Genomic DNA, 72,089 nt, shown 5'->3' on the forward strand with positions numbered 1-72,089 from the left:
TGGACATCTATCAATCTCTTTTGGTTCCTCCTGATCTGTTGAGAATCTGGACTCCTTTACCGCTCTGCCACAGTCGTCAGCTGGGAGCCTGACAGCCAGTATCGAGCCAATTTGACTCCCAACACCAAGTTTATCCGTCATAACTCTGCTGCTCTTCAGCCATCTTCAATGCAACGCATGGTGGGAGCTTTCGTTTGCTGCCAAGGACAGAGAGGCTTTGACAGGCTGTTTGAATTTTCACCAAAAAAAAAAAAAAAAGAGTGCTCCTGTCCTGCAATCTTCTCAAATTGTTTTCTTTTGCCTCGGGCCATGAATTTTCTTTCCCCTTCCTCATTTGCTTCAGCAACCCAACAGAGAAAGCACAAAATATTTTTGACCCCTCCGGTGATTCTACTCCATCCTGAGCCTGTGTTCTCACTTAACTGGCCTAACAACATTCTACCTCCTAATACTCATCTGTTTTCTCTTGCAGAACTGTCTAACAAACCTTTCCTCTGTTCTCCTGCTCTTAATCTGTTAGCCACTATATTTCTCTTATAAGTTAGCAGCCTGGCTAATTAGAATTTTATATCAATTAGCTGTGACCAATCATTTATTTTGGGCAAAATGGAAATCGTTGCATGCTTTTAAAGCCAGGCTGATATTTGTATTACTTAATGGCAGTTTTATGACATGAAATTCCAGCCAGAGGAGAAGGAATATAAAACATTGATATTAAAACAGATGTGTCAGTAGGAATGCTAATCAATTAATCATAGTAACAGCTTGTGGTTAGGCAGCATCACATGACATTTACCCCACAAGGCTATAGATGCAACTAGGTTAAGATGAATGTTGTTGCTGCTCAGGCAGTTTTTCTTAACGGGTAGAAAAATGAAGAAGGCAGTAAACTTTGACCTGATTTAGGTAAAAACAATCATCTGACATAGACACATTTTGAGGGTGTTAAATTAGCCTTCCAGTCGCACATACAGTCACTTTTAAAATATGAGTGCCTGATGATCTTTTAGTCAAACCAGAGTGTCATTCAACATCACTTATTTCTGCTTTTAAGGCAAGTCCATTATCCTTAAAAACCGTTCTTGCCATTTACTTTTCTTGCTAGTTTTCAAATGTGCAACCCAGTCACCAGTCTTAAAACTAAACCAGTGTTATAGCTCTGTGATACCTTTGTTGCTTGGATGTGATCCAGAATGATTTAGTTCTATTTGCCTTAATTATCATTGCCTCCTCTGTTTTTTCATTTACATGCACATCAACATTGAATGCTAATGTTGTTGTTTAGAAAAAAAATCCTGCCGTTGTTTGAAGTGACTAGTTAATTTTTCTTAAAACTAAAAAAGGAAAACCTTGTGTCTGTACCATATAGCTGCATGGACACATCTTCAAAGTCGTGGCTGCCGCATCAGTCTCAGTTTGGGTTGGTTGGTCAAGCGGAGGTTTGCTGTGGCGGACCTGGAGTGTTAACCCCAAGTGAGTCAGTTTGGCCCCACACTGGTGGAAGTCTCCTTTTTTACTCCTGTCATCTAACTTCCCTGCAGCCTTTTTCTCCAGTCTGTCTCGCTCTACATGATCTTTCTCTGTTATATCTATGTTTTTATATGTTCCCCACACCAGCACCGCTGTAGTCAATGGTAAACGGACAGTTTAACATACACTCCAGCCTCAGCTGTGACATCCTGCTCTTCTTCCCCCTGCCATGCCTTTCCACTCCTTTTCACCACTATGAAATCTTTACACAAGTGCCTCCATATTGAAGATATTTCACTGCTCAGTCCTCCAGCGGAGCATTCCTAACCTCCTGAGCCCTGCTTTGTCACACTCCCAGAGTTCTATTTTGACATCCTCCAGGTTTGATAGCGCCATTTGCCTTTTACACTAGCTTTGATACACTCTGAGTCTTCCTCCTCAATATGCTCTCTTTACTTCCCCAGATGAAAGCAGCCATTTCTGCTCCCTCCAGGGACAGGGAGAGAAATAATTTGCTGCGAGTTAGCACAGCTTGTAAATCTGTTGTTGCATTTAAAACATTAAGACTTACACAGCTTTGGAAAAACAAACACAGGGTGGTATATTGAAATCACATGACTTCAGATGCTTTTATTGCAGTGAGATAACACAGAAGTATTTCTATTTCTCTCTTTTTAAGATTATAAAATGACTGCCTGCTCTTTATTTCAACAATAGTCAAGTGTTTAATTGTCAGCTCACAGCTCACAATAATGCTTCTGAACACATTAGTAAGAATAAAGGTAGTTAGATGGAGAGCAATGCACAAGCTATGATCATGTTCCTATGGTAACTAGGCCACACTCACACACTCCCCTTGGCTAGCTCACACACACACGCAGGAAGGCAGAAGGACAAGCAGGAGTGCTGGAGAGATTGTTTATTTCTGTCATTTTGTTCATTTAAGTGGTTGTCATATCCATACTTTGTCCACATAATGGTATTTTAGGATTGATAAGTCTTGGTTATACTTTAGTCACTTTCGTTTATGTTCCTCCAAAAATATCTGCCTGAGATCGAGTTCTTTCCCGTGGCTCCCTGGCGCCCACACTGCCCCTGCTTCCTCAACCCCTCCACCCACCTCTGCTTTCAAATCCTGCAGCTCTGCCTCTTCTGTGCATTTAGTATTTACTTAATTACAGCGCTGCTTCCAAACATTGCACCGTAGTATTTTTTTTTAGCAAAGTCACATGTCCCTCTTTTAGCTCAACCTTAATATAAACTTTTTAGTGCCTTTTTCTTTTTTTGTGTGTTTTTAATCAAGTTTTTCTTTTGGTTAGTTGTAGTGTCCTCACTCAAAAAGGAAGCTCAACTGTATTAAATAATTCACCGTGTTCACAAAGCACTGATTGTCTTGACTGTCATGCTCAGTGTGAAGCTCAAATGCTGTTTTATGATATTCAACTGTATTCCAATTTTAGGTGGTCAAATGTAGGCTACCTGGTAACAGTTGTCATATAATATGCAAAATACATAATTTGCAAATGGGACTTATGTCAAGATAAAACAGCACAGTTGATAGCATATTCACTACTCTTGGCAACAGCTAATGTTAGCATTCAACCATTTCTTAGCTAACATTGAATTAGCCAGAAAGTTAATTCTGAGGTTACATTACTATAAGCCAGGAATTAACCCTTTACTATTTTATACTAGACCCTGACCGATCAATCAGCATATTATTAGCATATCCAGTAACTATCAGTATCGGCTAATTTTATCATAGATATGCGCTGATATTACTAAATTAATTCACCAGCCAAATAGCATTTCACTTGAGTTTCATTGTATTACACTAGCAGTTTTCTTTCACCAGCAGACTGTGGTATATGGACTACAACAAGCATTATCACTCACTTCCAGAAGTGTTTGATAACTGCATCTGAGAGATCAACGCAATAAATCAGTTTACTATGTATATATATATATATATATATATGTATATATTTATATATATACAGATCGAACATAGAGCCAAGAAAGATATTGACCAAAATATCGGTATCAGATTTTTTCCCCCGTATCGGCCCCTAAAAACATATATCAGTCGGGCCTTATTATATACTATTGTATTGTGTTTAAGGTAATGGTCATTTTGGTTATGGTCAGTTTTAATATTAAATATGACCAGATTTCCCTTCCCTTCCTTAGCTAAAGCTATATTAGCACTATGCTAACAATAGCTGTTGTCTGAACGTAGCTACAGTAATGTGTCATCAAATGTGTTGTTTAAACTTCAAACATTGCCAGACTTCACAAACAGTTGTTTGACTTTTAGTATATACTAGCAAACAGTTGTATTAGTACTTAAGTGATTGTTTTGTCTCACTTTAGCTAACAACTCATCCAGTTATTTGTATTGCCTATTGTTTGATATTTTAAATATGGTCTGAGGATCTCTGCCCTAAATTCCCTGTTTGTTGTCTCACAGGCGTTGATAAATGGAGAAGCTGTGAAATGACAACGTTAAATAAGATTGCCTAAATTTCTATGATTCCCGACCTAGAAAAAAGCAGTTAAACATTTTTAACAGTGCTTAGCTTTGGACCCTGAGTATGAGGTTTGAGGAGAATGGCCACTGGGTGAATACGGGTGTTTATTCACTAGCCAGACATTGTCAGACAAGACTTAGTACCACCAAGCAGCTAATGTGTGAATTCTAGCAGTGTGTCTGTGTGTGCTCGGCATCTCCAATCTCATTCTAAGCTTTGTAAACCACTGCTCACACTTTGACCATGTCAAACCTCCTGAGGCGATGCTGCCGGCCTGTCAAGGAGCAGCGAGGCTTTGTTTCTGTCAGCCGCGCTGACTGATTGTTTGGACAGCGTGTAGTTAATGAACAACCTTAAATTTCTGCACACATTTTGGCCTGCCTGTGTTTTTTTTTAACAGCTGTGATGCTGTGATGAATTTAAGATGGCAGTCGAACCATCTTTGACCCAATGTGCTTTGGCAGTTGGCATTTGTTTTCTTTCATGAGCACTTCTGGAGTTAAGTGATGGCTTGAAGAGTCAATTTGCACAAATTAAAAGCAAAACATATTTTCTTGCCTTCCTCTTGTGCCACTTGTCAACTCTTGTGGTCAAGAACGACTTGATACCTGGTTTTAGCCTGAATATAATGCCTTTATGATAAATATGTAAACCAGAATCAAATCAAGGGCACAAGGATCACCGTCTGCATCATCTGCTTTTTATATCATACCTGCATATTATGGTCTAGAGGACAGACTTATACAAGTTTTGAGGCAAACTGCTATTGCAAGAAACTATTTATTGTCTTATAAAATAACTCTGAATGTAAGCAAGTTAATTACAGGTGGAGAGGTAGAAAAAAAGTGTGATGAAATCTCAAAAACAGGACAGAAAATCTTTTCACAATGTGTTAATGTTTGCAGATGAATTAGTGCAAACTGTAGATCAATACATTCCCCAATGTTCGGTAACATTCAATACCATGCAACATGTATGTGTTTGCATTCAAACATTATGAAAAAGATATAACTGATAAGGATATCTGAAGTTGGTGTCTTATAACAGTGTGATGCCATTTTTTTCTGGAGCAAACATTTTAGTTTTAATAATACATTTCTGCCATCTTTTTACCTATCCTTAAACATATCGTTATATCTGTTGTTGATTTAAGATGATCATATAGGTGAATAAAGAAACATCATTTTCCAATGTCAGCCAAAAAATATATTGATCAGGCAGTTAAACTGACTCCTGCTTAAACTGCACATATTTCTCACAGCTATGATCAATCATTACCAAATCCCTGCCACTATTTCCCCCAGATGATCAGCCATGGTTTTTTTTAACGGTCAGTTTTTAAAGTGGGGTCTAAAGTGCACATTCTCACTACAGCATTAAATTGGGCTCTGGCATTAATTAACATTCTGTTGTTGACATGAACAGTATTTACTAGTTGGAATGTGGTAATTACAGAGACTTCCATATGACATGAATGCGACATCTGCCCCAAGCAGGCCTGCCTGTGAGTCACCAGGGCTCCTCGTTGTCAGATGCTATGACCAGATATCCCAAGATGTGTGTGCATGTGTGTGTGTGTGTGTGTGTGTGTGTGTGTGTGTGTGTGTGTGTGTGTGTGTCTAATCTGTTCCTGGAAACCCTGTCACTCCAAGGTGAACTGAAATGCTCCTTCACTGTAAGAACAATCAACATAAAATCAAGGTCACTCAGTTTTTCCATTAGCCTCAGCTTCCACTCAGTGACTTAAGTTACGTACACACACACACACACACACACACACACACACGTGACACAAAACAGCCTGAAAAAGAAGCCTGTCAGAGTAAACAGTCCCATTCAGTTCTATAAAAGATACAGATTGTTATCACGACTGAAAATGCAAATGACGATTAAGTGTGCTTTTATTGCTAATTGTAAATGTAGTAGTTTTCTATGTGATGCAAAGTCGCATCATTAGAAGCATCAATTTGAACTTTGTATTTAAATTCAAATTTGTCTGCAGTTACATTTTCAGAATTGCTTTCTTGACACATTAAATCAATTGTAAGTGTGGAAAGTTGTTCACATTGAATCTTTAGCTATTTCTGTTTGATAGAATGCGTCTTCAAGTGAACAAATAGATTCCTTACCTCGGATACCTGAAGCCATGTGAGTGCTGTCCCAACCATTCAATTGATTGCTTGCCATTGAATATTGTGCAGACAGTTTTTCTAAAGTGATCAATTCCTACTGACTGAAACGTCTATGGGGTTGATTTTCATGATATTTGGAACTGACATTCATTAAACATCAAGTGTATTTACTTTACTTGTAGTAGCACCATCATCAGGCCAAACTTTCTATTCTACCAGTGCTTTTGGTCATAACAGATGTCTGCAGAAGTCATTATACATAACTGTTGGTGACCATGGTAAACACTCATTCATACATTTTATTTTAGGAGAAAAATGACATAAACATCAAATTGACCCTCCAGATTTATACATTTATTCTAAATTTAGTAACTTTTTCTTACCTAATCCATTGTGAATACAGTATACGCTAAAAACCTGCTTAAGTTCTTCGGGTCAAGGAGGACACAGAGGTGTTAGCATTTAGCTTTAAATGACTCTAGTGCCAATGTACAGCCTAGCAGCAGAGCATGGCAAAAGCATGGCTTTTGTCCACGTAAATGAAAACGGAGCAGCCATTCTGGGATCCAGGGATAGTTCTGTTGGTAAATATGAGTTGGCAAATACATTTAAATCATAATGCGACCTGAAATTATAGATTAATACTGATCTAGCATGTTTATGTAATGTGGATTGATTGATTCATGTAATTGTTGTACTTGATACCAAAATGTTCGTTATATTAAATCAGTATTGTTGCTAAGTCAGTCTATTTCTTCCAGTATAGTAAAGCACATCTTTTTTAAAGTTTTCATTGTTATTAAAGAAAAAAAAAACTTCATACTTTGACTTTAGTTGGCCTGCTTTCAATGCAATCTCTTAGTTTGAGGGCTGGCACATTACATCCTTGTACTTCATCAATTTTCTGCCAATAACAAAAAATAATCAATGCCCTGAAAAAGGTTAGGCTCTAATCAATTTATTAAGAAGAAAACAACATTTCCAAATGTGTATTAATAGAGATATATATGCTAAAGGTTGAGTATGTTTCTCCTACTCCCACTCACAGTCTTCCTCTTTCTGTCTTTCTCTCCCTCTGTATCACAGTTAGCTGGAGGCTGTAGCCACCCACACACTCCATCCTGACAGCAATTTACATTTAGAATAGCCAATGTGAACGCATCCATGTGTTCTTTGAATATGTCACGTTTACTTAAAGCACCACATGTAGCAGGTGACTGTTGCAGTGGAGATGATGTGGAAAAAACTGGAAACATGATGCTACATGTTTCTGTGCAGGATCCTTTCGATCGATGTAGCTCTGCCTCTGATGAAACACAAAGAAACTGAAACATTTCCTTCAGTTTGGGAAAGATTCACCTCGTGGGCAGCCGATAGGTCTTCTTATTAGTTAACCTACATTCATGGTACCAGAACCACCGGGTTTGTGCAGAATATTACTTAGTGTTTTTCATCATCTTTATTGTGCTGTTGTGTGCCAATATCTTCTTCAGTTCAAGCAGAAGCCCTTGGAGTTGTTTCCATGGATACCAAACAATTAGCTGGGATTCAGAATAGGACCTGGAGAGTCGCCTATTTACAGGCTTTGGGAGCGAGGAAATCATAGGATGACAGAGTGTCTTGATTCTCTGTTGCAGAGGGATAAAAAGCAGCTCCTCTGGGTAATGGGTAATTTCTGAATAAATAGCTCCAACGGATCAATCGCAGACAAAAATAGAAGAGGAGGATGAATACCAACAAGAGACTACTGTCACGTTTTTGTGTTTAAAGCACCAAATGTGTTAGATTTAGGGGTATCCATGGCAGGAATGAAAAACTATGATATTCTTAAGTCTTTTTTCTTTAGTGTATAAGCACCTGAAAATAGGAATGTACTTTATAAAAGCATGTCCCCCTAATCTACCTCTGATAGGCTTATCCTGGCATTATCTTAACCTCTTCATTTGAAAGACTTTATATGCCTTCACCAATTCAAGATTTATAATTTAGCTGCAGGGGATGGTTGGGTTGAGTGGTTATCAGTTTGGTCCAATCTGGCATCACAAGTATAGATACCACTTAATGCAACACAAGGGTCCTTATAGATAAAACTCTGACATTTATCAATGTATGGAACTGGATTCTGAAGAAAAGAACTAGACTATAAAAGATTAATATAGCAAAAAATTGTCCTTTCGGATCTGACCTTTTATCATGCGTGTTTGCCCTTTTTATTGCTCTCATTACTCCCTCATGGATTGTGTTTAGCTGGAGAGGTATCTTGATAATCACACGAAATAAATGTCATCCTGCCTGACATCTTGTTTGCTATCTGATTTCTAGTAAAGTAGGGTGTTATTTTGTTGGTTTGTCCTAGAAGACAGAGCAGACTTTTTCATCTCAATCAAAGACATTTGTTACATAAGAATTTCTATTTCTTTAACTAGATTTATAGCAACTTATACAGCGTTGTCAACCCCAGTCAGGCATGTAACAATTTTCCTGCCACCATTATTCATGCGTGTAGACAGTGAGTTAGTAAAGAATGTAGGAGAATGTGTTCCCAGGCTTTAGCTGACCCACTAAACTTAGATTTGTCCAATAGTCTTATATAGAAATAGTGAAACAGCAGAGTAAATGCACTCTGTTCAAAATGACTCATACATATGAACATATATATTCCAGGGTCTGCTTTTTAAAAATACTCCTATAGAGGTGAGGCTTTATAAGATATTTGTGGTGGATGTCTCTTAAGGATGCTTTTTCTCGGTGCATTGACGTCATGTTTTCTAGCCAACAAAGAGAAGTGTACATAAAGCTTCAGATAAGTTTCCCCATGGACGCCTGTCTATACTTTTATAAATCCAGCTCCATGTCCAAGAGTTTGCACAAGCCCAAAGTCATACAAGTTCAATATGACTCAGAAGTACTTGTTACTTCTTAAGAATATATGAGTCGAGTACAGATCACATTTCAGGTTTTTTAAATGCATTTCCCTCTGGCCTTGGATATAAAAGTTCTTCCACTTGAGGGCTGATGAATAGTCCCAGTCCAAGTGTCTTTCAGTCTGTCACAATGTTGTTATTTGTGTTTTTTTTCGAGGCTATTGTCTGTTCTTGTTGGTGAGCTTTGCTTCAATTGACTATTCTGCATTGTTGATGTGCTGGAGGCTTGTTTGTGATTATTGTGTGTTGGTAATGTTTTTTCTAATACCATCCCTCTTTCTATTTGTGAATAAGGCAGATGCAAGGTAATGAAAGTTGTAGTTACAAGTCAAAATGTACTTAAGTGGTCATAAAGAGTGCAAAGATTGTAAATTGTATTGAAATTAAAAATGTACAAGATTTAAATAAATATAACTAAAAAGAAAAACGATGCAATAATCATCAATCATGATGTCATGACTATTACAACATCATCTGTTTTTATTCCTTTTGTGACTTCATTCAGAGTTAATTTTCACTCTAACATAAGTGGAAATCTCAAAGATATTTTAATCAATTGTTACCAAGTTTTGTACAAAATAACCTTGTTGTAAAATGAAAAACAGACTCTCTATCTTTTCATGTATGACACATGACCCATGGACATAAAGAGGTCATAATAATTGACATTATTTTGTAAGAACAGTCGTTTTTTAAATCAGCTCAGTCTTTGAAAATCAGATGGAAATGTACTCTGCAACAGCCCAAGATGAATTAACAGCAAGATAAATGTACACACTGCATCTTATTAGTCGGACTCACTGATAGTTTGCACCGTTAAAATCCTAACATTACAGTGTTCTACATGTTTATTGAGGCTACATATGGTATCAAATTCAGGGGGGAAAAACCTAAAAGGGACAAAAAGTTATTATGAAAAATAGAATTGTTTATAAAAGAAATGGAACACCTTGATTTGTTAGCTAGACATAAAGATTTTCTGGAAGTAATGTCCATATTCTTACTTAATGATTTGCTTTTTTTTTTTGCTGCACTTCTGTTCCCTTAGACCAATCTCGCAGGGCAAGTTTTGCCTCTGTAAGGCAGTCAAGCATGGAAACTCCTCCGAATGCCACCCCTCAGCCCTTCAGACAGCCGGTGAGTACAGTGCTGTCTGACACACTCTCCTCATGCAAGTGTATGCAGCTTTTTCTGCCCATGTTACCATCAGTTTGTAAGTACATGATGTATATTCTTCATTGTCTTCATCTTCAGAACTATAGGAGGAGTGTTTTTAATTCTTTATAACTTCATGAATTGTATTTCCTTTTTCTTTTGTGTCCTTGTTGAATCTTCAGAGTTTTCTCAATCGGAGGCTGAAGGGCTCCATCAAGAGGGCCAAAAGTCAGCCCAAACTGGACCGGACCAGCAGCTTCAGACAAATGATTCTGCCCCGGTTTCGTAGTGCCGACCAAGAGAGGTAAGGAACCTTTACCGTAGTAACATTCATTCAGTTTCAAGGCAAAGCTGAGGTAATTCTGATTCGGTGTCACATTGGGGTTGGAACCTGTCCCAGGATTTGTTGGGTAAAAGCCAGGAATCCCTGTGAACAGGTTTCCCAGTTTATCACAGGTCTAACAGATATATGCCTATGTTCAAATTTTACCTCATGTAGTGCCAATTTCCGCAAAAGGTGTTTCAAATGTCAGAGAGTCGGAACCACCATGTTGCTCAATTCTGATGCGTGTCCACAAATAAATCATTACTCCAGGATCTGTTGACTTCATTCTCCGTTTATCTCACTTAAGAGTTTCCATTATTTCTGTGACAACATCCAAACTGAATATCCACAAATCTGAACTATAAACACGATAAAAAAAAAAATATATTTTCCAAAAAAATGTACAAATAAATGAATAAAGTAAGATAATAATCAATAGAAGTTTCTTATTTTATTCATTTAATGAAATGGACCATGATTAGAATATACTGATATACTGTACATGGTATGATAGGTTTGAAAGCCTGTGGTTCCATTTATCCTTTTAAAAATACATTTTAATATTTATTTAGTTTGTTCTTATAATATTAATAATAAAACATGAGTATTTATGATTTGTAAAATTCCCAAATTGTCTGAGAGCATTAGGTTCAAAGGTGTCTGTTATCAGTGGACAGAAAACATGCTGATTGCATGTATGTTACAGTTTGTGCTCATGCATAAGTGATGTGATTAGACAAAACAAAACCTCAAACGTGTTACATCATGGATTCTTTGTTCCTTTGGATAATGATCTTAGACTGTGGGAGGAAGCTGGAGCACCCGGCGGAAACCCACACAATCTCACGGAGAATATTCAAACTCCTCACTGGCAGAATCAGAGAGCAATTACAACTTTGATATTATTATTATTATTATTATTGTTATTTTAACAAAAGTAGAAGAAGAAGAAGATATACTTTAATCCCGAGAGGGGAAATTCAATTTTCCACTTTGTTATTGAACATGCTACACACACAAAGGCTGAAATACATTACAGGGCTCAGGAAGTGAACTAGTGAGCTACTAGTGAACAATCACTTAAGCAATTTTAAGCCTTGGACTCTTTTCAATCTCCAGTAATCAAATCTCGTCTTGTAGAATTGTTGATACCCTGCTTTCAGGTCTGGATGTGGTTTAAGGGTGGTTTCACACTAGGGACCCAGGCCCGGAACCAAGTACGCCTATAAGTCCGGTTCATTTGATTAGTGTAAACACCGACGTACTGTACATGGGTACTGTGCCCGATGTGATGTGAATGCAATTGTGCTCTAACAAGGAAGTGGATCGCTATATGACAGGTTATGACGTCATTCTAAACGGCTCCTATCCACACAGCACAGACTTTATCAATCCTGTGAGCTGCACGGTAGATGTGGAGGTAGGAAGAGGGTCGTTGTTGGCATCTCAGAAATAACAAAAACATCTTCAGCCGGTTGCCATGGTTGCTTCTTCTTCATTCTGCTTTTTTGGCGGATTTTCAAACCAATTATGTGCCTACTATCCCCTGCTGTACTGGACTGTGTACATAAGAAAGTGTACTCGGGCACAGAACGATGTTACTAATGTGAACGCAGACCAGCACACTGTACGACACGCCCTCAGTAGTCTTACCTTCTTAAAAAATCTCTCTTTTGCTGTTGAAAGCTTCCTTTTATAGCCTGAGCCAGAACAGTGCTAACTTCAACACACAGCTTTTAAGGTTGCTTCTTGTTGTGGGACAGGCTCATTGTGTACTGTAATTATAGTGTACAGTGTAATTAAAGGCCTTTGCATTTCAGCAGAATGTTGCAGTTGTTACTGGGAGTGCTTATGCTGTTTGTGACACTTGTTGTGTTCTGTTGATAAGTGTGAAATTTCCCTGTTTTTATGTTTGGTTTAACCTCAGTCCTTTTTTTCCCGTTGCATGTTTGCACACTGACTCCGAAACTTTCGTCCGTCATTATTTTTTCTGGAACAGGTTACATTTTCTGCGTTTTTACGCGTGCCTCCCAATGCTGACACTAACAGCTCTAAAGTGTTCTCATCCCGGCTGTCACAGGTTTTTTTTGGTTCATAAAGCCTGACGTGGTCTTGTTTGACTAGAAGCTCATGTTTGTTAATGTTGGCTTCAAATCTCAGTCAGTAACTTAATTTTCATGTTTCCTGTGAGGTAATGTTGTGATGGTTTCTTTAAAGTTTCAGTAAACAGACAAACTCCATTTGATCTCCAGAGTCCCTCTGCACCTTTAAGAAAAAGCTAAAGACCCAGCTCTTTCATGAATACCTACTAACTTAATGATGATGGTCTTGATATTATTGATGATGATGATGGTAATGACGATGGGTTTTGTTTGATAACGACGACTTATAAGATGGTTTCTATACTGATTAGAGCTCTCAAGAACTGCCCTCAATGTTGTGCTTTGCCTCTGGTCACTTCCTGTCAGCACCTGTGTGTCCAATCAGACTCAAAGCTGATCGTTTGCTCTTACTGACATTGTTCCCTTTTTTCTAGATGCTTGCTTGTGTTGTACTTACTCTCTGATGTATGTGGCTTTGGATAAAAGTGTCTGCTAAGTGAATTGTAGAATTGTAGAAACAGATAACAGAACTGAAGAAGCAAAGTAAAGCAAATACATAGCTGTAGAGAGCTAGAGTAGATAAACAACCCTGATTCCAAATAAGTTGGGGAGCTGTGTAAAATGTAAAAAGAAATAATTGATTCAGTTGATTTACAAAACATCAAAACCCCAGATTTAATTGGAATAGAAAAAACACACAAACATTACTTAATATAGGTGCTTAAATCACTGTATATGATGCACAGAGACTCGCAACAGTATGGCTAGAGTGTTGCAATAGCACGAAGACGTGACACTGAAACTGAGAAATGGGATTGTTTTTGGGACTGTTTAAGTCAATTTAAAATTTGAAGCCAGCAACACGTTTGGAATAAGTTGGGACAGTGATAACATCAAAGAACTAGAAAGGTTGTGAAATGCTTCAGAAACACCTGATGGAACATCTCACAGTTAATAAGGTTAACTGGCAACAGGGTGGTGATATATTTGGAATAAAAAGAACATCCGAGGATGGTTGAGTCATTCTGAAGTAAAGATAGGTGGGGGAGGGGTTAACCACTCTCTGAATGATTATATATTGCAACAATTTGCAACAATTTAAGGATATATATATTATTTTAACATAGAATTTCAAAGAGTCTGGGGATTTCAATGTTTTTGAAAACATCACTATCTGTTTCCGGTTAGCTAGCCAGTCAGCACAATTTACACAATGTTGGATAAGTGTGTGTACTAGTCCCTAAGCTATCAAAGCATTATTTTCTGAAGATTTTATTTTCTCAAAAGAATAGACGGGTTAATAGCAGTTTTTCATATAAATGAAAGTTGTTTAGCAAGTCACAGTTAGCTAGCAAAAGTAATATTCATGTCATTTTGTTTTGAAATGAACTGACTGCTGACAAAATGCTTATACTCTAATATTTGTTATCCTAAGGGACGATGTGTCAAAAGTCTCAAATCTATTCTGCGCCCAAGAGCTAAGTTTTTTTAATGGCTGAAACACAAACAGGATTAATCTAAATCTGGCCTGTACTGTGGCTTCTTATTAACCACTCTGATGAAAGCAAAGCCTCCCAGAATAAAGGACATTGCCCTTATTTAGACATTCAGAGCTTTCAGCCAGTGACTAAACATATTAAGTTTATTGATATTAAAAGCTGCACTGCTCCCATTGAAGCTGTCACACATTACAAGTGAACTTGAAAGGAGAGGCCAAGTGAAGGCTAAAGGTGGAGGCATATTAAACTGTATAATTACATAGCTGAAAGCGGTAGCACCTGTATGCTGACATAAACACGTACAACTATTTGAATAAATAACGCTTTCGTTTTTAATTTAGTTTTCATTTTATTCTACTCGATTTTTTAATTACCTCAGATTTGTAGCACCTTGGGCATGTCGGACAGTCATTACCGCTGTCACCATACAACCCTCAAGCAGACCGCCATCATTTTTATTTTAAATCATTCTGAACTTCATCCTACAAGGCTTAGTACCTTGTCAGTTTAAAAACTGTTGTTTGGAGTCAATGTCATAGTTTAACTTTTCATTAGTTCACAAAGGGAATTATTTTTTTTAAATAGATTTTATTTTGGTAAAATATTTTATTTTCAAAGATCTGTTTAATGTTATAGTAGCTTGAAAGTCTTGAGGCTCTCGTGAGAGTGTTTTCTTGTTTGGTATTCTGACTCGAGGTCACATCCCATAAGATCCCTGCTTGCATTCTGATCAAAATTTTATGCAGTCCTCACATAATCCAGACACGATTCTCCTATGGGAAACGTAAAGAGTGGCAGAAAGTAAAACAGTAATGCTGACGGTACACTTTCCTCTCACCACAGGAGATGCATAATAGACATTTTTAAGCAAGGTGTGGATGTCCGAGACTCAGAGACGAACAATTTAGTACAGCATGTTTAGAATCCTTTGGTCTAAAATGCATGGTGAGCCAAAGCAGAAGCCCAGTTCAAACGTTTAAATGAATTATATATAAACCCAAAGGGGTTCAGTAGAGCCAGCGCTGACGGAGGCAGTGGGGGTAGCGTAATGGTGTCGGGGTTAAAGAGACTTATGCCTCAGTCAGTGTGTTCCCCCCTTACCACATCTCCAGCCCCCACCGCTGCCTCAGACAGCTGCCTTCACAGCCTGCTTTGAGTTCTGCCCACACACGCTTAATTCACTCGGTACTGTTAAGTTGACTTTGCTATAAACCCTCCACGTCCAACCTCACACTCTAGCTTTCCAACGCAGCTGCTCTACCTCTTCTGCCAAGTCGGTGTACCAACGCATTTTCTATGTACTGTTAGCTCCTCAAAGTAGACACGTCTCTGCACCTTTCAACAACATTAAATCTGCCCTTAAATTAGTGCTCCTCATTTGCTGCATAATTATTATCAGGTGTTTTCTTCAAAGCTGCAGCTTTTTCTCTTCTCTTCATTTTCTCTCTTTCCAATGTGCAGCTTGCTAGCTAGCTTTTCAGTGGAGATGACATCCACATTTATAATTACTTCTTCAACAAATCTTAGTTTCAGAAATGTCTAAATGTCTAAATAAACTTTATTTCAATTACACTTGTTCATTTTCTTAAAAGAAGTCAGATAAGAAGAATTATACCACTTTCTAATGTGTCCCTATAGCCAGAGCCAGCAGCTTGCTAGCTAATTCAGCATGAAGGTTGGAAAGGAGCAAAACAGCTAGCTTGATTCTGTACTTGAACAAAGGCAGTATGCCTTCCATGCTTCTACAACTCAACTTTCCTGTATTATTTGCGTCAAGAAAGCTAAATTATAAGCTAAATTTTGGAAAATGTAAAACTATTGCTTTTACCATGATGCATGCTAGCTACAGCTTTCAGTGCAGATAACCTCAACATTTTAAGCTCTTTCTTTTTCAATAACAGTTACAGACTATTGTAAAGAAAACATTCAACTTTCTGGGGAATTATTACAATTCCAGCTCATAAAGTAAAGTAAGAAAATACAAACTTTTTATAAGCTTTAAAGTGTATGCTTGGTCAACATTGGAGAGAGCCTTGCTGACTTGTTCCCCCTTGTTTCAGCTATTTTGCTAAATATCAATTCATTTTGATCTCTTCAATGTTTTAGCAGGAAAGTGTGTTTCAGGTATTTATTTCAAAGATATTTTCATAAATATGAACAGGGAAATTTGACAGAACAAACCTAGCTCTCTCTTTTTACTCTTTTATGTTTAACTAAGCTAAATAACTGCTGGTTATAGCTTTATATTTGGCAGATAAAAATGTGAAATAAAAAACAAAACTGTCTAAGTGTATTTTGAGTGTAAAATAAAAATATGGAAACATAACTAGACATAGCTACCTTTACTCTCAGCCTATGCTAAGCTATCTAATCATCTGCTGTCCAAAGCTTCATACTTTATTCTAGTAAATAAAATGGGAACAATCTTCTCATGTGACTCTGGAAAAAAAAGGGATATCCTGCTGCAATTTTTTTCAATTGGCTACTTTACCGACTGACCGTACTCCATTAAGAGGGATTTCTCTCATATTTTTGCTTCTATTTCCACCACAACCTTTTCTTGACAGAGCAGCCCTCTTCTAAAGATTATAACTGCACAACAGTTTTTATTTATTTTTGGAGACTAGCCTCACTGAACTGCACATCTTGGTTTGTATTTCTCTACTATCACACAGTAGGCATTACTGTAGGCTTTTTCCTACCGTGCAGTGTGATTCACATGTGTCGAGTCAACATACCAAGCTGCAACGCACCAGATCTGAAAATCTGGTAGTCTTATCTTTCACATAAACTCATTATAAAAGGATCAGAGCTTAAAAATCAGCCAAAAATTGCAGCAGTGATGCACAAGGATTACTAAGCTGCAGTGATTCATTTTTTAGTTATATGGAAACCTTTCTTTCTAAAAAAAACAAAAAAACAACAACTAATAAAATAAAAGTCCAATGATTATCTAAAGTTTTTTTCTTCTCCCTCTCTCACCAGGACACGACTGATGCAGAGCTTCAAAGAGTCACACTCCCATGAATCCTTGCTTTCTCCGAGCAGTGCTGCTGAGGCTTTGGACCTAGTTTTGGATGAAGAGGCCATAATCAAGCCTGTCCACTCCAGCATTTTAGGACAAGAGTACTGCTTTGAGGTGCTCTTAGTTGTTTAAAATACTCATTAGTTATTAACCAAATAACCAATATAAATAAGTCTGTTTAAATGTTTAGAGCATTTAAAGACATCAGGTACAACTGCAAAGCCACTTATTACGTCGCTCCAAATATTGACAAATGAAGCCTTTTAGTGTTTGAAGAAATTCAGGCTGAAAGAATTAGCTGAGTGATTTAAAAATCAATAGAGAACAATTTTGATTCACATAATCCTCTTAAGTCTTTAGTCTCATATCAAGCCAATACATTCTCTGATTCCAGCTTACAAATGTGAGAATATGCTGTATTGCCTCTGCCTTACATGACGGTAAATTAAGTTTCTTAATGTAATTGCCAAAAATACCAAATCTTTTGAAATTATTATCTACAGCTTTGGACTAAATAAGGATCAACAGATTTATTTCTAGAGAAGGTCAGCTTTTTTTGCAGCCTTATTAAGGTTATTTCTTTAACTAAGAAACACTCTAACACTTAAGTTTTTCCTCAGGTGACGACTAATTCAGGGACAAAATGTTTTGCCTGCCGCTCGGCTTCAGAGAGAGACAAGTGGATTGAAAATTTGCAACGAGCTATCAAACCTAACAAGGTAGATACTGAGATTTTTTTCACTTTGAAGCACAAAGACACAAATTATCAAACACCCTGTGACCTGCTTTTGTCATCACAAGATCCAGGGTGTAAACATTTGGATCCAACAAGGATAAGGACTGTTATAATGCAGTAATAGGACTCCCCGTTTCGTTTTCAGGATAACAGCAGACGGGTTGACAATGTGCTCAAGTTGTGGATCATTGAAGCTCGAGACCTTCCGGCTAAGAAACGCTACTATTGTGAGCTGTGTCTGGATGACATGCTGTACGCACGCACCACCAGCAAACCCCGCACAGACACCGTCTTCTGGGGCGAGCATTTTGAATTTAACAATTTGCCTACCATCCGTAGCCTTCGTTTGCACCTGTACAAGGAAACTGACAAAAAAAGACGCAAGGTAGCTACTGCATTCTTTATTGATTTAAAAAAAATATGTGATGCTAAAAATGATTAAATGACCTTGTTTTCATGTTGATCTAGGAGAAAAGCACATATCTTGGCCTTGTCAGCATCCCCATCTCGAGCATCACGGGCCGGCAGTTTGTGGAGCAGTGGTACCCTGTGATCCAGTCCAGTGTGTTGGCCAAAAGCGGCGGCGTTGGAAGTGGCAAAGTGATCAACGCCTCTCTGCGCATCAAGTCTCGCTATCAGACAATGAACATCCTCCCGATTGAGCTGTATAAGGAGTTTGCGGAGTACATCACCAACAACTACCGGACATTGTGTGCAGTCCTGGAGCCTCTGCTGAGTGTGAAGAGCAAAGAGGAGGTGGCGTTTGCTCTGGTGCACATCCTGCAGAGCACAGGGAAGACAAAGGTAAACAAAGGGGTCAGATGTTACCCGACTGCGAGCCGTGTTCCAGTAAATCAACCCTGCCTCGGTCTCTCAGCTCTCTGTATGATGAACATGTGTAATCTCTTTTCAGGAATTCCTGTCCGACATGGCGATGTGCGAAGTGGATCGATTCATGGACCGTGAGCACTTGATCTTTCGTGAGAACACGCTGGCCACAAAGGCCGTGGAAGAGTACCTCAAACTGATAGGTCACAGATACCTCAAAGATGCTATAGGTGAGGCATCATTGTTTGTGTGTTATCTCCAGCTGCCTTCAAGGAAAGTGCTACTCAAAGCTCAAAATAAATATGAGTGTTCTAGAGTAGGCTACGTTTCAGTGTTGTTTAATGTTCAAATAGTGTGATCCACGTGCAGGAGAAACACAACTGTATCCTCTAGATCCATATGAACAGCAGAACTGTTTTTGAAAAACATGATGACTGAGTGTGACTTCAAACTGGCAGGCGACTTCGTCCGAGCCTTATATGAGTCTGAGGAAAACTGTGAGGTGGATCCCATGCGAGTCCCGCCTTCAGTCCTCGCCGACCATCAAGCCAACCTGCGCATGTGTTGTGAGCTCTTACTCTGCAAGATAATCAACTCTCTCTGGTCAGTTTTTTACCATCAATACCTCTCAGAGAACTGTATGCATGTGTCTGTTATTCATCTGTTTTGATCAGGACCAATACTTTCTAGTGTTCATTTTTGTCATGAGTGACTTTAATACAGTAGAGCGAAAACTCTGAGACTTTTCTTTTCCTGTTCCCTTGTTTCCTGAAGGTAGAATGAATGAGCAAAGGTTTCAGTGTTAATTAAACAATATTATTGATGATCCTAAGCCCATAGGGTTAAAATATATAACAGAAAAAGAACCAGAGGAACAATAGTCTTTATTCTGAAAAGATATACAGTATGTATCATTTAAAGTAAAAAGGGTTAGAGAAAAAAAACTTGCACTATATTTTGATTTTTTCATACTTAAAGTTCAAGCTTTCAGTTTCAAATTTGAGCTTTAAATAACACTTTTACTTTCCAGTTGACACCCATACCTGACTCCATTATGAACATGATATTTGAAGCTTTCTTTGTGCAAATGATTTAAATAGTCAAATGTATGGATATCATGAAAGATGGTTTAATAACTGGAGTCACAGTCCCAATCCATGCTGAGCAGAGGATAGAGCCTTGAATTCATGACTGGCTTTAGTTAAGCTGCTGTGTTCTTCTCTTGCCGCTGCCCTCCGCAGTGTGTAACACCATCTTTTTGTTTCAGCATATTTCCCCGCGAGCTGAAGGAAGTGTTCGCCTCGTGGAGAGCCAGATGTGCTGAGCGTGGCAGAGAGGATCTGGCAGACAGCCTCATCAGCTCCTCCCTGTTTCTGCGCTTCATGTGCCCGGCCATCATGTCCCCGTCCCTGTTCAACCTGATGCAGGAGTACCCCGCTGAACGCACGTCCCGCACACTCACACTCATCGCCAAGGTGATGCAAAACCTGGCCAGCTTCAGCAAGTGAGTCTCTGCCATAGCATGCTCTTTCACACCAGTGACAAGGTCAAATTAATTTAATAATGAACGGTCATTTTAATTTCAGATTTATGGACACTGATGCTTGTGTTATGTGGGAAAACTATCACAGTAACATCACATATGTATAGGATGTATAAACTGTTACTGACCTACGGTGAGCTCAAGGCTTTCAGCTGTGACACATTTGTTCCTCCACTTTTTTTATGAATATAAAAACGATTTTACCATCTTATCCTAAAACGTTTTTAATCAAGGTTTTCAGAACTGAGCTTGCTTTGTTTTCTAACATCAAATACATAAAACAAGATCAGATCAACAATAACAACATTAACAGGTGTGAAAAGGAAGTTGATGGAAAAGGAGAGAAAAAACTGCCATCAGAAGTCATTTCAAAATCATGATCACAGTTTCCATAAGTGGATTGAAGTTCACATATGGAGTCATTTAAACCAAGACAGAGCAAGGTTGAGGGAGGCCCACAATGAAGGCATGAGAGCCTGACACGGACGGTTGGAAAAACAAGGGAGGTGGACCCAAGTGCAGAAACCAAAAATATTTAATTCAACAAAAAGGCCAAAGGCAACAAAACTTAATTTCAAAAGTTCAACAAAAAACACAGGGATAAAAAACAGGGAGCCACAGAGGAGCACGAGCAAAACTGACATTCAGACAACATACAATAAACTAACACAGAAGGGAAGAAACACAGAGACTAAATAGACACAGGGGTAATCAAACACAGGTGAGACTAATGACACAGGTGAAGACAATCAGGGCAATCACACTGGAGGGAAACACAGAGGAAGGAATGGACACAACACTGAGGACAACTACAAAATAAAATACATGAAACACTGAAGACACACAGAACTCAAGAATGAAACAAAACACACTAGAACATGAAGAAACACTGAAAAACAAAACTAAAAAAGACCAAATCATGACAGAGCCAAGATTTGCATTGGTCAAAACACAGTGCAGCTCAATACAGTGCAATACAAAGCTCCCAGTACAGTAAGTTCCTTTGCATCGCTTTAACCATCAAAGGTCCTTGGATGTTGTAAAACTTGCGGGGCGCCAGATAGCCTAGCGGTTATGTTGTACGCACCATGCACAGAGGTCCTGAGAAGTCCTCATCGCAGAAGCATTAGGTCAAATCTGACCTCGACTCTTTGCTGCATGTCATCCCCCCACTCTCTTCTCCCAACATTTCCCGTTTCTATTCAGCTGTCCTATCAAATAAAGGAAAAAATACCATCAGAAATGTCTTTAAAAAAAACCCCTTCAAGGTACAGGTAGAAAACTGTGTCTTTTAACCATTTGTTTTAAAACAGGGAAAGAAAGCTGTCTTTGATTTGACCCTAACAAGATGTAGATGCTAAATCCAGCAGGTACACTGAACGGGAAACCACATACCAAACAAAGGTTGTAATATTGTGAAAGTAACTCAGACTAGTTTAAGAAGATAAAAATCAACAACACACCTGCACCCACGCAGCTCATGACAAACCTGAACAGTTTAAATAATTTACATGTTCAATCACATGTCTATGTTTTAAAAAATATATGACTCACAATGGGCATTTAATCCTTTCTACAACCAAAATGAATACTTGCAGCGCCTTAAGAGTGGAGGAAACTGTTAATGTGCCTTTTTCATCATGACAATATGAAATTCTTTACCTTTCAGCGTTACCCACTCCCACTCTGCACTCTACAGTACATTTCCATCTTCTTCTCTGCCTTCATGTTCCTGTCATTTCTGCCCTCTGCAGATTTGGACCGAAGGAGGAGTACATGTATTTCATGAATGAGTTCCTGGAGATGGAGTGGGACTCCATGCAGCAGTTTCTCTATGAGATTTCCAACATGGACACCGGAGGAAACGCCGGAGGGTTTGAGGGCTACATCGACCTCGGCCGGGAGCTGTCGATGCTGCACAGCTTACTGTGGGAGGTCATGGGCCAGCTTAGCAAGGTAGGTGGGAAAAAAAAAACACATTAGTAATACAATATGATTCCTCTAAGTTAAGAGTGCAGAGTCGGAGAATGGGAAACTTTTCTATCAGTCAGGCTCAGGATTAATATTATTTGAACTCCATTAAAACTTTGTTGGAATTAATACTTAAATATTGAACTCTAGTGCTTGCACAGTGAATTCATTAGAACTGTGCTGTAGTAGTATTATAATGAAAGTGATACATATTTTATGTTGAGCTAAAAGATGTGTTACACCATGTGCCGTTAAATTGCTAATTTTATTAGAGACCTTTTCTTTGTTGTCTGAATGAATTTGGGAATTATACTGTATAAAGCTTGAGGCTTTCAACGCTTGGGGCTCAGAGTGTTTACTGCTGAACCCTCAGCACTTAACACTGGCATTTAGTGGGGGGGAAGAAATGCACAGCAATGGTTTGTTTGGAGATACTTGTCCAACTTCTCCAAACTAATTCTGTAAGATAAGGTTAAAGATTTTCATTTCATTGAATCAAAATGGTAATCAGAATCGGAAGAGAGAGACAATAGATTATCTGGCAACACTCAGTGCCACCTCTCCCTATCCGCACATGAAATTTAAATTAATAACATGGAGCAAACTTTTTTCCCATGTAACTTTTTTAAACAACCTACTGATAAAAAAGTTCAGAAAATGTTTTGCTCACCACGAATGCTGTGATCAAACCCCCTTTCTTAAAATCCTTGTAAAGCAGTAATGATCAGCTGTACCTTCAATGCTTTGTTCTGCTCAGGACTTAATGAATGAAGCAGAAAGGTGAAACCTATTAGAAAATAATGGGAGGGGGGGAATTGGCGTCATCTGGCAGACATCCAGTCTTCATAATAAGGTCGGCTGTGATACCTATCCATCAGTTTGGATCAGATCATTATTATCATAATAATGATAATATAAGATGACATTTATGATCATAGCCATCACAGGCTATTTGTTCAGTAATTACCTTGAACTTGGCAGAGTCACATTGTCTGTGATTCATCATTCACTACGGCCCCCCCTGTCAAGTCTGGAACAATAGAATAATGACTTTGAACTAAAGTAGGTCATCAGTACAGGAGATGATCACTTTCATCTTTTATTTTACCCTAATTATTTGATTGATGCCGTATCTCAAGTTGTACATGACCTCATTCATCGACATCTTCTTCAGAGTTTTCTTAAATTTGTTCTTAAAAAATAAAACCTACGTCTGATTCATGACGTGTTCTGAAACAGTAGAATTGTTTGCACCTGTGGTCATAAATGCCATGTTCGCCCTAACTAGATGCTGCTCTTGTTTTTCCAAATTAGAATCAGAGAAACACACCTTTATGCCCATGTAAGGGCATGAGACTGCAGGGCACACACCACTCGCACAGAATTTGCACCGGATCGAAGCGAGAAGTAGAGAGACGACGGGAATGCCTGAATTAAAAGATTCAGGTTAAAAATACTGAAGTGGTTTTAAAGTGGATGAAGTGCCACTCCAAACGAAACCCAAACAGGCTGATTAAAGTTCATGATATTTAGTAGCGACAGTAGTGGATACATAATATGCACTTTAAAAAAGATACATCAGATTATATCACTAATTCAGACAGTGCTGTCATCAGAAAACTATGCTCATCACGCTGCCATCATAAAGAATCTTCACCAGTGAAAAAAAAGTTAAAAATAACTGGATACGTAAGAAAGACACTGAAATATCATATTTATCAAAATCAATACGATTTGACAAAAACATTTTAAAAGCTGAAGCTTAGGATGGATCATGTCACAGATGTCTTATTTAAATACCCGTATGTAGGTAAAAGGTTGGTTTTTATTGATGGGAATCACTGTTTTATCAAAACATTCTTACCATCCATCCAACCATCATATCTTACTGATGAAGGGAGAAACGTTACATGTGCTGATAATTCCCATTTAATATTAATTTGAGAAGCTTCTGGTGTGCAGACTTAGTCTTTCTCTGTCTTTGGTTATGTTTTTTGTCCAGCACCCAGGCCAGTACTCAACTTTTTCTGGATGTGTGTGCTGTTTGATATTTTTGTAAGAACATGTAAACTCCACACAGAAAGGCTCGAACCAGGAACCTCCTCACTGAGAGGAAACAGTGCTTACCAATGCACCGCTGTGCAGCTAAAATTCTTACCTATATACTGAATTTCTATTCATAATTAAATATAAAAGTGAACCACGTTTTTAATCATGTAAAAAGACTAGTCTTGCACAATATAAAAGTGCCAAATTTAGAAAAAAACTATAATATATGGTATTCATATCAGCACTCAAATGTGCATAAGAGTGCTCTGGGGTGTTTTTAGATTTTCTTCTTAGCTGAGAACAAATCCCAGATAAGAAAACGTTGGTGAATGTCAGAATCTTCTAATAAAAGTGCGTGAGTGGGTTTTCAGATCAAATTTCTTTTGAATTGTGAATGAGGCCCACTGGTATTAAAATGTCAGCCGGTTCTGAAAAGGTTGGGAAAGGAAGCTTACGATTCCCTTTTATATTGAAACCCTTTCCTCGTTGTAGGATGCTATACTGAAACTTGGACCCCTACCACGGCTGCTGAATGACATCAGCGTCGCCCTGAGGAACCCGCAGCTGCACATGCCTACAAATCACCAGCCGGAGCGACCGAAGGACCGACTCTTCTCACGGCCATCTTTCAATCGTCTCATGTCCTCCGACTTCCAAAGCCTTATGATGCGGGACTTGAACAGGTATAGTCCCAATACTTTTCCTTTGCTTTGTATTTTGTTGTCACTTCTACACTAAGCATTTCAACAACAGCTTCACTTTACTTTTGCGTATACAAAGAGGATTATTTTTGAAGACTTTCACTAAAGGTGTAATCAGTGATGACACATAAAAACATCTTACACTAAGTGAGAATTTGGGGGGTGAAAACAAAGCCCTGGTGTATTTCTAAGAGCCCTTAATGCTAACGCTAATGCACCTCTTCAGGCTTTTTAAGTATTTTATCAATCAGTAATTACTAGCACCATCTGTTCCCAGACTCCCTTACCAAAACCCCTTTGCTCTGTGCTTTAATACATTTCCACTCTCTGCTATTGTCAAGAGACAAGATATGCTCTCATTACAGCCTAATAGTCTGAATAAGAACTCTTTAAGGAAGGCAAAAACAGAGGAGGTATTATCAGAGGACTCTGCTGCTGCTATTTATGTTTCATGCTCGAAGTCCCTCCTACCAAACACCAGCCTGTTTGTTACCAAATCTGCATGAGTAAATGTGTTTATGAAAGACAAAGACTTAAGTGTAAAAAGTGGTAAACATCAAATGTCTGTAAATTCTTATGAGAATGGTCAATGATTCAATCCTTTAACACAGCTGTCTATCCTCATGGCTCAAAGCCCAGAGGTATCAGGCTAAGAGTGACTGACAGGATGGAGACGGGCCCTTCTCTAGCTGGGTTTTTCCTTTTGTTTCATAATGCAACAATTACATAATAAAGCCTTTGTAGTCCTTGGAAATATTCTGAAGACAGGTGGAAAAGGATCAAAAACTCGGTGGATGAGAGTAAAAATGACTGACAGTGTGCAGGATTCTGTGGTATTCTTACGAGCTTCATTATGAAGAGAAAACTGCAAATAGCTAAAATAATGTAGAATCAGTGGTAGGGGTCCTAAAATAATACAAAAAATAGATATAAAAAGAGGTTGTTCTCTAATCTTTGTTGAATTCTGCTCCATCATTTCTGGCCTCTCTTTAAATTCATCTTTTGATTGAACTGCTCTCCACTGGGTGCGTGAATGCAGTTCCACATGATATGTGTTCTGCATGATGCACCTTATCACCCCCACCTACAAAGACATTTTTTTTTTTTTTTTATCAAACCCAGCAGCTCATCAATCATTCAGAATGCAGTCATGGTTTGAAAGACATATCAGTTTTTCCAGACTGCATCGCTGCTCTCTCCCATCAAAAAGAAAAATCTTTCCACTCCCCATCCTTTATTTCATCTCTTATCATTCTGTAAGGTAATGTTGTCAAGAAATGCTGTACTGCCCTTCCAGACTTTTTCATGGACAACACAGTAAACAGTATTCTCTTATTATTGCCATATTCTATAGGTCTACATTACATGCTCAAAGCCAACACATCACCTTTTACTGGTCGCAGCATACTGAGGTGTGCTTAGACTGAAAGCATGGCAAATTTCTCCCATGGCGTCTTTGCATTCATTCTGATATTGCAGTTTAAAGTCCATCCACACTGTACCTGGTGTCGGTTTGGTCAGGGTCCTTAGAAGCATCTTATCTCTTTTTCTCTCCCCTCCTTTTCTGATAAATCTCCACTGTTCACTGTTCTTATAAAGCTATAAAAATACATTTTTGTTACACTCCATATTGCCCATACACATTGTAAAATATAGACAAGTACATTATATCTATGAGACATTGTTTCAAGTTTGTAATGTCTCTTTTCTGTTGTGTATTCTGCAGCTCAATAGACATATCACGCCTGCCATCACCGACCACTGGAGTCTCAGCTGTAGAATCTCTCTCATCCAACCTGAACATGAGGCGTCAAGCGGAACGGGACCTCCGCTCATCGAGGGAAGTGTTCTATGTGACCCGCCCACCGCTGGCTCGATCCAGCCCCGCCTACTGCACGAGCAGCTCCGACATCACTGAGCCTGATCCAAAGGTATTGAAGTAAAGAAGTCATGTAAAACTTTGATTTAATTCTGCTTCTGTTTCCTTGTTTACATCTGGATATAAAAAAAACAATGATTTGAACACTAAACCATGGAAGATAAGCTTAATGGAATAACCTAATTACAAATCCTAAATAAAACACTGGTTTGGAATTACTTTATGAATGCATTTGGCGGCCTTAATCATTTTGATTCCACTTGTAAAAAAGGCACAAAGATTTAGAGAAGAGTCATGTGTATTCTCTTAGTCATGATCAATGTCCTTAATGAAGTAACTTTGTTAATCTTGTGTCTCTCAGGTCCACAGCGTGAATAAAAGTGTGTCCATGATGGACCTTCAGGACTCCCGCATGAACAGCATTTCCAACCTGAACTCTGTGGGAGACATGCTCACTTCCTCTCAGGCTTCCATCGCCGGCCTGGGCCACAGCTTTGGGAACCTCTGTGGCCCTCTGCGTATGGGGGGGCACATGCCAGCGGGCTCGGCTGGCTCCGGCTTGAGGCTGAGCCAGATGGGCCACATAGGGGGTCCCACAGAATCCATCTCCCAACAGCAGCAGCAGGCGGCAGCGGCCATGAACTTCCCGCTGTCTTTCCAAAACCCGCTGTTCCATCTGGCCGCCCAGAACTCCCCGGCTCAGTCTCAGCCTCACCCTCCTCCTCTGCTCCTCGCCCCCGAGCCCGAGAACGGCCACCACGACTACCAGCCGGCCTTTGGCAACAACGCCTTCTCCCGCAGCGAGGACTTGTCGGGCCTGCGGTCGCAGAGCAGTCTGGTGCAGCCCAGCATTGTTCACTCACACAGCTACAGCGATGACTTCACCAGGCAGAATCAGAACAACGACTTTGCATGGCACCAGCTGTCTCTGCAGGTTCAGGTAGGAAGCTCTCACTCATCTGCACATTTAAAATGTTACAGAGACGGATTACTGTTACCAAAATAACTTTTCTGTGCTTAAAAGATTTAAATTATAATAATAATAAAAAATTTGATTTATATAGTATTTTGTATTTCTAAATACTCAAAGACGCTTTGACAGGAAACAAATAAAATAAAATAAAATGAAATAAAATGAAATAAAATGAAATAAAATGAAATAAAATGAAATAAATAAATTAACAACATATTAACAATACTTGCAGTTGATAACGAGATCTGTGCTGCAAACTTTTTTCTTACCATTTTATCTGCACAGGTGACTCTCGCACTTGAGCTGTTTAGAATCTGTTATTTTATGTGTAGATGCCCTTCCTATCTTCTTTGGGAATCTGCAGTATAATGTCAAAGAGGTGAAACACTCATCACAGATTTCAGACCTGAATTTGTAACACCAAACCATCTCTATTTGTAGAACATCAGCAGGTGAACAGGACTTTTCTATCCATTAGTACTACATATAACTGGGTGTGCCTAATAAATGTGGAACTAAGTTTATATCTTAAGCTTTTTTATTGATTGCTAGTATCCTTGGCCTATGAGGAACCTGGAAATATACATTTTGTAATTAAATTATGTTTTTTGATGCAGTTTGAATGCCATGCCCGTCTAGATTCTCCCTCTCTGAGCTTTAATACTTTTTAAAAAGCCTTAACAGGGCAGGTGAATAAATAAATCACAGTCCCTGCAATAAACTTTTTCCAACTGGCCGAGGTCAAATTTACGTTCAGGGACTTTTATTTTTGCCCCCCAGAAATGATTCTCTCAGGGTGGTAATACTTTCCAACAGTACAGAAACTGGCTTGGTTTGGCCGAAAGGGCTTGAAAATATCTGATTGGTAGAGTGCTGCCTGCATTTCTTTCACCTGGTTGCTATGGTTTTTCTATAGTGATGTAAAATTATAAAACTTTGTAGTTTATTCATGCCTCAGTGGATTCATCTGCAAAATCTTAGCAGGTCTTTGCACCCCAATAAAAGCAGACGACATCAGGCTGAATGAACCATTTAGAACTTAAGTAAAGTAACTCCTGCGTCTAAATGTTTTGTTGTAATTATGACCTTAGATTTGGTTTAGGACAGACTAATGTGTCAACTTATCTTTAAACTGCTTAAAATGTCTACCTGGCTGATGAGTTTGAGAAGAAATACTGATGTAAGTCAAGTTAGTATTCAAGAGAAGCATAGATACAGAAAAAAAAATCTGGATCTTACATTGACAAAAAAAATCTCTTTATGGAACGGCTCAAACTTGGTGTTTAACTCAAATGTATTTCTAGAAACTGAAAGTATGCCTCTAAACTCCCTTGGACTTATTCAATGTCACACGTACAAGTAGATCTCCTCGTTCTTCTTCTTCACTTTTATTTTAGTAATCAGTCAAATGTCATAAAAACACAGTTTGATCACTACAAGAGAGAGAATGATGAGGGAAGTCACAGCCAGCTTCTCATTTGTTCAGTGTTCTTTAAAGAGCCGGGTTCAAACTGACTGGCACATTTGAGAGTCCTGTCAGTTATTCTTAGTGTGATTTTTCACACCACAGCTGAACATCCAAAAACTGTCTCTGCCTCAATCACTGAATTCCGATCCACTCGTTACCTGCTGGCACTTCAGGTTTTTTTCAAGATTAAGACTGGTTGTCAGGTTACAAAATGGTTCTCTATTTGATCAGAAGAAATTGGAAATGGAAGGGATACTTGGTTTACACACTGAAGCAGGATTATTGACTGGACTGTGTCGAGCTTTTGACATCAATCATGCTGCGTGTCCTTATTTAAACAAAGCTGAAAATCTGATCTCAGAACTCCTTGACAAAGATGTTTGTGAAAGACTCTGTGATCACCACCTGCTTTGAAGCAAATTTTAATGAGATAACTTTAAAATGTACATTTTAGACTTTAATTAAACTGTCACTTGCTTGATGAAGTCTCATCAGTAGGATTCTTGTAGTTCTTAGAACACGTTTTAATGAGACAATGGCCTGGCTTTGACCTGATGGAGTACTCAGAGGCTGCAGAACTTTACTACAGCATGTCCTTGTAAAAGTAACGCGTTTAATTAAACAGTCATGTATTCTGGAGCTATTTCTGTCCGGCTGCGTGGGCTTCAATGGAACAAACATCACAAGTCTGCTGATTATTAATGCAGATGGATTCTATCCATCTATCCATCTACAGTATCTATCTATCTATCTATCTATCTATCTATCTATCTGATCTTGCTTGTCCCTTCATCGTCTCCTCCTATCCATTTTTCTTTTTTTACATTACATTTTTCAGAAATGTCATCTCTAGGGAGCGTTTAATTGTTTGTATTAAATTTATGTATTTTTTAAATTCTGCACAAGACTTTGTCTTTCCTTTTTATTAATTTAATTTACTCGACAATTTTCATTTTCTCTGTCACTTCACCACTTTACTTTCTCTCCTCTCAGGAGTCCCTCCAGCAGCAGCATATGATGGGAGTTGCCGCGCAGACAGCCACCGGCACGGGTACCCCCGCCTCTTTGGCCACACCGCCCACTACAGTTCATCCTGTCCGCCAACAACACCTCAAGTCACAGCGCTCCATCAACACTCCAGCCACTGCCACTCCTCCGAAGGTTCGCCCGCAGAGCAGGAACCTCCTCCTCGACTCCTCTGACACCAACTTCAGTGGCAGTCAGCCTAAACAGCGCACCACTCAGCAGCCTTCGCAACAGCAACAACAGCAGCAGCAGCTGCAACAGCAGCTTCAACAGCAGCTGCAGCAGCAGCAGCAGCAGCTGCAGCAACAACAGCAGCAGCAGCAGCAGCAGCAGCAGCAGCAGCAGCAGCAGCAGCAGCAGCAACAGGACGCACAGCTATCTGTCACTGACAGTCCAGCTCCTGGGCTCCCGTACCAGACGAGCTCAGCCAAAGAGAACCAGGGCCCATCAGCGGCTGCAGAGGTGTCGACAGACACACCAACCAAAAGTACCAAGAAGTCTCAGGCACAGCTGCAGCCGCCGCAGCAGCATTTGCTCAAACCAGGCAATAAACAGGTCAATGTAGATACCATGCTTTCCCCAAAACTGTATAAAAATGTTTTATTTGAATTCTTAATATGAAGGAATACATTTCAAGCTTGACTGATCCATGTGTTTTTTTTTTCAGGGTTCCCAGTCAACATTGAACACATCAGCCCTCAATGAGCGGACAGTGGCCTGGGTGTCCAACATGCCCCATCTCTCTGCTGACATCGAGAGCCTGCGGCCGGACCGAGAGGGCCAGCTGAAGGAGTATTCAAAGAGCATGGATGAGTCTAGACTGGAGAGGGTCAGCACATTTTATTTCTTACTACCCACTTCTTTTTACAACACATACTAGAATAAGGGTCTCAGCTTATGTCATTTAGCAATAGAAAGAGTAGAAGACAGAGAAAGCCTTTATTGTTCTTCAATTGCACAATGAAATTAGAAATGCTTCACGTTAGAGTGCACAACATACAGGCATACACAGCTTCAAACAAAAGGAATTCACATGAGGGAAGAGAGAAACAAACACTCACTATCTCAGAGCAGCTGAAGTTAGCACATGTTAGTGTAGCCTGCAACAAAAGAACTGATGTCTCATGTCAGACAGTTTATCTGCAAAGCTTCATCACATATTAAAACCACAAATCTTAAAATCCAACGTTTCCTTCATATTTTTCATGCTGAAACATTTTAAGCTTGCAAAGCCATATCAACTTGTCATGTGAAAACACATCACGTGGGGTACAGCCGCAGATTAGCCATATGCACATTTGCACGGATGCAGTTAAAGGTCGTTGTTGATTAGTCTGCATGATGCCACATAAATAAATAACAGGAACAGATATGATCAAGTAAAACATGGCTGCATTCATGACATAAGGGAAGAACACACATACTGGCTCTGATTGCAGGAAACAAGTTTATTAATCATAAACATACGCTGAAGCTATAAGCTGCTGACTCATCCATGCAGAAATTCAGATGTCTATATGTTTATTAACTGCTGATATGGTACATGTAAAGCTAGGTTAAGCAGATGAACGCACATGAGAACAATAACCGTTCTTCACTGTGTCAGCCTCCTCTCTTCTGTGGTGCTTTTGCTATCATGTACAACTCCTACGCTCCTGTCTATATTAGAAACACACATCTTAATGCAGAGCATGGAAAGCGTTGATTGCACACATTGAAGCCTACCACACTTCCTCTACACAATTATTTCACTTGCTGCTTGGAGCTGCACAACAGAGCGGTGTCTGTATCATTTAAAATCCCTCATCACTCCAGAAACATTTTGTCTGAACTTCAGTGTGACAGCACAGGTGACGTGACTTTGTTTTTTTTTTATTGTAGGTAAAAGAGTACGAAGATGAGATCCATTCGTTGAAGGAGCGGCTGAAGATGTCTCATCGTAAGCTTGAAGAGTACGAGCACAGGCTTGTGTCACAGGAACAGCAGACGAGCAAGATCCTGCTGCAGTATCAGAACCGGCTGGAAGACAGCGAGCGGCGCCTGAAGCAGCAGCAAGTGGAGAAGGACTCCCAAATCAAAGGCATCATCAACAGGTGATTAGTTTCGGCTCCAACCGGAGCTGTCAGAAATGAGGCTGTGCACAATCACTGCTTTTTCTACTTCATCAAACCTTTCACACAAAAGTTGCTACTAACCTAATTTAAAATAGAAATCCACAATATTATTCAAATGTATGCTCTACACACAGCTGGGTTAGGCATTTCATATTCACTACATGAAAACAATCTGCAGCTTGTAAAGTAGTGTTTGCTGCAGTGAAAGTAAATGTTTGACTTCTAGTGATGCAACATTATGGCAGGAAAATTCAGACGCAGTAATTGAATGAGGTGTTTTAGTTATTTTCTAGAAATCTTGAAATCAGTCTTTTGTCTAACTGCTCGGACACAGCTGTCCCTCTTGTCTTTAGGAAATTCACTTTTAGACTGTAAAATACAGAAAACAACTCGCATGATGTCATATGTATCCATTCTTTAAAGAAATAGGGAGATGTTTGTGGTTATATGCTTATTTACTGTCTCCCTAAGAGTTGAGTAAGTGATAATTCCATCCTCATATTCAGTATATGCTGTGGAATAGAAAATTAGCATAGCTTAGCATAAGATATGGAAGAAAAGTATAAACAGGTTGCCTGGCTGCTTCCACTTTTAAACTGATTAAACCCCCCTCTGGAACCACTGATTGGACATTTCTGTTTCTGTCTGACTGAAGCAAACAGGATGTGATATTCTGATTACTGAGCTGTATGGGTGCTGATGCTGTTTATGCTAACATGAGCAAAAAAGAAGCACAGTTAGCATAGTGATATGTATCATGTTAACTTAGCTTATACATGGCCATGATTTGGTGCACCTCCTCATAGGTTATCTTCAAATGTAAAAGTATGATGCAAGAGAAGTTTATTACATATTTCAATTGTTGTGCCTTCTTCTAGAACAGTTTGACTTCATTGGACTTGAGAATCAGATATAAAAGCTGTTGATTTAATGCATCTACTGTTATCATCATAGCAGTAGAGGATGGAGGCACTTTATTTGGCATTTTCTTTTGCAGGTTTTCAGAAATCATTGTGCGACTATGTTGTACTCAATGTTCACTGAATATGGCCATTGTGCCAACGCAAGTAGTTCAATAATCAAAACAATAGGACAAGGGACGCACTTATTAAGCACCCATAGTGGGGGGAAAACTCCATTGGGTATTTTTACATGGAAAAAAGAAATGGAATTAGTCTTCCTATCCAACTCCCAGAGACCAAGCAAATGAGCATATTTCCTGAAATGTGGAACTATTCCTTTAAGTGAGACTCATTCAAATTCACGAACTTGAAAAAGTTCACGAGGGTAAGTTTCAAATTTAAGGGGATTTGTTGTAACATATTTGAAAAACTTGACTCAAAGAGCAAAAAGATTAAGCCAGGATTATTGTTATTGAGCTGCTGCAACAGGATGGACATGTTTCATGGGGCAAATTGGGAGTCCCAACCAATGTAGACCAAGTAGAGCAAGTCACTTAACTCTTCTTTTAAAAGCCAACATTTTCTATAACTGGAGTTTATAGAGGCCACGTTTTTTATATTTGATAAAGAGCCTCCTTTGGTTAAGTGAAAACTGTCAGTCTCTGAACACAAAACCCAGCAGATGGGTGCACACTTTCAAATCCTGCACACACTCATTTCACAAGTTCTGTATCTGAACAGCTGAATTTGAACGGCCTCAGCAGTTCTGAAGGAAGTTCACATTCAGCTTCAGGAAGCTCTGAGGATAGCTGAGCGTACCCAGAAACATGTCAAGACCTTAATATCATCATATGGCCACATAATCCTACATTAAATTTTGAAAAGAACACCGGCTTCATGATTCTATTTTTGTCAACCGGTTTGTTTGTTTGTATTTCCCTGTTGTCAGACTCATGGCTGTGGAAGATGAGCTGAGAGGGGGTGCCATTCCTGATATTAAGCCTCGAATCCTCACAGACCAGGTTTGTGCCTGTGTCTACGTCTTTTATCATCCCTATTTGCTAAACCAGTCATGTCCTAAAACAGTTTGCATCATTCCTGCATCACATCCAAAGCATTTGCCAAAGCCAGTGCAGGGGAAAAAGTTTGCAGCTGTCATACACTTCACCTGATCCCATCTCTCTAAAGAACATGTCTGTCACATCTGCAGTAACATTTCACCATTTACTGCACACGTCTAAGGGGGGGGGGGGGAGGATTGAATAATCCTAATAATTCCGAGCTGGATTACGCTTTAATTCATGTACGGAGGTTAATCACGCTTGTCTCTGTGAAGGAATAGCAAGTCCTCAACACCGAAAGTGAATATTATTTAGCATGAAAGCTTGATTTTAGACCGCAGGACGTATTCATCATTAGAAAACCTTGACTGTGTGAGTCACCGGCGGCATCACAGTAATTCTGCAGGGCTGAGCGTCGTGAATGCACCATGTGGGCTGCATTGTGACGCAGGAGAAGAGGCTGAGTGTGTTCCGTATTTACGCTGAAATGAACTCAAGAGAGACAAAATTTGCTATCCTTGAAAATCTGTCACCTTCTAGATGCAAGAGAAACTAAGTAGTCCCTTGGAAACTCACTTATACAGAAGTATTTATTCATTAAGTTTCCTGTGACTGTGCTATTTTTTACACCAGACTCTTTTTTAAACACATATGAGTACATGAGGACAATGGACATCTAATCCTGCTTTATAAGCGTAAAACTGTTTAACTAGACTGTTTATGAGACCTGAGATTCTGTTTGGCAAGTTGCCTTTTTCAGCTCAAGTTATAGAGAAAAGAAAACGTTCTTATGACGCTTAATGTTTCACTCTGTTAAAGAAGAATCATTGGCCGAGAAAGTGTTGAGAGGTGCTATTCTTTCAGAGTGGCAGAGTATTGGATTTCTGTGTGTCATCTTTTTCTTTTCAAAGAAAACTGAGAATTAAGATTTAAAGGAAAACATTTTAAATGTATATTTTCACCTTGTTGATGAGAGGAGAGTTAGAACATTCATTAGATATCATGATAGTAACCTAAATCTGTAGCTAGGTAGCTTAGCCTCACTCCGCCCAAAGGTAACAAAATCCGCCTACCAGCAACTCAAAATCTAAGTCATTGAATCAGAGAAAACAAGGTTCTTTTTTAAACAATTTAAGTGCCTAATTTCCATGGCATGGTCATGAAGACCTTAAAAAACTTGGACACAGTTCTGCATCAAGCCCTCATTAGGAAGTCAAACAGACGTTAAGGAAACAATAGGCTCTTTTAAAGCTGTACTACACATTTTCCGATTGGGGCATAGAGCGGGCTTTCCCAACCTTGGGATCCCAACCCTGATTCCATATTCACATGGAATTCAAATGGGATCGCCTGATATTTGTATTTATTGATCAATAAAAAATATATTGTATATAAAAATGGAACATAGGCTACTGTGGGCCAAAGCCAATGCCAAAACATGAGTCATGAATCAATGCCAACTTTGCAGAGTCTCTGTGTGTCTGTCCTCCATTGTGCTGAAATGTCATCCAAGCCTTTCTTCCTCTGTCCATAATAATATACACCAAAAAGCCTAAATGTGCTCTAAAATATATGTTTACATGCAACACAATAGAAAAACTACTACAGTTTGACAGACACTCTTTCTCTTTTTCTACATCTGTACTCTAAGCTTTGCCCCAGCCTTTTGAATACTCTAGGCTAGTTGTTTCTAGTCTTTATGCTAAGCTAAATGGCTATAGGCTCCAGCTAGATATTTACATTAGAGTGGTTTTTGGAGAGGGGGACTTTTCTTCTGATTCTCAGCGAGAAAATAAATGAACACATTCTGAAATCCTGTAAAATTGTTCCCTTATAAAAGGTGTGAGTGGAGATAGATTATAATTCCACTCGTTTTTCTCTCCCTTCACTCTAACAACCAGGTCTATGGTGGCCACCCAGGATCCTGACTGCCACTTTCCAGGTGACCAGAGGTCTTGATGGTCACTCGGGTGTAAGAAGACTGATTCAGATCCTCCCACACAAAAAAAACCATGAAGAGAAACTTTTGCAATGCATCCAGCAGGTCCACTGGAGGCTTCATCACAAACTTTGCACATAATCAAACTTAGCCTGTATGAAAATGACAATCAGTTTATCGTGAGGACCAATGTGTGCAGAGAGTCTTCGGCACATTGACTGAAATCTAAGCCAATGCCACAACAATGGCAATACTGAACCTGATGGTTTTCTTTATTCAATCATATGATGTGAGAAGAGATGGGAGAAACACCGGTCATGGGGATGGAGTCATGATGTTTCCCTCTACAAGCAGCACACACTTGCTTCTCACTTAAGATGCTGCAGACAAAATGTAAAAACAGCCTTTACAAGCACAATATCCCCTCCTGGTGATGCCTGTGATGAGCAACAAGCATGTTGTATAATCATGTGCTATCTATGATCCATGGGTACAGGGTACAGGCAGAGACCTGTGTTACCATTCGATTCTATTTCAATCTTTTAATAACGTGTTCGCAATGCAAAGAAATTTGAACCTACCAGGATACTAATCATTTTTATTTGATGCATCCTTTCTAGTAGAGCCATTCCATCCAAAGAGATGCCAAACAAACAAACACAAACAAATCAACTCACTTCTTGAAATACAATCCACGTGTTCCTTCAGCACACAGTGTAAAGACAGAACAACAGTCTCTGGACTCTAAGTGTATAAAAACTCTCAAAGTGATATAACCTTTTGAAATAATGGAAATACAGCAACACAATTCAACGAAGGTTATCATTTCTTTTGTTTACTTTGTAAAAAATATTTATCATATTCAGATATATATATGACTTTTCAAATCAGTGATACAAAGTGCTTTATAAGTTATAAATATGAAGACGGGACATGAAATGAAAATGGAGGAATATTGAATTTAAAGACGCATTCCACTGTTTAGAACTCAGTACAGATGTAATTCTCAGTCCATAAAATATCTTTTTAATCTCCTCTGAGCCTCTGAAGGAGATCATTTTAATTTGATATCCAAACTCCACATGACAAAGTCTGTCTCAAACAATTGGCGTGTGGAGTTTCACAGACATGGTTATGAAGCAGGTAGTCAGTGAAGACTGGTGAAAATATCCTGTTTGTGGCATAATGGGAAAATGTAGGATCCAGCAGTTTAGAGCTTCACTTGTGCAGTGAACAATGGCCACCTGTACACCAGCATGATTTGTGTACCTGGATGATTACATCTGATCCACATGCCATTTGTATTAATCATGTGATCCCAATAAGCAAATGTATGTATATGTTTGTTTAATATGGAGAAAGCACACCAATGACGACCAGTGCAACATGAAAGATTTAAACATGTCTGAGTTAGCATGAATGCTAACTTACATCCGTAGTCCCTAGGTAGGTAACAGCTACATTAAAAGTGATGACGTTCAACACAGTTGTAAAAAAGACTTTGTGAAACATGTCAGGGTCAAACAAGCACTTCACTAACTGGTGGATGAACAAACAAGGTTCCATAGGAAGCAAGGTCATAGATGGTGCACAGTACTAGCAGTACTAACTATTTCTTGTAGTTTTCTGCTAGCAGGTTGTGTTGGAGTTGGGTAGAGTTTCAATTGTGCTATTGTGGTCCTGACCCCCTCCAGATGCTCTCTGGTTGCATTCAGAGCTCAGTGTGTTCTGTGTGCACTAACATGTGTTGTCCTCACATAGATAGGACATCCAGATACAAAGTGTTTTCAGGGTGTTAATGGGGATGAAGAGTCCAATTAGATCATGCAATTCTTTTATTCTCTGTATCCTACAAGACTTCCAACTTACTGGGGGTGGAATATTCAATCTTGGAGTTCCCCCTCGTTCTAAAACAGTCTGCAGTAACTATTGAACCATGCCTTCAGAACGGTTAGGCTAAGAGATGAAAATAATGGCTCCATTACTTTAAGCAACAGCTGGACCCCAGCCCATCTTCTATAAGAGACCGTGTTGCTCCAAACCTACCAAAGTAGCCAGGCTTCAAAACTTAAGGGTCAACGTGGAAATTAAAAAAGAAAGATATGGTCTGCCATTTTCATCATTTATCTTTTCTTTTCTTTTTAGCATTTTCTTCTCTATTTTTTTTGGACAGCACTTTGTAACATTGTTTTGAAAAGTGCTGTATTTATCAATTTCAATAAGTATTATTATAAACATTTTGTGCAACTGGAAACAAACCATATTATAGCAAGTAGTGAATTACTCATCTGTTGTGTGTACTGTTTCTGAAGCATAGATGTGCAACACTTCTGCATGTGCTTTTTAAACTGCGAGGATGAGTACGTTGATTTGTTGTCAGATATTATAATGTACAAAAATTGAAACTTTGACGTGCTTTCTCACAGGAAGGCGCCTTTTTTTTTTTTTCTTCTTTTTTTTTTTAAAAAGAAAATACAACCTGCTAACTCTTCCATTTTTTCAGAAGAGAGTGGCATTGGGCCTTTTGCATTATACAACATACAAGTACTTTAAGAAAGGAGCAGGAACCGCAGACCAACAGAAGGAGGAGAGAGCGGGGAAACAACAGAACAATAAGGAGTTTCTAAGCAGGGAAATGTAGTATATGTGCATAGGATTTGACTGCCTTACAGTCTGTGCCACAAGGCCAAAAATGACAATGCCCATACAAAAAAAAACCTTGTAAACTTTGTACATTGAATGTCATTTTTTTGTAGTCGGGTGATAAATTAATAAGCAGTGTGTTGGTTAACTCTGTATGTTAGTCAGAATCATTTATATTCCAAATTTCATGGTTGATATCATTTATCTTAACCTCTTGCCTTTAAGAAGACATTTTCTTTAGAGATAAATATCAATGATACAAAGTTATATGTTTATGTTACCAGAAATGTATAAAATAGCTTAATGTATATTTATTCTTATATGTAAAATGTATTCAAATCAAGGGTAGGCCTTCAGGCATGTTCAACTTATGGTTAAAAAAGACGACTCTTATATTATCATTGACTCTTAATGCTGCAATCCAGAAACTACAGTGCTATGGCGTGACTGCGTTCATGGGATGAGAGTTGAATAACTTCCCAGCTCATCACATTTTCTGTCATGTGGAATAACCAGAGAAACTCTGGAAAGATCTCGCCTACAGTATGTATGGGGTGTAATCAAAATAGCAGTGGTGCTTTCAAAAATACTGGATTGCAGTTTTAAGTAATCTTCTGAAACATGCGTTTATTTATTTGGACTGCATTGCAATACAGTATTTTGAAATGTAATACTGCACTCCTGTTTCCATTTCAGTAGACGCTGCACTCTATGACCTGAACAACAATGTTTATAAAGATGTGAAAATATATATCATGTTCCCATGTGATCTTGAAACTCTCTCTGGATTAGCTGCAGTGGTACAGTATGCTACCTCTGAAATTGTGCCCTCCTCTCTCTTTTCTGTTGTTTTTAAGGATCCTTTATATTCTGCTTTACACACTAAGAGGAGACTTTCTTCCATGTGGCCAAACAACTATTTCATTTAAGACCCAGTGTTAACAAACAGTTATCATTTTCTTTCTGAGCTAGGCTTAATTCTTGGTTGCTTTTGCATTGCTATCGCTAACGCTAGCAATGGTCATTAAAAAAATCAGAATTTTCAGAATTTTCAGAATTTTCATTTCCATTTCTACAATATGTAATTTCTCTGGTGTTGATATTTTATTAAATTAATCAAATGTTTCATAGTCAGCTCGAAAAAAGCAATGGACATTTTGCTATTGCTCTGCATAACTAGAAACATTTTCATTGCTTTAACTAAAATAGCAATGCACATTTTCAACACTCATCTTCATTGCTATTCCAGAAAAAGTAATGAAGAAGTAAAATAGGGTATTTTTTAATTCCATCACCGGGCCATTCCTAGTTTGTCTTGTGGACTATTTAAGTTCCATTACCATAACATTCACAAGAAAATCTGCTTTTAATTTCACGCTGAGATCGCTTATGTTACATGTGTTTGTCAGGTGTAACATAAACACAAAAGGATCAGTTCCGGGGTCTTTTTGAAGAGGAACTATCCTGTAGGGAGTCCCTGAGAACGACACACGATGGGGACTTTTTTTGTGTCTGCATTTGCACCCCCACTTCTACTTTAGCTATTCTGAAGCAGGAGCTAAAAAGGTTCCTCTAATCTTCTACGAACTCAAATAGTTCATAGTTCCTGTGGTGTAGAATCAATAACAAAGGGGGGGCGGTTCCAACAGTTCCTAGAACTATGAAAAAGTTGCTGCGGTCAGAAAACGGCTAAAGATATTTCTAGCAAGAACTTTGAAAATCTTAAATGCCAAATGCTCAAAAATATAGTAACGCAATCTTGGCTGAGTGACCATTGATGCAAAGTACAACTCAAATAGCTCATGAAATGAGGGATCTATGTGTACGTTACTTCTCTGCTTTTTTATTTATTTTTTGGTCTCTCATCTCACCCATAAAGAGAATGTTAAATATAAGCCCTCTTTTGTATGATTTGTGACATATAAAGGAGCAAAAGTTGCATCTCTTGGTTCAAATGTAAAAATGAGACCATGCTTCAGCATTATAACACGTGGTGAGGAATATAATTGAAGCCACTGTTGAAGAAGTGCTTTATGTTTACAGAATCACAGCATTTTAGAGGATATATGAACCTTTGTTGATCCAAAGGAGAAGAACTGTTGCTTTGCTGCAGCTAATGCAGGACCTAAAACGTGAAAAAGAGATATCTTGTATATTTTAAAATAAGGGTATTTAACATCTATCAACATATTTACGTTTCTAAAAATGGATGTATAGCATTATGGAATGAATCAAAGTATTTTTCTTGGCAGCTATTATTCTGCACAATTGATCTACTGTGTCAAAAATATATAGTTGTTGGGATTTCTGACTTGAATTGGGCCTACTGGATGTATAACCTTAATTTACTTGACTTTTCTTTTGAAATAAGCCATGCCCCATGGATAAGCCATACCCTCCAGTCCCCTGTTCTAGTATGGTGGATGTTTAACGTCAGTAGTTTTATTTATAATGGTAGTTATTGTGGGTATGATTGCGCTTGTAATTATGATTATTATTAGTGTAAGTATACTTGATTGATATGATTTGTTTTGTTTGAACAAAGGGAATGTATTCATTTTTCAGGTGATTTTTTTCTGAGTGATTTCAATAAACTTATAAATCCCTAATTGAAGATCTTCTGTTTCAAGTGTTATGTTGCTCTACAACAGTGAGAAAATCATTATTACCAAGGCTTTATAATATGGGATACAATTGCATTCATTGAATTGAATTACATGTTTTTTTATTGTTTCAAATCAATCACATTAGGTATATTATATTTCGAAGTATTCTGAGAAACAAGCAATCAGACTATAAGGTCATCTGAAAGAAAGGGAATCAACAGAGTCAAGTGGAGAGTATATTTTGGCTTCAGTAAATGCGTTTTCACTTTTAACTACTCAGATTAAAATATATAATAAATATAAGGGGGTTGTATCTTTATTGTTTACACTGAATGTGATTTCATAAAGTCTGGTATTCTTATACAAAGCTTACAGACACAAAGTACAAGGTACATCTTCAGAAGAAAAACGGTTTGAGGGAGGTAAACACGAGTCTTACTGTATCTCTAACATAACCAACATTTTGAAAATCTTCTCTGAGACCTGCACATAAAAACGTTTGTGTTGTGTAGAGATGTTCGTGTCTCCAGAGAGAAAGAAGCCTTGACCCTGATGCCTGAATAAAATCTTAACAAACATTTCAGCCCCCGGCTATACAGTAAAGGCGATACAGTCAAGCACTTCTGACCTAGCAACAGTAACTAAGGGGGGCATGGCTTTGGAATCCCAAATGACGCCCTCCCTCATCTAATAATTTAAGCTTGAATTAAACCTTTTCTCCCCAGTTTGCTGATTTTGTTGGTTAACTTCTCCAAGCATCTAAAGCTGTTTAAACAAATAATGGTCCAATCTCATTACATCCTGGTTTCTAATATGTCTCATGTCATTTGAACAGTGAACTAAAAGCGGGCATTCTGCCGCTCTCAGAGATAAGCATGATGCTGGAGGACTTCAGCCAGTCACAGGCATGACACACTGCCCTCTGCAGGAGTAAGTACAACAGCTCCAACTGTGCAGTTTATTTCTTCAGTTCGACTCCTCTGACATGTGTTTGATTCCCCCTGAAATGGCTAGAGGATAAGGGGAGTAATGTGTTATATTCATATGTCTGCTTCCTGTCTCCTGCTTTGCTCCTAATTGGAGGTCGGTCAGAGGTGTACTCAATCAATGCAGCAGTGAGACTAAGAACAAGTTCTATAGAGCACATAGAGAGGCAATCAGGGACAAAAAAAACACCAACTCCATGCATTATTGCAGGCCATGTATGTTTGCAATTATTCAAGCTGTTACTATAAAGTCAGTGCAGGATCTTGAAATGTGTTTTGTGCTGCTGCCTCACTTGGTCAAGACAATCTTGTCAAGGGGACTCTCAATCTCAATTAGGTTCATCCTCATAAATAAACTTAAAAATATATATTATATTCTTATTTTTTAAACTGTGTAATACTTAGTTGTCAAAGATTACGAGGACTAGTTTTGGTGTTACCTAATGATTATGATACAAATTAGATTTTGGTCAAAATGGTCTTCAAACTGCTTTGGGAAACTTTTGAGAATCTTCAGGAATTATCCCTCGGACTTAAAGACATTTAGATTGAGAACTTAAGGAAACTTTAAAGCAAATCTTTAGGAATCTACACCAAGTATGCCCTGGTATTTTGTTCAGGAATTGTGGGAAGAAATTGTGGGAGTTTTTGACTATAATTTTTACGGATACTTTGGAAATATTAGTACAATTTCTTCTTCCTTTCTTTTTTTTTTTTTTTTTGATTTTTATGGCAAATGTTTGGAATTTTCATAGAGAATGTTTGGAAATTTTCCCAGAAATTTAAATTTGGAATTTTCCCTTTTTTTTTAGGGATTTTTCCATGAATTTGTAGGAGTAGTACTGGCAAGTTTTGGACATATTTTTTTCAGAACCTTTAAACAATTAGATATTTATGGAATTTGCCTAAAAATATTACTTAGGAATTAGCTATTTTCACTGAGATTTAACGGCTAGTTTCCTTGAAACATTCTTGATGTCCTTAAATTCTCCCAGCAATATTTGTGGATTTGGTTGAGATATATTTTCCAGGAATTCTTAAAGAAGTTTAGTGAAACTGTCCTGGAAGTTTCCTTGGAATTCCATGGACAGTTTTTCTGAAACTTTAAGGAATGTTTACCAGGGATTTTTTTGGAAACTCTGGTAAACTTTCACTAGATGTGTTTTGTAAAATTTTGACTGGGTTTTCTGAAAATGTTGCGTCAAATTTTTACAGTGAATATAAATTGGCTCCTATTGGTCCACATGTCTCAGTTTTGTCACAGCTTTTTTTCTTATACTGTACAACAAATACAGTTGAACTCCACAGTCCCTAATAGCTGGGTTTTTACGTTGAACAACTACACCATCTTGTGGTGGACTGGGATTGTAGAAAGCAGAGTAAGCACACAGTAATTTAACATTTGAATTTAGACTGAAATTATACATTTGGGAAAAAGGATTTCATTGTTTAAAATATTTTTCATAGAAATGTAAAAACTGCAGCAAATTCTGGTTGTATTTTCAGATGTTAGACTTTGAGTATGACAGATAGTGTTAATTGTCCTCACTAGTATTGAAACTTGTATTTAAAAAAAGGAGTATCCTATAAATAATCAAATTCTAAAAACCTGCCAACCATTGTACGGACTTGGAACTTGGATTTAAAAAAGAAACAAAAGAAATGCACTTGTCTTCTGCCATTCAAAGTGACATTAGCTGTTGCCAATGAATTGACCATGATAGTGATTCACTGCTTAGGGATTTTATATGTCAAGGATCTGCATTTTATAACCTTGGATTCCAACGTTGATCTTTGTCTCTGCATCTTTAACTTGGTGCTTTGATGTTTTTGCAAGTAAAAACAGTTAAACCTAATAACATAAAAAAAAAAAATAAACATGCAAGTTCGATTGAAGTTTGACATTAATTTACAATGTGACTGTCATTAAATACAGAACCGTGTTTTTCATTATCCACACTCCAATCCATCAATTTAAACATTGAAATTCAAGATAAGTGTACTTGTTGTAAATAATGCCTTTATTCAAAGCATCACTAATCAGGAAAGACAATTCAGTCACTTTTTTCTTTAAATCCATTTCTTTATAACAGATGGACAAAAAGTGCTCACACCTGGACAAGACAATCACATCCAGACCTATGGGTGCTGTAATGTTATACTCCCAAACTACAGGAGGACAAATGTGTACATTTGTTTCAGAACAGTTGTCTTTGTTAGTATTTCTACAATATTAGGAAGATAGAAAGGGGACATCTTACATTTTTTGAATTTTAGTGAACATGTAAAAGAATGATCCTAAATGTTTACTTGTATTTCATGCTTACAGGAAGAACTCTGAACAAAAGACACAAAAGCTTATGTGTTTTTAATGGATCAGCGTATTTACACCAGATTGTGAGTATACATGCTGTATATCATTAGAGGAAAAGACAGGTCCTCCTTAAGCACTGAACACAAACTTTCCAAAGTAAAGTGAATCAACCTTTTTTCCATGAAAGCAAAACATGTGTTCACCACCTTTTTTTTTGGCTTTACAGGGTGGACACTACAGTCGGCAGTGCAGAAAGAGGTGTGTATCTCCTTGTGTCAGTTTGGGTCGTCTGGCTGTAAACATTGTCAAGACGAATAGCCAGCTGCCCTGCTTGCCCTGACCCCTCCTCTGCATTAATACCATAGGGCACCTTGGACATAAAAGCCATGCTTAGCTTGAAGAGCACGTTGCGCAGGGCCACGCGGTACTCTTTTCTCACCAGGCAGTAGATAACAGGGTTGAAACAGCTGCTGGTGAACGCCAGGCAGTTTGCAAGAGGGAAAAAGTAGGTCTGAGCCAAATAGAACGATGGGCTGATATCAGCAATGTCGAGCTGGATGAGGACGTTCCAAAGTGTCAGGATGTTGTAAGGGAACCAGCAGGCGCAAAATGAGAGCACCACCACCGCTACCGACTTTGAAATGTCAGCCTTTCTCCTGGAGTGGCTGCCTTTGAGTTTGTGCCTGCAGAGAAAGCGCATGAGAAGAAGATAGGAGACGATGATGGCGGTGTAGGGCAGCAGAAACCCCAGCACCACTCTCAGGAGCTGGTTTATCCCGAGCCAGGCCGTGCCATCTGGAAAGCGAAGCAGGCATGCTGTGTCGTTTCCACTCCCTACATTTTTCAGGTCTGCAAATACAGCCCTGGGTGTAGCTGCTACGAGAGCTCCAGCCCAGATAAAAGCTGTAGCCACTGGTGAGGTGCAGTATCTGCTGCACAAGGAGGCCCTGGGTTTGAGAGCCGTAGCCACGGAGCAGTAACGGGTCACACTCATCGCTGTGAGGAAAAAGCAGCTAGCAAAGGCGTTCAGCCCAGTAAGAAGGGACACAGCTTTGCATGTGGCCAAGCCAAAAGGCCAACTGTAGTCTAATGCAATGTCCACGGCCCAAAACGGCAAAGCGAGGGAGAAGAACAAGTGAGCTAAAGCGAGGTTGAACACAAAGAAATTGATGGTTCCCGTGGTGATGGTGTGAGTAGAATACATGAGGAACATCACTAACAAGTTGCCCAACACTCCTGCTGTGGCAACGACAAAGTAAACCACAGAGATGATGATTCTCAACCAGAGGGATTCATCATCCAGGATGTCCAGCCCGTTTTCAAGGCTGGTGTTGTGGAAAATGAGGTGGGAGTTGTTACACGATGAGCCCGCACTGCAGCTGTTGAGGATGCTTCTGAAAAACTCCAGTCTCTCAAAGTCAGAGTCTGACATGTTGCGACCTTGTCCGACTATTCTTTCAGATGTTTTTTTTCCGCCCGTCCTTCGTGTCCCAATAACGAACTAAAAATGTGAGTTCTGCTTGTCTGTTTCTTAGCTGACAGCCATCTGTCCCTGTAAGGAAAGAGGAAATGATTATTACATAATAGGCGCTGCAGTTTATGAGTAAATAAGTACATTAGCCCGGGCAGATAAACAAATTACATAAAGTGTTACTCCCAGAGATAGATAATCCAACTCAAATCTCAGAGAATCAAACTTCTGAGGGAAGAAGGAGAAATGAAAATATATAAAGAATACACTTATGTCACCTTTATGAGAGTAAAAACTTGTAAAAATAAAAGTCGTCCAGGCGTTTTTCTCTCAGCAATGATTGAATTAGTTTTATGTGACACACATCAGCTCAGTTTCTCTGCCCCAATATCAAGTATGTGGCAAAGTATTGAATTATAGACCACATAATAGATTCACTATGTATCTAAATATGTTAGAAATGTAATTATATCTGTCTGTGTATGTAAAGACCTTGTTTGGTAAAAGATAGTATGTTAATAGTATTTAATTTCATTTGGCCCTAAAATAATAAGAAATAACATCAGTGTATTGATTAAATACATTGTAAGATGCTGGGATGTTTTTATTTACTCTCAACTCAGAAAATGGTAAGAAATGTTTAAATCTGCATAAAGTATCACAAGTCTGATGGTTTCTTTTTAAACAGTTTTGGCCAACAAGTTACATTAAGAAATGAAAACATTTCTACAGTATACGTAACTGTAAAATCTTGCAGAAGGGTTGTGCATCTTTAAACAAAACGGATAGAATTGGGGTTAAAATTAGTTTATCATCAGTCATGAATGAAACCCTTTGTTTGTTGTCAATAATGTTTTTTTATGTAAGTGAAGTTCTTAAACTAATCAAACACTTTTTTTACAGTCAGCCTGGCTCTTAGCTGGAGGTTGAAATAAAAATGTCAAACAAAATGTGAGAGAAGCTGCACTTCTGTGAATTGAGTTTTCAAGCATGTTTTTAACTTGTGTGCAGTTACCCATAAACAGTATATACAACAACAATTTAGAAAGTCTTTACATCTGACTGAAAGTTTCAGAGCCTGTGTTTGCAACCAGTTTTCTTTTCAAAAGAACTACTGGCAGAAAAAAAGATTTCAATAAGCACACTAAATATTTTTAATCTGAGATTTGTTAAAATCCTGACCATTTAGAACTCTTTACAAATATGCATTCATCCCAATAGGGAACTAAAGTTCTTGCTGTTTGGATGTATCATTCATATTTGCAAATATGAAAAAAGATAAATCTCACCTGAATCCCAGGAGCTAAATATTCAGCTTTCAGATGTTTTTCTTTTAGTAAGAGTCTCTGCTTCACAACATGTAGTTAGCTGAAAGGCAGAATAGAACAACAAGCTGGATGTCACCCACCCAATATTCATGCTCCACCCCGTCACATTTTCACCCTGCATATTCAGACTGGAAATCCCCTCCAATGGCACGGCTGAAACTCAGGAAAGACAGTGATGGGAAACTGGACATTAGCCAGGCAACAAGTGTTTGAGTATTAAAAAAATGTAGCAGAGATAAATATTCTTTCCATAACCCCCCCAAAAAGGTTAACAATTCTTTTTATATTTGGAATCCTCCTTTTTCAAATGCCATTTGAAACTAATTATGACTTTATACGGTATATGTGTATATAGATAAATGTGTGTGTGTGTGTGTGTGTGTGTGTGTGTGTGTGTGTGTGTGTGTGTGTGTATATATATATATATATATATATATATGTTGGATGGATATGGTTCTTGGTTTATGTATTTAAGTTGGTTGGTTAAGTTTTTATTTTATTTTTCAACCTAAAAATCATTTTGTCAAAAATGAAGAGTTCATCTCTGTTGAACCTCCTTTGATGAAAGAATGACCTACTCAAGATCATAAGCTATTATTCATAAGGTGTGGAGGTCCTCTGTGCTCAGGATTTCCTTATTGTTACTCTTTCAAATCCACTTTTTCTTGAACAGAAAGATATAACCTGGAGTTTTAACAGAGTGTCATACCTTCACATGATCTATTTCATCTCTTAACTTCTTTTGTATCTTATTTTAGTAACTTCATTTATTGAGGTGATTGAATTTGTTGGGGTTTTGTGTGTGTGTGTGTGTGTGTGTGTGTGTGTGTGTGTGTGTGTGTTTGTTTGTGTTTGTTTGACTGTATATGTATTTATATATGTGTATATATGTGTAGCCTATGTGTGTGCATATATATATTTAATTTTTTTCACTTATTTTTGTCTTTGTCCCAAATTTTGATGTACGTATTTTTCTCATCATTACAATGGCGATGTGTAAATAGTTTGCTTGTTATTATTAGATGGTGCTGTGTGAGCATGATTTTGTCCCTCAAGCTCTTGATGTGCAAGAAAAATTCAATAAAAAGTAATTTACAAAAAAGTATCATGTTGTCCTTACTAAGACATTGAATCCACTTCATAATCTCTACATGTTTAACATGATACGATCTATGTATTGTTTCACATTCTTGACCTCTTATTTGCTTTTTGAATATTTAACTCTTTTTTTCAAGCCTTTATTGTGGACAACATATCCATAAATCAAATCAAATCAAGTTTATTTGTATAGCACATTTTAAAACAGCTTCATCTGACCAAAGTGCTTTACAGGCAATGCATAAAAAGAAATAAATAAAAAAATAATCTATACATATGCATATATACATATATATATATACACATGTACATACACATAACACACACACAAACATATATGTATGCATATACATATATACATGCAGCATACATACATATTTGAACACATATTTTCAATGTGTTGAAGACATGTGGATCTCGCAGGGGAAAAGTAACAAAACTTTGACAGGAAGTAAAAAGGTAGCAAAGTCTTTTTTTTCTATTTATATCTGGAAGCTGCCTGATGATTTGATTGAGTGGCAGGGATGGCTCTTAATTATAAATGGTTGATAGTGGAAAACACATCAGCAGTGAATGACTAAATGAGATTATCTGGGAATAGGCGGAAGAGTCAGGGAGCTGATTAATGCTGATCTGTCTATGCTGAGCCATTTTCATAAACTAACAGAACAAAACATGTAGTGTTCCCACAGTGTTTATGTTGTCATGGCAGTCGATGTCCCACAGTATATGTTTCTTCTGTGGCAACAGATTTCAGTCATGCAAGGGATAAGAAATGGTTATTTAACACTCCCAGAGGCTTTCATTGGCAACAGTTTATATGTGTTTTTAAGAATAAAGATCTAGTTATTTATGAAATAAACACATTTATTACAGCTAGTTGAACTTTTCAGTTAGTTTGTTTGCAGTAATTAACTTTTTGTTGTCAGCTTACTGTTTAAATTAGAGCAACCATGCACTTAACAATTTATATATACTAGATCCCTATGACATGCAGAAAAAAAAAGCAGAACGGAAGGGGAAGAAAGACAAGCTTCATGTGTCTCATGATATCCTGAGGGAAAGCTGGAGAAGATATGAGGAAGTGGTCAAAGCTGACCAAACATTTTTCTGATATTATTTCAACTCATTTAAAAAAAAACTGTTATTTAAAAATAATGTTGATTATTTACTTAATATCCCAAATCCACCAGTCTGAAGCTTCATTAGAGGACTGTGAAACATTTCTTAGCTTGTTTTTTTCACAATGATTACAATAATTAGAGCCCACATGTCACACCCCTCAAGACCCATCTGCAGCTGTAACTTGCTCTGCTGTTTTTGACTGTGACGTCTCTACACTCCAAAAATGTGTATCTCAACTAAAACCTGCATGCTGTACCACATGTATTGTTCCACCTCTTCCCTTTAAAGAGAACTGGGAGACAATCAAACCTAACATCCCAATAATCATTAACGTCAGTCTAGCTCCAGGAGTAGTACCAGCTTAGTTTAAACAAGCTGCTGTGGAACGTCTGATTAAAAAACCTAATTTGGACTCCTCTGTTTTATCTAATAGGGACCAATCATGAAGCGTCATTCTTTTAAAAAATCTTAGAGAAAGCTGTACTCCCCGGAGTCCCCCAAGGTTCAATTCTTGGGCCGATTCTTTTCTCTCTTTACACTCTGGGATAAAAAACAAAACAAACTAAAAAACCTCTGCTGGAGTGTCTTAAGGACACCAAATTGAAAACCTTTTGATAAGTTTACATTTTCATCCTTTTTATTTTTCTAGCTTTTAGCAAAAAGGTTTTCCTTCACCGGGAGCAGAACGTCTGCACTGCATATGTGTCTGTGTCTGCACCAACATTGACTTAAACTTTTCACAGAACAATTAAGGGTTAATTTACAGAGTGATTAATAATTTAGCCTCAATAGTCATTTTTTAATAGATTGGTTTTTTTTCTGTTTAGAAATCTGAATTCCATCATAGTTTCACTATTCAGTGAGCTAGACTCTCTGGAAGGACACCAGACACGCCTCCATCTGCTTTTTTGCATGTTTTAGAGCTCTTTATCATGATTCTTGAAATAAAATCCAACCACTGACACCTGTCATGGAGTAATGTGTGTTTATTTGGTCTGGGCTTAGGGTCTGTAGTGGCATGTCAACATATTTACAGCAGGACAACCTGAATATTTGAATATGGTCTAAGGACAATAAACATTTTCTGATTGGTAAACATGATGCTGTGATATCACAACACTGGGTCTTACAGAGTTAATACTGACAAGTTACTTCACATTTACTGCATATTACTGTAACACGGCAGAATGCTTTTGTACAGTTGCTGTCCTGAATGGGAGTTTTATGGCGTAATTAAATTACTTAAAGTCCCTGTAAACCAAAAATAAAATATGTTTTTTAGTTTTTTATACAAAAGAAGAATGTATTATTAACCACCAGGCCAAATTTCAGCAACGAAAAAAACTTTTAAGTTTATAAAATTAAGCTTCAAAATGATGAAAAATGTAGCTGTTCTCTCTCCTCTGGGATGCTGTGGGCGTGTCCATAGAATGTGCCGGAGCCACGCCCCCTCGCGGAGAGACGTTCCCTTCTCAACTGTCAAAAATGTAAATGACCTGACAATGGAGGCCTCAGCTCCTCTATCAGACCTGTCTGTCCATCATCTTTGTTTAGTCTAGTAATGTGTAATGGAAGCCTGTTTCTCAATAGCATAGCTAGCCAAATGAAATAAGCTTAGCTAACCACAATAAAATAATATGTAACTTTACCACTTTTTGCATTTATTTATTAACCAGGCAGCCATCCTCACACTATAATTGCCTTTGATTTGTATTACTATTTGGTCAAGTTTAACATTTTTGTGATCAATAATAAGGGAAAACTAGTGCTCCATTTACAGCCTTCTGTTGTGCCTGTTTTTTAATTTACACAATAAAGGTAAAAAAGCCCCACCCTTATCAATATCACCTCGCTAATAAAAGAAAAAGGTCTATTGTCAGTTTTATCTACATACTGTACCTGCAGGTCCTCATGCTTGATGTGTGAACCGCTGATAATAATTACAACACACAAGCTATGCAACCGGATATACTCAGTAGTATAGAGATTAATGTATATACTGTAGTTTAACACATAATATTTATGATATCATAGTCACTGTTAACTAAACCATATTTGAACAGGTGCACCTGTGGAGAGTGCAGGATGATGCACAGAGAGGTGGAAAGTGTGTAAAGACAATATATATATATATATATATATATAGTTTCCTTATACAAAATTATAATTCAAAGTATGAATACACAAGATGAATACTGGATCGTCAGAACTGAAACACCTTCTAACACATACTCCAACAGGTTCAGAATAAATGTCTGGAGCTTCCAGGGGAGCCACACTGCATGACTCTTCATCCAGGCCTTGAGCCTGTCTGCCTGAACCCCTACTCCCTGCAGAATGCTCTGAACATTTATCAGACAGACCATGGACCGCTGGAGATGAAGGAGAGAGCTGTGTAAGTCTGAAAAAAACATTTTTGTTTAGGAATGTCAAAATAACAGTTATGTTAGTCAAATTGAATGCATTTCTTAAAAATAAGCTGAGAGTTTTAGGAAACACAGAGTTGGTTTAGTGTTAGCTTAACTCAGGTTTGGTATTGTCAGGATCAATGCACAGCCAAACAATTAGAATATAAAGTGTCTCTGAGCTATAAATAAAAAGCCTGCACTCATGTGGTGCCTAGAGACAAATGTAAATAATCCAAAATAATGTTTTACATTCACAAAAGTTCTAGACAGTACAAACACAAGTTAGTGAACATCCAAAAATGACTAGAGAATATACTCAGTAGAGAGCAGTCATCCACCAAGGCCAAATAAATCAGAAAAAAGCAAACAAAGAAAAAAAACACATGTCCAGGCCAATCCATACAGCCAAATAGATTTCAGGCACGCTGCAGGTTGATCCATCTTTCATCTTCTAGGGATCATGATGTGCTGTATAAGACAGACAAAATGAGAAAAGAAGACTATACGACCACTTAACCCAAAATAAATCTTGATGAATATATAATCACATTACTTTTTTACGTTTGTCATTACAGACGTGCTCGCTACTTGGCATCCTTCGTTTCCTGGTGCTGGGGATACCTGGGAAAGCACAACCGGGTAGTGATACCTTCCTGCATTGTTGTCCGTATCCACCAGGAGTACCCTGATGAAGAGGAAGAGTACACCGGTTTTAGGCCTCCAATTTAAATTATTTCCAAGTTAATGTATTGTTATGTTTGGACATGTGTTTTATATAAAGTAATTTCATTTATTTAATAAACTTTTAAAACGTTCCTCCATTCCCTCTCTTTCTGTACAAATCCATTCCCACACATGTATGTTACTAACTTGGCTTCCTCCCATCCTCATAGTTCTGGGTTCTTCTGCTGAGTTGAAGGTTGTGCATGATGACTGGTGATTTCTGCCAATACTCTGAATCATTTATATTTACATTAAAATCACACAATCAAAGGCTGTTACATTTGAAGACACCTGAACACATCTTAAAACATTCATCAGATACTCAAATTACCATCTCCAGATTTTTTTCTCATTAGTGGTTGTGGCAATAATTCACAGTGGTTTAGTTTAATCTTAGGTCCTGCTCATGAATGCATCAAAGAGCTCATTCAATGTTAAGGGGCAGTCCATTCTTTTCTCACGATGCACTCTGGTATTAACCTTTTTTAAGGAATGAATTATACTCAGGTCAAACAATAAATGTGAGTTTAGGTGGCTGGGTAAAGTAAAGTGTTTCCCCTAAATGGGATGAGGATGTAAAATCTGCGGCCTGTTCTGCTGAATAGCTTCCTGTGATCTGATGGAAAGGATCTTCAAGAATATTCACATCAGATAAGAACCAAATCATCAGATACATATATACAACAGATGTAAAAAATACAGATATGATATCAAGAGTATGGGCCAGACCTTGGTAATACTACTTCATATTCACTGTATTAAAGCTGTTAATGAAACCTAACAAAATAAACCTTCAGCTGACACATTGTTTATTTATATACGATCATGTTTAATGTCTGAAACCACTTACATTGGGTTGGTGTCAGGAAAAATGCTGACACTGCATTTTTTTTAAAACATTTTCAGAGGTAAATATTCTCAATAAGTGATATATATTTGTCTGTTAAAAAATTCATTATAAGGAAAAAAAACAGAACTTTGGGCGCCGGATGGCTTAGCGGTTTGCAGAGGACATAATCCTCACGGCAGCAGCCGGGGGTTTTGGGTCCTGCCAGTCCTGCCTCGGCCCTGTCATCCCCACTCTCTCCTCCCAGCGTTTCCTGTCTCTCTTAAGCTGTTCTGTCTATAATCCAGGCAAAAGCATGATTTACAGACGTACAGTACAGCAAAGAGATAAGAGGTACCATTTTGTCAACATGAGTAGCCAAAGATGACTGAAACTTCCTCACAGGAGCTTTAAAATAACTGATTCCCTATAAATGTACTCAAACACCTAAATGTTTAACCATGCACTGAACCAATTCTGCATGAGACAAATAGTTACATCACAATTGGAAGAATCAGATACTTTTTTGAACTCATTAAACATTTAGAATATTTTTTTTAAAGCTTGTCTTTTTATTCTTCCATTAATCTGTTTTTTTTTCATTCTGTGGGGGAAGAAGATATCCTGTCTATATGTGGCTGCAGCAGGCCTGAAGTAAGTCTGTTAAGTCAATCTTCTCTTTTAACTAATTGAAATAATTGGATGACTTAACCTGCCTCTCTACTTACATAAGTGCTGCGTACACTCAGTCAGTGCACTCACAGAACACAGGTCAACTCAAACACAACCTACCAAAGGAGGGTTGTTTGGTATTACTGGCAAGAAAACCTCCTGTTGTAGCTCATCCTGCAGCACCAGCAGACTAGTCCAACCTGCTCTGACGGTTTGTCTTTTTTTTTTTTTTTTACTAACTGGTACTCTTCAATACTAGTCGGTTCTCTCTTGTTAGTGTCAACACATTTTGTCGACCACAGCCTTGATGATGTGGGCAGGTGGAATTGTTTAACCCCCATCACATCAACACAAGTGTCCAAAAGACCTCATGTCCAAACTACCTCAGGGAGGAAATTGCAACTGTTTCACAATGTGAATTCATTTAAATGGACATGGTTTACATGTGTGAATATGTGTTTCAGTGTCTAGATGCTATTATTAACTGTTAATATTGCTGCATTTCTTGTGTTTAAGTCTTTAACCTCGACGTCCTTGTATGTTAAAGGTTGATCAAAATGAAATGAATATCATGTTAAGGCTTTATCGTTTATGATTAATAATAAGCTATCAGTGTTTGTAAGTAAACAAAAGAAGTACTAATTCACACAGCATAGCACCAATTCTTATGTCTTTATTGAAACCAATCGTTTACATGTCAACATCCAGTAACAAAAAATGGATCAGTGACCAGCTCGATGCACTTTTATGGTACTGTCTAGGCTAAGTCCTCTTCTCCCTCCTCCTCAAACTCTCCCTCTTCTTCAGCAGTGGCGTCCTGATATTGTTGGTACTCGGACACCAGATCATTCATGCTGCTCTCAGCCTCAGTGACTTCCATCTCATCCATGCCCTCGCCAGTGTACCTGAAACAAGAAACACTCACTCAGATGTGTTGTGACAAACTCGTTTGAGTCTAGAGGTACAATGAGAAGTCCTGCACAAACACAGGGACATCATTTCACTGTCCTGATAAAAAAAATCTTCTTTTACTTACCAGTGGAGGAAGGCCTTGCGGCGGAAAACATAGCAGTAAACTGCTCCGAGATGCGTTTGAACAGCTCCTGAATGGCTGTGGTGTTGCCAATGAAGGTGGCGGCCACCTTGAGACTGCGGGGAGGGATGTCACAGGTCTTGATGTTGTTGGGGATCCATTCCACAAAGTCGCTGCTGTTCTTGTTCTGAACATTAAGCATCTGCTCATCTACCTCCTTCATTGACATGCGGCCTCGGAAGATGGCGGCGACTGTGAGGTAGCGCCCGTGGAAAAAGACAAGATAATGGAGTTAAGATTCATGTCACATGCATTTGAAATAACAAAGTGAGGGTTTGATTAAGTGTGTAAAAAGCATGCTTGTGCCTCTCTACCTGCACTGCTGGCTGCCGCGGCTGGTCAGGGGGGCGAAGCCCGGCATGAAGAAGTGCAGCCTGGGAAAGGGCACCATGTTCACGGCCAATTTCCTCAAATCGGCGTTGAGCTGCCCGGGGAAGCGCAGGCAGGTGGTCACCCCACTCATGGCGGCTGAGACCAGGTGGTTGAGGTCACCGTATGTGGGTGTGGTGAGCTTCAGTGTGCGGAAGCAGATGTCATACAGAGCCTCATTATCAATGCAGAAGGTCTCATCTGTGTTCTCCACCAGCTGGTGGACGGAGAGGGTTGCATTGTACGGTTCAGCGACTGAGTCTGACACCTGGAATGTGAGAGAGAAAAGCAAAAAGAGATGAAGGTAAGAAATAAAGACAAGAGGGGCATGAGATAGAATTTTAATGACATGATTTCTATGTTATGAACCTTGGGTGAGGGCACCACACTGAATGTGTTCATGATGCGATCTGGATACTCCTCTCGGATCTTGCTGATGAGCAGCGTGCCCATACCAGAGCCGGTGCCTCCACCCAGCGAGTGGGTGAGCTGGAAGCCCTGGAGGCAATCGCAGCTCTCTGCCTCCTTCCTCACCACATCCAGGACCGAGTCGCCCAGCTCCGCTCCCTCGGTGTAGTGACCTTTAGCCCAGTTGTTACCTGCTCCGCTCTGGCCTGTGTGACATCCAAATACAGAGATTAATCACAGCTGTAGAGTCAACACTTAGTGGATCTGATTCTATTGGAAATATGACTCCATCACACAAATAACTGGTATTCTGTTTTGAATATATTGAAAGTTGAGCTGTGGAAAATGACTTTCAGCTATCACACTATGGGAATGTCATCAACCCAAGTTACAACACATTCCATTCTCACCAAAGACAAAACAGTCTGGTCTAAAGATCTGGCCAAAGGGACCAGACCTCACAGAGTCCATCGTGCCTGGCTCCAAGTCCACCAGCACTGCACGAGGGACATACTTGCCACCTGGTGAAGAAAACAGAGGGACAAAATGGAAAGTTAAATCAATACCACACAGTGTTAAAGCACTTCTATCAAGCAAAGGCATGCTCATTTTGCTTTTGAGTTGATATTGTGCATAAAAAAAGGTGCTAAGGAACAACTTGTTCAGCGTCCATGGGATGAGGTGATTACTTCTAATTTTCCTGCTTGGCAACAGTTTCTAATGTCTAATAATTTTAGTTAGTTAATGCAATTTCTACAATGGCTGTACTATTAATTATTATGACTTCGCATTTTTGCAATGACATTATTGATCATATATATTTTTAGATAGCATAAAATATATGAAAACTAATTTCTAGTATAGTCCTGGATCAGAGCAGTTTAATTGTCTGACCGTTTTTAAGTTTCTGATTATGGTTTACTGATTAAATACAGTAATGCATCAGTTATTTAAATTTACACAAGAACTAAACAAAATACTGTGGTTCAATAGTTCATGGAGACGCTTCTACATTTGTTCGGGACATTTTCGTTGGCTGAAGGTTTTTTTTTTTTATGGAAACGAGGCGACAGTAACCTACAATTCACACATACTCCGTGCGCGCCGCGTGTCAGTATTATCAGTAACAGTATATTTCATTAGCAAGCAAATTAAACTATTATCTGTTTTCACATAGTCTCCTCCAACAACAAGAGAGACGGGGTGCCAGTGAGACAACATACAGAAAGTCACCAGAGAGGACAGACCTCTCTGTGGGTAAGAGGACAGGGGCCACACAATTGTCTTGGAGAACACTAGGCAACAGAAAAACTACAGGTATGTTGAGATATAAAGGTCTTATTTGTTCTTTGTGAATGTCTATGACGTTAAGGCAAACTTTCTAGATATGCACTATATGTACATCAAAGAAAACACTGTTTAAATGATATTCTTCAAAGATTTGAATAAGTACAACACATAGGAAGAAATTATCTGTAATATTCATCATGTTGAGTCTGTCACAGTTATATTATGAGCACCATGCTGATGTTACTGCTGTGGTAAAAACCTAAAAAATAAATTGTGACTGAATAAATACAGTATTTTACACATTTTACTGCCAGACAGTTTACTAATGTTTTCATGCAAGAGAGAAGACCATACGGGCTGTACAAAATCTTGCAACATTGATGGTCAAAGTGCAGCTAAAAATGTTAAGATTTATTTTCTAACTTCATAGCTGCAACTCTGTATACAGTGCACAGAAACAATTGTATTGTTATTTGCGCATGTATTCTCCAGGTTTTCAAGCTACAGTGGCCAACAGGAGCGTTGCTGTGGGAAGCACAGTATCCTGAGTTCTTCCACTCTTCTCATCTACTCCACTCAAGTGGAAAACTGCATCACCTGACAGCCCACCTACAAAACGCCCTCTCTTGGAGTTTCCGTTACAACAGTTCCAACTTTGCAGATCCTAAAGACACCACCTACCTCCCCAGTATTTCTGAACTTGTTGACACCATCACTGAACAGTTAGTTCACTTTGTTTGTTATAGAACTAATGGGTTAATTTATTCCTCGTCATTTTTTAATTTGCCTGTCATGACTGAAATTTCAGGTGCAGGACATGGTGAAGTACTTAGTGTATGAGGACTGGCTCCTGGAGCTTTTTAAAATCTGCCCCACCTGCTCCAGACTCTGTGAAGTTGACACGTTTGTTAAAGGAACATTCCTCTCTGTAACCCAGAAGTGCCTCTACACGAGTGTATCTTACTCAAGACTCCACAGCCCTGATAACACCTGCTGAGAGTGAGAGGAGGGGAGAGGACACCAACTAGAGAACCCAGAACTATGAGGATGGGAGGAAGCCAAGTTAGTAACATACATGTGTGGGAATGGATTTGTACAGAAAGAGAGGGAATGGAGGAACGTTTTAAAAGTTTATTAAATAAATGAAATAACTTTATATAAAACACATGTCCAAACATAACAATACATTAACTTGGAAATAATTTAAATTGGAGGCCTAAAACCGGTGTACTCTTCCTCTTCATCAGGGTACTCCTGGTGGATACGGACAACAATGCAGGAAGGTATCACTACCCGGTTGTGCTTTCCCAGGTATCCCCAGCACCAGGAAACGAAGGATGCCAAGTAGCGAGCACGTCTATAATGACAAACGTAAAAAAGTAATGTGATTATATTTTCATCAAGATTTATTTTGGGTTAAGTGGTCGTATAGTCTTCTTTTCTCATTTTGTCTGTCTTATACAGCACATCATGATCCCTAGAAGATGAAAGATAGATCAACCTGCAGCGTGCCTGAAATCTATTTGGCTGTATGGATTGGCCTGGACATGTGTTTTTTTCTTTGTTTGCTTTTTTCTGATTTATTTGGCCTTGGTGGATGACTGCTCTCTACTGAGTATATTCTCTAGTCATTTTTGGATGTTCACTAACTTGTGTTTGTACTGTCTAGAACTTTTGTGAATGTAAAACATTATTTTGGATTATTTACATTTGTCTGTAGGCACCACATGAGTGCAGGCTTTTTATTTATAGCTCAGAGACACTTTATATTCTAATTGTTTGGCTGTGCATTGATCCTGACAATACCAAACCTGAGTTAAACTAACACTAAACCAACTCTGTGTTTCCTAAAACTCTCAGCTTATTTTTAAGAAATGGATTCAATTTGACTAACATAACTGTTATTTTGACATTCCTAAATAAAAATGTTTTTTTCAGACTTACACAGCTCTCTCCTTCATCTCCAGCGGTCCATGGTCTGTCTGATAAATGTTCAGAGCATCCTTCAGGGAGTAGGGGTTCAGGCAGACAGGCTCAAGTTCTCAAGTTGAGAAGGGAACGTCTCTCCGCGAGTGGGCGTGGCTCCGGCACATTCTATAGACACGCCCACAGCATCCCAGAGGAGAGAGAACAGCTACATTTTTCATCATTTTGAAGCTACAGTCTATGTTTTGAAGCCAAGCGGCAACCTCCGGTCTCGAAAAATGAAGCCAATGCGGAAGTAAAAAAAACTGCAGTTCCTCGAGGTTCTGCTTGAGGCTGGCTGCAGAAGCACCGGAAGTACCATAAGCCCACAGCCAAAAAAGTCAGTTTTTACCACAGGAATTAACAGAAAAACATCTGTTTTTAACTCATCGGATTTTATTTTATTAAGGAAAACGGCTATGCCCATATAAGGGTTGTGGCAGATTTGATTGACAGCTCTGCACGCTGCATCTGTCTGTCAGTTCAGCAGGTGAGGAGGCTAGGTAGCAGCTTGGTCCATCTGATTTCTCTTCTTTTTTACTTCATTTGGAGAGTTTGTTTAACACATATCTGACAAGTGTTAGAAACTTTAGTTGGCAAGATGTTGTAAGACAGTATGTGTTAGAAGGTGTTTCAGTTCTGACGATCCAGTATTCATCTTGTGTATTCATACTTTGAATTATAATTTTGTATAAGGAAACTATATATATATATATATACATATATATATGTATATATATATATATATATATATAAATTGTCTTTACACACTTTCCACCTCTCTGTGAATCATCCTGCACTCTCCACAGGTGCACCTGTTCAAATATGGTTTAGTTAACAGTGACTATGATATCATAAATATTATGTGTTAAACTACAGTATATACATTAATCTCTATACTACTGAGTATATCCGGTTGCATAGCTTGTGTGTTGTAATTATTATCAGCGGTTCACACATCAAGCATGAGGACCTGCAGGTACAGTATGTAGATAAAACTAACAATAGACCTTTTTCTTTTATTAGCGAGGTGATATTGATAAGGGTGGGGTTATTTTACCTTTATTGTGTAAATAAAAAAACAGGCACAACAGAAGGCTGTAAATGGAACACTAGTTTTCCCTTATTATTGATCACAAAAATGTTAAACTTGACCAAATAGTAATACAAATCAAAGGCAATTATAGTGTGAGGATGGCTGCCTGGTTAATAAATAAATGCAAAAAGTGGTAAAGTTACATATTATTTTATTGTGGTTAGCTAAGCTTATTTCATTTGGCTAGCTATGCTATTGAGAAACAGGCTTCCATTACACATTACTAGACTAAACAAAGATGATGGACAGACAGGTCTGATAGAGGAGCTGAGGCCTCCATTGTCAGGTCATTTACATGTTTGACAGTTGAGAAGGGAACGTCTCTCCGCGAGTGGGCGTGGCTCCGGCACATTCTATAGACACGCCCACAGCATCCCAGAGGAGAGAGAACAGCTACATTTTTCATCATTTTGAAGCTACAGTCTATGTTTTGAAGCCAAGCGGCAACCTCCGGTCTCGAAAAATGAAGCCAATGCGGAAGTAAAAAAAACTGCAGTTCCTCGAGGTTCTGCTTGAGGCTGGCTGCAGAAGCACCGGAAGTACCATAAGCCCACAGCCAAAAAAGTCAGTTTTTACCACAGGAATTAACAGAAAAACATCTGTTTTTAACTCATCGGATTTTATTTTATTAAGGAAAACGGCTATGCCCATATAAGGGTTGTGGCAGATTTGATTGACAGCTCTGCACGCTGCATCTGTCTGTCAGTTCAGCAGGTGAGGAGGCTAGGTAGCAGCTTGGTCCATCTGATTTCTCTTCTTTTTTACTTCATTTGGAGAGTTTGTTTAACACATATCTGACAAGTGTTAGAAACTTTAGTTGGCAAGATGTTGTAAGACAGAGTTTGTGTGATGTTAGAAGCTAAAGGTTCAGCTCGGTGGTTAACCGCAGACTGTAAATATGGTTATCTGACATTATGATGAATGTTATACTCCACGTAAATGTTGACATTAAAAGACAAACTTTGTGTACAAAGTTCAACATTAATCAGACGATACCTGCTGGTTAAACATGTTATAGAGGATGATATTAATGTTACATGGTAGACGTTCATTTCGACGGCTCATAAACTCAAACTTCAACATTTTCTCTCATTATTATTATTATAACATAAACAGGCGATAACAAGTACAAAACTAAAGATGGTGACAGACAGAGATCAGCTATATGTTGAAGCTTGAACAGAAAAATTTGATTTGTGCAAACGGTTACCAAATTCAATTTTTTTGTCTCTTTGTATGAGTTCAGGTAAATTTACTATGGTTATTAATATAGTTCTTAATCGTTACGATGCTCTTACATAGAATATAGCAGTAGAAATATAAAATATAAATAACATATGGAATGAAAATAAGATATAAAGTACAAGAAATAGTTTGAAGAATACAGCCATGTACTGAGCTCATGTTAATAATAAATATGTTCTGTACTAAAGCACAGAGAGTTGGGACCTGTTAATGATTTAAATAATTCAGGTTATATTTGTTTCATGTTAAGATGAAGTAATAGCCACAATAAACTGCTCAATCTTTCCTCACACAAAATCTGAGACAATTTGATGTGGAAGTGCAAGTGAGTGAGAGAGCTGAAAACAGCATGATTACGATAAAGTTTATCTTCTTAACTTTGAATAGATGTTGATTACCTGAACACTGTACCTTTGTTGTCTGGGTAGTACACTGTTGAATGTATAAATGTACTCTTACACACAGATGAATACAGAAAATGCACAAAACAAATCGATTTAATGAATAACTGCTATTTTCTCTCTTTCTTTGCCATCCTGAAGTCCCCGCACTAAAAGTCCATGTTCTCCTGGATCCATGTCACATGCTCGAGCTTCTTCAGAATGACTTTTCAACAGTCAAAGTTCTGGTGAGAGAAGATGGCCAGCAGATAAGACAGCAGTACATCAAGGAGCTCCACAAGCTTCAGGAGGAGGAGGAGGGTTTGCACCTTGGAAGACGGTATTCATGCTGTTCAACTAAAAATAGATCTCCTCCAAACAACTTGCAATCAAACCATTTTCTTCCCATTTTAAAACCCTTTGTCCAGTTTAGATGGGAGAAGTTGATATTATGTGAAATTGATCTGGGAAGACTACATTTCTAAATCATTTTAACTGTGTTTTTATTCACAAGTTATGGATCTTATTTACTCTCCATGTATCTTGATTTAAGAATGGGGCTGTGTTTAAGGGATGACTCTGTTCCATCCCATTTTCAGAAATGAACTGAATTAGTATTTGGTAAAAAAAAATGTCAATAGAAGACAAAGTTGTGTAAAAGTAGACTTCCTTCCCTTAGCTATTGAGTTGAGCATTAATGCACATTTTAAGTCTTGTCATTTCAAATCTAAAATGTAAACTCATAAGTAGAGACAAAGGAGTGCATTTATATAGAAATATTTATTTAATCTGAAAAACTACATTCAAAAAAGTCTGTTTTTACAGCAGAGATGTACCTGGTACAAAAAAACAAATAGGTGTGATTAGCTCATGTCTCTATCGACACACACTGTACGGGGGTGAATGTTTTGATGACTCATCAGTTTTGAGTTGATGAAGGATAAGAGTTATTCACAATAAGGCGTGTAGCTGACCTGATCGACAGGCGGGCGCGGTGTAACGGTTTGTCAGGACGCTTAAAACCCGCCTCAGCTCCAGCTCTCAGCCTGTCGTTAGGTTGAATGAAGGTAAGGGTGAGACCTATGGGTGAGACAGCATTTCAAGCATGGAGGCCGCCATCGATGCAGGAACATGTGTGTGACATCACTCAGGCCATCCGGGGGAGACCTCCCTCGCAGCGAGTTATTGAAGAAGGGAAGCAACCGAAGTCCACCCCAGAAGAACCAACAAATACAGATGTTGTTGAGGCTCAGGTTTCTTCCTCTGTCTCTGCAGCTCTCTGGGAACCTCGACGGACAAGTCACCAATAATCCACACTGTGTCTATAGGAGAAATACAAAGGTGTTCAATTAATGCCTCAGACAAGACAAAATGTACAGTTAACTACATGTGACAGCTCAGGGTGGTTTTTGTTATTAGCCACATCTGCAGGAATAATATTGAATAATGTAGCTGCAATAATAATAATAGATGCCAGACTTAAATCCATTTTTTTCTAATACTTACAGTTTTTGGTGTGAAGCTGACACTTGGCATTCGTCACTGTCCACAGACTCCATGACTTCACGGGGTTCTATAGAAAACAAATATCTTATGATAAATACTAAATATTTATTTTTCAATTGTCATGTTCACCGTCATCACTGTTGACATCAGTAAATATAAGACATTCCTCTTTTTGTCAGAACAGTAACATGAACTGTATGCTTTGTAATATTGATTTCTTCTGGATGTCTCAGATATTTATTTACAGTCTACGGTCTAACAGTAGTTTTATCAACAACAACGAAAAGAAAAAAGCCACCAGAAGACCACACCAAAGCTCTCGTCATTACTATGATGAGAAGTGTCATAAAAGACCCAAAGACAAATATTTGTATCAGGATTCTTTTTCAAAAACAAGTGGGCTATTTTAATGTGTTCAATCTACCTAAATTGTAACACAGGGAAATATTTATGTGTGTGCATTTCCAAGGTTAGTGAAGAGAGTGAATGAAGAGTGACAATGAGGCTCTGTCGCCCCCCTTTGTGCAATGATATAGCAACACTTCCCTGTATCAAAAAGAGGAGAACACAACAGCTCCCTCTATCACACTTCTTATGCTTTCCTGTTAAAGAGAGCCCTCTGGTGACAAATGTCCGACCTGACAACAGGGCGATATGTTTTGTCTTTGGAAGTGTTTGATTGATGTAAATGACAATTGACATGTACTAAAAATGATGGGAATATATAATTAAAAAGCCTTTGAGTATTAAACAGGTCAATGCCAAAGAATTTTAAGTAGAGGGAATTAAGGACAGTGAAACATTACATGTAAAGATCCTTAATTTAATATTGGATTTTATACACCAGTAAGCATGCTACAGCAAATCGCCATTTACTCGATGGTAAACAACTTTTGCAATGACTTATATCCTCAAAAACTAAAACAAAACTCTGACCTTTAACCTGTAAACAATCATATCAAGCATGAAAATTATTAACCTGACGTGGAATTATACGTTTGTTTTCAGTGCCAAATGAATGATTGAACAAATGATAATAATCTGTTGTTGCATATTACTGTTTACAATAGTAACAACTGTTACTGCATGTAAAAAAATAAAAGCAATAGGCCTATCACACGAGAGGGAGTCTTCTTGTACCATAGGCGACAATTTTATCTTCTGCACCCTACTTGTGGCCTCGTGCCTATGACTTAATCTAAACCCCAAAATCAGTACAACAGCACAGGGTTAGGGTTAGGGGGAACCTATAGGCCTACTTCTTTTCTTAAATTAAAAAGGTAACACATTTAGCCTAAATTGATTTAGAGGTCTATAACATAGGCACATAGACGTAAGACTGAGATTTTTGTTCCATCAGTCTTTTTGAAAACTATGTCAAATGTGTTTTTAAACAGCCTACTTATAATGTAATTCAGTGACAGGGGAAAGGTTCTCAAACAAAGCTCCACCCCCCTCCCGCCAGCAGACCTGTCCCACCCCTGGTGGTGATTAAACTAAACTAGGGGTAGGATTGTCCCTCAGTGACACTGAACATTTAAAGCACAGGGTTTGCTTGTAAGGTCAAGTTTGTGAAAAAATAAAATAGTCCTACCTATTTATAGATATAACAAATTGAATGCAGTTATGAATAGTCAATTTGTAACGTCAATTTGTAACGTGTAGAGACAAGAAAACATATTTATCTTTTCATCTCATTGTACAGTGTTCCCCTTTGTTATTTTTTGTTGTATTATATCTTTGCTTTAATACAGTGTATAGCTTCTGTACAGTTTATTTTAAATCACTTAGCTGTTACTACAACTTTTTTTTGTAGTTTTCTACTCTTTTTTTCTTATAATGCTATTCTATTTTATATATAATTTAAACTTTCTTTTTCTAGAAGCTGACTCAGGGAGAAACGCACAAAAATTCCAATGTACCTGTACTGTCCTTTACCTGTGCAAGTGGCAATAAACATATATTCTATTCTATTCTTTGTGTAAGCAAAACATTATTTTACTTAATACGGTGGCTGGGAAGTGCAAAGCAAAATTACAAAGTGTTAAACACTTTTACAAAATGTGAGACAAATTTACATTTTGAAAAACATTTTTACATTTTATGAAACAAAATTACAAAACCAAAAACACTTACCAAGGACAAAACAAATTTACAAGATGTGAAACACTTTTACAATCGCTGAGACAAATTTACAAGAGGCAGAACACTTTTACCAGTCCCCAAACAAATTTACAAACGACAGAATCTTGACGGAAAGGGAATGTACCGCGACAAAACAAAACAAACAAAATGACCCCTCACTCGACCAATTGCGGGTCACTTCCGACATTTGGTACATTCCCATTTTGTCAAGATTCTGTCGTTTCGCTGGTGGTGCAGTGGTTAGTGCGCGCGCCCCCTGTATGGAGGCTGTCGTCTCAAGTGGGCGGCCCCGGGTTCGCCTCCCACCTGTGGCTTCTTTCCCGCATGTCATTCTCCTCTCTCTCTCCCTGATTTCCAACTCTATTCACTGTCCTATATAAAGGCACAAAAAGCCCAAAAATAAATCTTTAAAAAATAAAAAAATAAAAATAAAAAAAAGATTCTGTCGTTTGTAAATTTGTTTTATAAAATGTAAAAAAAAAAAAAAAATTCTTGGTATAAGTGTTTTGGTTTTGTAATTTTGTTTTCTAAAAATGTAAAAAGGTTTTTCAAAATGTAAATTTGTCTCACATTTGTAATTTTGCTTTGCACTTCCCAGCCACCGTATACTTACACACGAGGTTACATTCAATTTTAATTGTAAAGGCTACTAGTCGTTGTTTGCTCTTTAAGACAACCAAACGGGGTCATTGTTAGATTAAGTTTCCCTTTGTATTCACACTAACACATTATCCCGAGTAAACTGTGGTTAATCTAAGATAAATGTCCCGCTCGCCCACCGTCGGTCCGCTTCTTTTTTTAGCTCAGTGGCTGAGAATGGGGCAGCAGCGTCGCTCTTACGCAGAGATCACTTGTTATTAACGTTAATAACGTTATCTCTCGCGTCACTCAAGTCCCCAACAACGACGCTGCTGCTGCTGCTGCTGCTGCTGCAGGAGGAGGAGGAGGACGGGACTGCGGTTCAGGTGCACCGCTGTGATTGAGAGACACTGAAGTTTAACCGAGAAGGAAAGCGATCAAATCCACCACCGGACGGATTACACGACAAGTGTTTGTGTTTTTTAAAAGAAAAAGCTTCACAGTGTTTTGTCGTCGCCGCTTGCTGATGCGACCTGCCGCCCGACGCTCACCCCTGTAAGGTAAGAGTCAAGCTAAACCTTAACTAACAAATGACATAAGAAGTGGGATGCTGAGTCAGATTTTAAAAGTGTAGGTGCTCATTTGAGGAGTTTGTGCGGCCAAAAGTTAACTTCAACACCCAACAGTAGTAAGTTATTCGGTAATGTGGATGTCAAATGTAGTGAAATAGTCGGTAAAGTCGTGCGTCCTGTGTGGGAGCTGGCTGCTACTAGCAACTAACACAAGTCTCCTGGTACGACCGTCCCACGTTATTACCATCCTAATTGTTGGGCAGTTAATATTAGCCTTAATGTGGGTTTGTTACAGCTGTGCACCTGCTATCTCCGCACATTGTCAAACCACGCAAAAGTTGTGCTAAGTGAGTGCAAAACGGTGCAGACAACAAGGCTGCCATTGTACCGGATCAACGGCGGATTAACGGAATTCCTTTTCTCTGCTCTTGTCTGAATGGCCTCCAGGCTCTCTTTCTCCTAGTCTTTATTTCTGCGGGTAAAAACATCTTGATTTTCTAGCTGTTTTAACCTCTGGCACTTATTAGAGACTGTAAACAAAACCCCTCACAGCCAGCAGCCAGCGAATCAGGGGTGTCCAACTGAGCTGGTGTGAAACATGTGGATGGGACAGTGAGGTTTACTTATTGTTTTCAGGGCTTAAGAGGTGATTATTAAACATGAGGGCTGCACTTCTTTTCTATAATTAGTGATTTACCATCAAGTCTTCAGATAGTAGTGGTCATTTCACCCCTCATTCTCCCTCCTAATTCCCATAATCTCACATTGACATCTTGCATTTTGATGCTCAGATCAACATTGTAAAACAGAACACAATTTACAATTACCATTTTTAAGGAAAGCTGAAAATCCTCACATTTAAACAGTGGAAACAAATAGTGTTTGTAATTTTTGCTTGACTACAGACACAAAAATGATAAATTAATGATCAAATATTTGTCAATTTAATTATGTCAATCAGCAGTTTGTCTAATTGTCCCGTCTTTACTAAACTGCATGGCAAGGTGAACTCAGGGTTTGTATAGAGTTAATGAGCGTGAGAGGACTTTTGTGTCAAGTGGGTCTTCAGGGTGTTTATTGTCTGCTCTGCTGTTGTCACAGTACTTCTTATCATTGGTAGCACTTCAGGATTGCTATGTAGGCTAATAAAACTCTTAATTACATCCCACAGCCCATCATATACGGTAGAAGCTGTAGCTCAAGTCAAAGACAATAAACAAGCCAAGATTGTCTAATTCTTCCTCCTCCATTCCTCCCACCCCGTGTCCATACACTTGCACATCATGCACAACATGCACCATGCTCCCCCCCTCCCCCCAACCAACATGTGGGGAGGTAATCCCAGCTATTAGGGTAATCTCCTCAGTATGACGATCAATAGGGGAGGGTGCGCAACAACTACCAGACTAGAGTAGAGGGGGGACAAAATTTGTGCTAAAGAAAAATGATTTAATCATCCAGATTAGGTCAGGAGACCGGGGTCTGGACAGGGGCTTGTTGCTGGAAGGGGGGAGGGGAGCAGACAGGAAGATGTGAGGGGTAAGGCCATCTCCACTTTGGGCAGATAGATCCCCTTGTGTGACAATGGGCTGAAACATTTTGTCCTCCTAATCTCAGTCGATGTAAACATAACAAAATGGCTGCATAAAATTAGTAAAACAATCAAGTGGACGGTGCCAAACCTTTAATGGGAATACAATAAGAGTGATAGTAACACGTAAGAAAGTGAAAAATTGTGCAAAATATCCCATGAGGAGTCTTAACTATTACACCAAAAATACTTGTACAAACTGAGATTAAGGGTACAGAAAAAAATGAAATGGCTTTGTTTAAAGCATGTCCAAACAAGGTTAAACACAAGATAAAATTGAGTTTAACAATCTGACCCAATCAATTTAATTTTGAGTTTTAAAAACTCCTGCAAGCTACTGACAGGAGACAATGTTTCAAAGAGGTCAAAGTCATTATGTTGTTGTTCCTGTGGATGTATTGTGAAGTGGCTAACAACAGCTTGAGTAGATCAAGTCCAAAATGTTGTGTTTCTAATTGTCCCAAACACATGTGAATTTACACACAATTGAGAAGTGAAAGCATGCTAGTATGTCAACATGAAGAAAAAGGCTATGAAATGACCCAAGCAACAGCATAGCATGCAAATGCTTTTAAAAGATTATCTTGCCATAGTAATAAATTGTTTGTTTTGGACAAATTGTCTTCAGGTTATTCTGCTTTTTTTTTAAACAACAAAATGCAAGTTGCAAATACACACCTGAGGAAGTTCAAGACGTAATTCTTGGCGATCACAGCAGTAAGAATTACCCTTTGATGGAACTGGAAAGGGGACATACGTTTGAAAACATAATGTTGTGCTTCTAGACAATAGTGACCTTTTAAGCAGAGTCTTGCTGATGGTGCATCCTACCTTCTGATGTTTTACTGATAGACCACTTACTGGATCCTCTGTAACATTAGAATATGCTAGCTGTCTCGATGTCTCCCATGTTGCAATGTTCTGTAGGGCGTGTGTTGTTCAAGCTTCCTGGACATTTAGTCATGAATATTGATTAATCAATTTGCAATTGTAAACAGATACATAAAACCCCATGAAGAGGATTTACATGGTTCCTGAATAATGCCAAGGAAAGAAAAAGACTCAAATTAGAGCCAAAAAACCCCCCAATTTCTTCAGATTTAAAAATTTGAATATTTGTGCTTTTCTGTTTACGTGTGGACTTTAGAATCTTGATCATCAAAACAAGACTTAAATATCCTTATTTTTTAAACTACATTCAAAGAGATGAATCCATTAATCAGGAAATATGTTTAAGCTGTTTGGTTGTCATCAAAGTTTTGTATGTAAAAGTAGAACTAAAAAGTAAAAATGTGTTGTAAAATGGGGAAAATTAATTGTCAGTGTTGGAACTACTTCCAAGTCCCTGCTGTTGATTATTCAAATACTCCTGAAAGGATATTAAAGTTAAAGTAATAAAATGGTTAAATGCAGTGTTCCATTCCTTTGTGGTCAACAAGAGACTTTTCTTTTTTAATGTCTATGTCACCTAAACAAATAGTAGTACCCTTTTTGTAACCAGTGGAGTAACTCAGGCAAAATGTCCAGATGGAAGATGGGAGGGATGAGTAAGGCGTTCACAGATCCCTTCTGCTCGGCCCCATTGAGACAGGGGGAGATGAGATTGGATGGGTCTGAGGGAGTCAGGTTACTATTCTACACCAAAGAAGCTGTGGTGTAAAAGATGCAATACCCCAATGGGAAACCTAATCCAGACCCTGCTGCCAGCTGTCATTCTTTTGCTCCAGGGTAAAATCGCTAAGCAGGTATCGCCTTACCCTTCAATCCTTACCTTAATCATAGCAGAAAGAAGGGAACTGCACACCTCATTCTGAACTACAAATCAACATTGTCTTAGCCTTTGTAGAATTTTGATCTTCTGAAATTAATCAAATCTACAAATCACCAACGAGCAACCGTTTTCTCAGACAATCCACTTGAGATTCTGCTGTAGGTTTAGCTAAAGGTTCAATTCCTATTTCACATATAATAATCATTTTGAAACTTGGCTAAAGTCAACTGACTAGTGACTTGATTTATTGGTAAGTCAAATGCAGTTTAGATTAGTTGTCAACAATATGAATTTTGTCATGAAAGTTGACTTTTTGAGAATGTGTGTACTTGTTAAAGCCTTTTGGACAATTATAAATGTGTGCATTTGCAAATTTTCGTACTTTTCTGTTATTATTTAGTGAAGACTCTTGGTTTTTGGACCTTTAGTAAGATGAAAAAGCTTTTAATGTGTCAAATTGAGTTCCGTTGATAATAGCAATTTTTCAGTATTTTTCAATGCTATGAAGATCAAATGATTAACTTTTATATACCGGTAGATTTTTTGCATTCTTTTTTATTATTTTCTAATTTACTGCATCTCCTTAAACCTGACTATCAATAATTTAAAGTAGTAATAACCAGCCAAACCATAATAGGAGCAACACTGCTTCTTAATCTGATCTGATCCGACCCTTATCTAACAAACATGGCATGGGTGAAGTCACATTTAAATCTTTGAAATATGAAGTTTTGTGTGCATTCTAGCTTTGGAAGGAGAAAAAACCATCGCATCCTATATTTAATCTGTGTTAATCTGTGATTTTACCTTTTGAGTTGGCATTTAATCTTTATTTAAGTGGAATTAAAACAGTGACTATTTTGAAGTTGCACCTTATAAAGGTGAATGCAGGTGGATGAAGATGATTGGAACTCTGATCAAGCAAATAACAGAAAGCAGAGATAAAGAGACATAAAGGGAGGCAGGCAGAACAAGTCTGATCTGACCTTGCCATGATAATCTAATCCCTGTCGAGAGTGCTTTTTTTAGAGAGCAAGTTAATGCTAGCAGATTATACTCCAGTGTCTCCCATACTAGCCAATCCAGACTGAAAAGAGAGTGGGCCTGTGGTGGATTCTCAGACCTCCAACAGCAGAAAAAAATCATTTTGATGATTGAAGAGTCATTTAAATATGTCTCTAGGAATTTTACATCTTCATCTTTTATCAGTGGTGTTGTTCAGTTGTCTACATTTGCATGAGACCTTCCATTTCATTACGACAGGTGAGATCCAAGTCAAGAATATTTCATCTCTGACAATTCCCCTTTCCCTTGTTTGCTTCACAGCACTAAGGGGGGCATCCATGATAAAAAAGGCCACTCATGGAGCAGCTCATCACATGCTATGAAGAGTAATCCCTGTATATGTTGTGTAACTGAGTGGAGTGTTTGACAAGGAGGGGGATGGGCACCAATGGGCGTAAGTTTGTCCGTGCTTGGGACTGTTGAGCTCATGGCTGTCTAATCTCTTAGGTACATTAGGCTGT

At 38.4% G+C, this 72,089-nt stretch overlaps 3 protein-coding genes and 1 pseudogene across 3 annotated transcripts in view; 2 read left to right on the forward strand and 2 right to left on the reverse strand.

Annotated features, from left to right (window-relative positions):
- The first annotated feature begins 648 nt into the window (after positions 1-648).
- On the forward strand, positions 649-37,535 carry LOC132991300 (ras/Rap GTPase-activating protein SynGAP-like). The gene is made up of 19 exons (XM_061060017.1): positions 649-1,473; positions 10,106-10,194; positions 10,395-10,516; positions 17,124-17,277; positions 17,784-17,882; positions 18,024-18,284; positions 18,368-18,703; positions 18,813-18,957; positions 19,186-19,330; positions 19,995-20,231; positions 22,025-22,226; positions 24,783-24,973; positions 26,718-26,922; positions 27,232-27,810; positions 30,305-30,892; positions 31,005-31,166; positions 32,219-32,430; positions 34,303-34,375; positions 36,316-37,535. The coding sequence occupies exons 1-19, from the start codon at positions 1,374-1,376 to the stop codon at positions 36,340-36,342; spliced, it is 3,927 nt and encodes a 1,308-aa protein (XP_060916000.1). The 5' UTR covers positions 649-1,373; the 3' UTR covers positions 36,343-37,535.
- Positions 37,536-44,593: 7,058 nt separating this feature from the next.
- Positions 44,594-47,775, reverse strand: LOC132991562 (relaxin-3 receptor 1-like). The gene is made up of 2 exons (XM_061060345.1): positions 47,663-47,775; positions 44,594-46,454 (listed from the first exon to the last, which is right to left on the reverse strand). The coding sequence occupies exon 2, from the start codon at positions 46,332-46,334 to the stop codon at positions 45,123-45,125; it is 1,212 nt and encodes a 403-aa protein (XP_060916328.1). The 5' UTR covers positions 46,335-46,454; positions 47,663-47,775; the 3' UTR covers positions 44,594-45,122.
- A 7,535-nt stretch (positions 47,776-55,310) lies between these two features.
- LOC132990758 (tubulin beta chain-like) lies at positions 55,311-56,946 on the reverse strand (annotated as a pseudogene).
- Positions 56,947-66,887: 9,941 nt separating this feature from the next.
- The window catches only part of LOC132991337 (zinc finger protein 516-like), a 19,412-nt gene continuing 14,210 nt past the window's right edge, over positions 66,888-72,089 (forward strand). Inside the window, exon 1 of the mRNA XM_061060083.1 lies at positions 66,888-67,189. The gene's annotated coding sequence lies outside the window, so the exon portion shown is untranslated. The remainder of the gene's footprint in view (positions 67,190-72,089) is intronic.

The sequence above is a fragment of the Labrus mixtus genome, chromosome 16 (assembly GCF_963584025.1).
Source record: "Labrus mixtus chromosome 16, fLabMix1.1, whole genome shotgun sequence".
In the NCBI taxonomy this organism is placed as follows: domain Eukaryota; kingdom Metazoa; phylum Chordata; class Actinopteri; order Labriformes; family Labridae; genus Labrus; species Labrus mixtus.

Coding starts and splice junctions, on each gene's coding strand:
- LOC132991300 (XM_061060017.1), top strand. CDS start 1,374: ATGGACACATCTTCAAAGTCGTGGCTGCCGCATCAGTCTCAGTTTGGG. Junction 17,278..17,783: donor GACAAGAGTACTGCTTTGAG/GTGCTCTTAGTT, acceptor GTTTTTCCTCAG/GTGACGACTAATTCAGGGAC. Junction 18,958..19,185: donor ATACCTCAAAGATGCTATAG/GTGAGGCATCAT, acceptor TCAAACTGGCAG/GCGACTTCGTCCGAGCCTTA.
- LOC132991562 (XM_061060345.1), bottom strand. CDS start 46,334: ATGTCAGACTCTGACTTTGAGAGACTGGAGTTTTTCAGAAGCATCCTC.